This window comes from Lycorma delicatula, chromosome 4, assembly GCF_047948215.1.
Source record: "Lycorma delicatula isolate Av1 chromosome 4, ASM4794821v1, whole genome shotgun sequence".
NCBI classification, from domain to species: Eukaryota; Metazoa; Arthropoda; class Insecta; order Hemiptera; family Fulgoridae; genus Lycorma; species Lycorma delicatula.
The window spans coordinates 160,168,747-160,240,835 of record NC_134458.1 but is presented as its reverse complement, the minus strand read 5'-3'; the positions used below and the strand labels follow the sequence as shown (position 1 = coordinate 160,240,835).

General features: G+C 31.5%; 2 protein-coding genes across 3 annotated transcripts in view; both read left to right on the top strand.

The window, feature by feature from the left end:
- LOC142322962 (uncharacterized) overlaps positions 1-9,104 on the top strand; it is a 1,168,170-nt gene extending 1,159,066 nt beyond the window's left edge. For both annotated transcript variants that reach the window (XM_075362062.1, XM_075362063.1), the window contains exons 12-13: positions 97-237; positions 8,627-9,104. In XM_075362062.1, the coding sequence (XP_075218177.1) occupies positions 97-237; positions 8,627-9,104 (619 nt within the window). The remainder of the gene's footprint in view (positions 1-96; positions 238-8,626) is intronic.
- Positions 9,105-26,478: 17,374 nt separating this feature from the next.
- LOC142324035 (transmembrane protein 120 homolog) lies at positions 26,479-69,837 on the top strand. Its single transcript, XM_075364614.1, has 8 exons — positions 26,479-26,828; positions 40,173-40,291; positions 45,113-45,286; positions 51,335-51,427; positions 59,449-59,666; positions 60,510-60,733; positions 65,070-65,177; positions 69,634-69,837. The coding sequence occupies exons 1-8, from the start codon at positions 26,757-26,759 to the stop codon at positions 69,679-69,681; spliced, it is 1,056 nt and encodes a 351-aa protein (XP_075220729.1). The 5' UTR covers positions 26,479-26,756; the 3' UTR covers positions 69,682-69,837.
- The last annotated feature ends 2,252 nt before the right edge of the window (positions 69,838-72,089 follow it).

The following is a 72,089-nucleotide window of genomic DNA, read 5'->3' as shown; positions in this document are numbered from 1 at the left end:
TTAAGAATTGCTAACCAGGAACAGGATTAGACCAAATGTGAAAATGTAATTTTGTTTGCAGCCAACTTTTTTAATAGTATAATTTTTTTTTTTTAGGTCTACATTGGTTGCAGTGGGAAGTCGTTGTGGTAAACCTGTTTGCTCTTTAACTCCTGAAACTCATCAGCAGTTTTATAATAAGAACCCAGATTACAGTCAGAATGATTCTGAAGATGAAGAGCCTGATAATTCAAGAGGGTAAGGAAGTAGTTTATTTTTTAACATAATTGTTTTTGAAATTATTGTTTAGGTTCTGAAATTTTGTTTTAGAATAATACTGCTTGTGCATCAAAATTTGTATGTGTGACGACATAGAAGGTGAATATTTGACTGTTTGAGGCCTTGCCAGGCTAGTTGTATTTTAATGCAAGCGGAGACAACTCCAGCTACAACTCCACTAGCTACAACTCTAGCTCAAGAAATCTGAAAAAGATATCCTGAATTTCATAATATTGCATTAATCAATCAGTCAACTGGTTGATCAATTATCAATAAAATATAATAGATTTTATCTTAAATTTTATGATGCACATTAATAGACAGCCATCTGTATAAGAAATAGTTTCCCTGCAGACTTTTATTATACTAATTCTCTAAATTAAACAACTACACTCTAGAGTAATATAGCATATTAATATGGATTATATCAAATTATGTGAAAACTGTACTTATCAAGGAATGAAAAAATTGGGTATCCAAAATAACTGTACATTATTTTTATTCTTCCAAACAAAAAATTAGATATTTGGAAGAACAGTAAACAGATATGTCTCTTTACAACACACAGTGGCAGCTAATTGATAATTGATGGAAGATTCTTCAAACAAATATGCCCTATTATGTTCAACACATATTTCAATACAAACTACATTCCAATTTCTCATCAACATTAATTTCCATGATAACATAAAGGCTACATCCCGACAGCCTGCAAATAAACTGACAGAGACTCCCCCACACACTTAATTATAACACCTATTCTGAACCATTTCTCATTGGAGAAGTTGGATGGAGAGATGAAACACTAAAATGTTTTTCATCTGTGGAGGTCATCATAAACTCATGAAGCATCAAAAGGGTTGAATTTACAATAAATATTGAATTCATAATGTACAATTTTTTTGTTGACAATATGCTTATTTTATATATATGAGGGAAGTCAGTTGTGATAAAAATAGAACAAACTATTCAGGCATTGAGTCAGATATTCAAAGCATAACAAAAAAACCATACCTGGCTAATCACATTTGGATTCTACATATAAAAATGAAAAATATATGTTCTATAAATAAATAAATAGCAATTTTGCCTTTATTTTCCATTTGTCTTCTATTTTCTGGTTTTTAAAGAAAAATTTATGTCAATCTTGGATCAATAAAACATTATAGCATTTGACACATACGAGGTGCGACAATAAAGTAATGAGACAGATGTGAAAAAAATGTTGCTTACCGTTTTAGTCATGTTGAGTGTTGTCTCCTTCAAATTAGTTCCCCTCTTATTGCACACACTTATTCCAGCTCTTCTGCCATTGGTGGTAACATTTCTGGAACTCATCTTCTGTAATATCCTCTAAGATCCTCGTCACAGCTTTTTGGACATCTTGTGTTGTTTCAAAATGGTGTCCCTTGACCGCCATTTTGACTCTTGGAAATAGAAAAAAGTCACACGGAGCGATATCTGGTGAATAAGGTGGCTGTGGTAGTACTGAAATTTGTTTTGAGGTTAAAAATTGCTGTACTGACAGAGCAGTATGGGATGGCACATTATCGTGATGCAGAATCCAATTATCAGCAATGTTGGCACGGACACGAAGAACTCGTTTACGAAGTCTTTCTAAAATTTCTTTGTAGAAATATTGGTTAACTGTTTGTCCAGGAGGCGCCCACTCTTTATGAACAATTCCCTTGGAATCGAAGAAGCACACAAGCATGCATTTCACTTTTGACTTTGACATGCAAGCTTTTTTTGGTCTGGGTGATCCCTTTGGGCACCATTGCGAACTTTGGCGTTTTGTCTCTGGATCGTATTGAAAAAACCAACCTTCATCACCAGTGATAACATGGCTCAATAAATCTGGATTGATTTCCGTTTGCTCTAACAGATCGGCTGCCACATTTTTCCGTGTTTCTCGCTGTTGTTGTGTGAGATTTTTGGGAACCATTTTTGCACAAATCTTTCTCATACCAAGATCTTCAGTTAATATTAGACGAACTGTTTCTCGATTGATGTTGAGTTCTTCTGCAATCATTTTCACAGATAATCTTCGATCAGATCGTACGATTTCACGCTCCCTGGTCAAGTTGACATCTGTCCGTGAGGTTGATGGTCGTCCACTGCGGTCTTCATCTTCAACATTCGTTCTGTCTTCACTAAAAATTTTATGCCACCAAAAAACTTGAGCTCTTGACATAACCTCCTCTCCAAAAGCCTTCTGAAGCTTACCATAAGTTGTCTTCGTGTTTTCACCCAATTTAACGCAAAAAGAAATGGCATACCGTTGCACAATATTTTGTGGTTTCATTTCTGTGACGAGAGACACAAACACGTGTTCACTTATTACAGCACAACTCACGACTCAGCAGTTGCATCAATGTGCCGCTTGGACTAGAAGTAGCTTATAGACCAAGGTCAAAGATGGTGTGCCTACGCAAGCTGTAGGGTTGCCACATCTTGCAAAGAAAAATCAGTCTCATTACTTTATTGTCGCACCTCGTATATTTTCACTAACATTCAAAAATAAATAAAAAATTGTTCAGATTTCAAAATGGGAGACATGTAATTTTTTAATAATTTATATCTTAGTAATGATTAGTTTATCAAAATACATTCTTTTGCTAAAATGTATGTTAAGCCTTTCATAGTAAATAAAATGACACTTTTTTTTAATATCAGTCAACAAACAAGCGAGTTATTGCATTAAATTCATGACATAATTTTCAGCCGGATTTCATCTCTACTATTATTAAATTAATTAATTTTAATAAACTTAACATCATTCGTACATTTGATGTTAGGTAATAGTTAATAACTAACTTGTGAAACATTACTTACATTGCATAATGGCCTTTTATTTATTTCAAAAACAAATTAAAATACTAATTATTAACTATATACTAATTATACAAACACTAATTATTAAATATATTATCATTGTTTTACAAATTGCAGAGTTTTAACATGTTAAACATTTTTCATAATCTATTTTTTACAATGATTGAGAGAAGATTACTACATCATTATAGGAAAAAAATAATATTTAAACAAATTCTATGCAATTACAATAAATATAATTTTATATCTTATATTTAAATGCAAAAGCTTATCTGTTTGTCTGTTAGCAACAGCATCATCTGAGAACCAACCAAACAATTGCTTTCAAATTTTCAGGGTACATTTATGTTATCCCAGAGAAGAATTTAAGCCATAGATCGAAGTCCTAGCCCCTTGAGGGTTAAGATATTCATTAAAAAACAAAAATTAATACTTCTAATCGTTGTCATTTAATATGACTATTAAATGACAGCAATTTTTTCTTTAATGAATATCTGTAAAATATTTAATATTCTCAAAACCATGAGGTTTTGAGGATGTGGACCTCCACGACCAATCCATTTCTCAGGGAAGTGATGATTTAAGTGAGTGGAAACAGCACAAGAAAATTGGGGAGGCACGCCATCGTGCTGGAAGTATACTTTGAGTCTCAGCGTTAGAGGAACATCTTCAAACAGCTGCAGCAGTTCTTCTTGAAGAAGTGCAACTAGACCTCAACATTTAAGCGGCCATGTAATATCTACGGTCCAAAGAGAAGATTGTGAAGAAGGCCACACCATGCATTGACGCTAAATCAATGTTGAAAATTGCCTTCTAAAGTTTCATGAGGATTTATTTTTGCCCATGTATGCTCATTGCATAAGTTGTTGACACCACCTCAAGTGAAATTTACATTGTCTGTAAACAATGCATACTTGTACAATTGTCAATCTGTATTCCACCAGTTGCAGAACTCTTTTCTTTCTGTTAAAACCTGTAAAACCCCCATAAGGTATTACTTCAAAAGATGAATGAGGATGATATGTATGAATGCAAATGAAGTGTAGTCTTGTACAGTCTCAGGTCGACCATTCCTGAGATGTGTGGTTAATTGAAACCCAACCACTACAAAACACTGGTATCCACACGAACTTGTATTCAAATCCATATAAAAGTTTTTTTTTGTCTTGACAGTTTGCAGTCATTTGACTGATTTGATGCAGCTCTCCAAGATTCCCTATCTAATGCTAGTCTTTTCATTTCAGCATAACCCCTACATCCTACATCCCTAACAATTTGTTTTACATATAACAAACATTGCCTGCCTGCACAGTTTTTTCCCTCTACCTGTCCCTCCAATATTAAAGTTAATATTCCAGGATGCCTTAATATGTAGCCTGTAAGTCTGTCTCTTCTTTTAACTAAATTTTTCCAAATGCTTCTTTCTTAATCAATTTGCCGCAACACCTCTTCATTTATCACTTTATCCACCCATTTGATTTTTAACATTCTCCTGTAGCACCACATTTCAGAAACTTCTAATCTTTTCTTCTCAAGTACTCCGATCGTCCACGTTTTACTTCCATATAAAGCTACGCTCCAAACATATACTTTCAAAAATTTTTTCCTGACGTTTAAATTAATTTTTGATGTAAGCAAATTATATTTCTGACTGGAAACTCGTTTAGTCTGTGCTGTTTGGCATTTTATATCACTCCTGTTTTGTCCATCTTTATTAATTCTACTTCCTAAATAACAAAATTCTTCTACTACCATAATCTTTTCTCTTCTTATTTTTATATTCAGTGGTCCATATACATTATTTCTAGTACTACATTTCATTACTTTCATTTTTTTCTTGTTTATTTTCATGCGGTAGTTCTTGTGTAGGACTTCATCCATGGCATTCATTGTTTCTTCTAAATCTTTTTTACTCTCAGCTAGAAGTAGTATATCATCAGCAAATCTTAGCATCTTTATCTTTTCACCTTGCATTATTACTCTGGATCTAAATTGTTCTTTAACATCATTGACTGCTAGTTCTATGTAAAGTTTAAAAAGTAACAGGGATAGGGAACTTCCTTGACGGACTCCCTTTTTTATCACGGCTTCTTTCTTAAGTTTTTTTGATTATTACTGTTGTGGTTTGGTTCCTGTAATTGTTAGCAATTGTTCTTCTATTTCTATACTTGAACCCTAAATGTTTTAAAATACTGAACATTTTACTCCAGACTACATTATCAAATGCCTTTTCTAAGTCTGTAAATACCATGTATGTTGGTTTGTTTTCTTTTATCTTCCTTCTACTATTAATCTGAACATTAAAACTGCTTCCCTTGTCCCTGTACTTTTCCTGAAACAAAATTGGTCTACTTCTAACACTTCTTCCACTCTCCTCTCAATTCTTCTGTACAGATTTTTAGTTATGATTTTTTATGCCTGAGTAGTAAGCTAATTGTTCTGTATTCTTCACATTTATCTGCTCCTGCTTTCTTTGGTATCATGACAATCACTCTTTTTGAAGTTTGACTGAACTTCCTCTTTTTCATAAATATTACACACCAGTTTATATAATTTATCAATCGCTTCCTCACCTGCACTGCGCAATAATTCTTCAGGTATTCAATATATCCCAGAAGCCTTTCTGCCATTCAAATCTTTTAATGCTCTATTAAATTCAGATCTCAGTATTGTATCTCCCTTTTCATCCTCTTCAACATCTTCTTCCTCTATAACACCAGTATCTAATTTATTTCCTCCATATAACTCTTCAATGTATTCCACCCATCTGTCAACTTTTTCTTTTTTATTATAAATCAGTGTACCATCTTTATTTAACACATTATTAGATTTTAATTTATGTATCCTAAAATTCTCCTCAACTTAACTGTATCTTCTGTTTATTTTACCAATGATCATTTCTCTTTTCACTTCTGAACAATTTTCTTTAAACCACTCTTCTTTTGCTAATTTGCACCTCCTGTTTATATTTCTTAATTGTCGATAGTTACTTTTACCTTCTTCATCACTAGCATTCTTATATTCTCTACGTTCATCCATCAGCTACAATATGTCTTCTGATATCCAAGGTTTTCTACCAGTGTCTTTGTTCCACCTAAGTTTGCTTCTGCTGATTTAAGAATTTCCTTTTTATCATTCTCCCATTCTTCTTCTACATTTTCTACCTTATCTTTTTTACTCAGACCTCTTGCGATGTCCTCCTCAAAAATCTTCTTTACCTCCTCTTCCTCAAGTTTCTCTAAATTCCATCGATTCATCTGACACCCCTTCTTCAGGTTTTTAAACCCCAATCTACATTTCATTATCACCAAATTGTGGTCGCTATCAATGTCTGCTCCAGGGTAAGTTTTGCAGTCAACGAGTTGATTTCTAAATCTTTGCTTAACCATGATATAATCTATCTGATACCTTGCAGTATCGCCTGGCTTTTTCCAAGTGTACATTCTTCTATTATGATTTTTAAATTGGGTGTTGGCAATTACTAAATTATACTTCGTGCAAAACTCTATAAGTCGGTCCCCTCTTTCATTCCTTTTGCCCAGCCCGTATTCACCCACTATATTTCCTTCCTTGCCTTTTCCAATGCTTGCATTCCAATCTCCAACTATTATTAAATTTTCATCTCCTTTTACGTGTTTAATTGCTTCATCAATCTCTTCGTATACACACTCTACCTCATCATCATCATGAGCGCTTGTAGGCATATAGACGTTAACAATCGTTGTCGGTTTAGGTTTTGATTTTATCCTTATTACAATGATTCTATCGCTATGCGTTTTGAAATACTCTACTCTCTTCCCTATCTTCTTCATGAAAATGCAGAGAACTACATTTTCTTTGGAAAAAAAACAGCCGTAGTTTTCCATTGCTCTCCATTGCTTTTCCATTGCACTCAAAAGATTGAGTGATGTTGATTTGGCCATTTAAGTCCTCCTGACGTACACCCTTAACAACTACTGAAAGAGCTACTGCCCTCTTTCAGGAATCATTTCTTAGTCTGGCTTTCAATAGCTACCTCTTCAATATGGTTGCACCTTCGGTCCAGCTACTCTGTATAGTAACACATACAGAATACCACAAACTAATACAGAGTGGATACCAAGCAAAGCGGATTGTCTCCTGGGTTTAGATGTTGAACTGGCTGTTTTTGTGATAAGAATAAAACTTGTTTTGTTAATTGTCCTCCAAACCATAAAATGCAAAACCCTGATCCACTTAAAAAGACCTCTTGTAGCGACACCTGGACTGCACAGAACTGATAGTAATTTCATAACAGTGTCGTGTTGGACAGATCATTCATAGCTGGTAAGAATACTAGGTAGTGAACCTGTTTTCCAAAAAATTGCAAAAAATCACACTAATTGTTTTGGGATCTGGAATCCTGCGATTCGAAAAATGTATTTCATATTCTACTGCAGCAGCTATAGCATTACCATTACACAAACCCAAAATGAATACCAGATCAGTGTATTCCTTTGTAATTAAGTATGGCATTACTTCAATGGCAAACTGACCACATTGAAATTAAAATTCACAGAAAACCTTTGCTAACAACAACACAGTTCACAGTACCGGATAAACTTAGTGTACCTCACAGAATGATTTAAACACTAATGTAGTATTGTACATTGTTGATCAGATGTTATCTTATTGCCAACTTTTAAATAATAATTTTTCGAATAATTTATTGTATTTCTGTCATTATTAAAAAAATTATTATATTTTCTTTTTATTTTATAATTGTTGTGTAATTTCCAATTTTTTTAATAATTTTTTAACAATAAATTTTGTTTTTACAAATCTTTCACATCACTAAGAAAAGAATTTAGTTTTTGTTTACACTAAACAAGTACTTTTCTGACAAATCTAGTTATGTACCGTTTCTAAATAAAATTCAAATTTTTCTAACTTTTCCTGGTTTTATTCAACTTATCATAAACCATTTTGTTCAGAATTAAATTCGTACAAGTTTAGTTTAAAAGATTTTTGTGTTCATTACCCATTTAACAATGTTATTGTACATCAAACATAAAAAATAGAGTTTTTACCCCAATTTATTGATTTTCATCCCTAATTTCTCAAAAACTACTGAAGTTATGGTTCTGAGACCTATTTTATTTCATTTTTCAGCTCAAAAACCATAAGAAATCACTAATTTTGGCTCTTAATTAACATCCTAAAAATTTCATTATGACCTCATATCACCGTGATAGTTGAAATCCAAGCGAAATCTTTCACTAGTCATAACTCGCAAATGAAGCATTTTAGAACATATGATTGTATAACTTTTTTTCATTGTTTTCACCAGTAGGATAGGTTATGAAGGTCCCAGGAGAACTTTGCGATCTGTATAAGCACAACTTTTTCTCACTTCCATTATAAACAGTGAACAATTATTTTATACAATAGAATGTGAAAAAAGTTTATAAATATATTTGTTCAGCCAAGTATATTTCAGTATTACTCTAATAAAGCATATTTCCTTCAGTCATTTCAAGTATGAAACTCCCAATTAATACTTCTCTTTTTACAGGAGTATGGTTACTCATGATACACCATCTCGTATGCCACTGATTTGGCGTAATTCACCACGGCGTGCTCCAACACCTCCACCTCCCTTTCGGACGTCATCTTCATCTTCAGCTACAGTGCCAACATCTATTAGAGTGCCACCAATCCTAGTACTACTGGTGCTCATTGTTTATATTAGTATAGGTTCGATTGTGTTCGCCTCATGGGAAAATTGGAGTTATCTTGATAGTGCTTATTTTTGTTTTGTGACACTTTCAACAATCGGTTTCGGTGATCTTGTGCCTGGTAAATCATTACAAATATCTGGTTCAGATAGCAAAGAAGGACATTTACAACTTATCGCTTGTTGTATATATTTATTATTTGGACTTGCTGTTATTGCCATGTGTTTTTCTCTTATGCAAGATGAAATTGCATATAGAAGTAGACAGTTAGCAGTATACTTTGGACTGATGAAAAAATCACATTTAGATGTATGACATCAGTAATTATTAATATAATATTAGGAAATATTTTTAATAAAAAAAAGAAAAACTGACCATTAATATTTTAAAAATATATATATATATATATATATATATATATACATTAATATTAATGGTTATGCATCGATGTACTGATTTTTTTATAATTAAAAGTTATAAAAGTAACATTATAAATGTGTCATTAGTATTTTGATAATTAATGCTGTATCTAAAATGCTTTAAAAATTAGACTTTATTTAATATGATTTTGTTTTAAGCAGTTTATGATTTTTATCATGGAAAATCATTCTTAAACAAAATGCAGCAAAGGTAAAAAGATTATGGTGATGTTTATAATTAAATTAAAACGTATCCAGAATTATGGAAAAATATAACTTTATTTTTGTTTTTAATGTTTTTTTTATTTGTGACTTTTTTATACATACTTGAAAATAGTTGTTTACCTAAAAATGAGATATCATACACATAAGGTTTGGAACGTTAATGTTTTTTAACATTACTTCATATATGGTATAGATTTTTTCTCTGTAATGATGTGAACAGATAAATACACCATTGTTGGTGACATAAAAAAAATCTTACTTCGGCAGGCTACATTAGAGGTGCTTGGCTTTAATAATTACGTTTCTCAGATCAAGGCTTGGCTAGCTGAACCATTGTATAACAATTAAAATATAAAAACCACGTAATAAAAGATTTTTAATATTGTCAATGTGTTATCTCATAGCCACCAAATATTATCAGTAGTCTCAATATTTTACTTTAATGCCCAGGTACTAAAATGACTACCTGCAAATGAAAATAAGTTCATGATAAAACATATACCCAGGACTTTGGTATGAGTATATCAACCACTTCTGGCAACTAAATCACCATGGCAACTAATCACACTTAGTGATCAATTGTATGTATTTATGAGTGTATCTTATATAAATAACAACACTTCCAACTATAAAAAATCAGACATAGACAAGACTCATTTTATTGGGTACTGTGAAGATTTTCAGTAAAGTAATTAGATCACCTTTAGTTTTTCAAATGATAGTTTGGTAAGTTCAATGTGCTATTGTCATTATACAAAAAAAGGCTACACTCATACCTAAACATATGAATTAACTGATGAGTCTATATAATATAATTTTAATCTACTAATGATTAAATATGAAAAACTAAATTTACCAATTTTAAAAAAATTCATTCTATCATGTGAATTTCACTTTATCAACTCAAAATAAAAATCTTGATGAAAATTATTAAAATGAGTTTTTAATTTTTATTAAAAATAACTAATGTATGATTAAAAAATTTGTCTAGCCAAATCGTAATGATCTTGGATGTCTAGATTAATAAGATCTGGACAAAGGAGTTTATACTGTTGTTAGCATCCTCCTGGGAATGGAAAGTTACAATTCATCTTCAGTATACTTAAAACATTATCGTTAATTACTTACTACCAGGACACCATGTTTAATTTTGTTAATATTCATAATAATACTTCCTAATGATTACTATTCAATAGTTTTAACACTTTCAAAGTTTGGAATTACCTCTTTCTTCGTCTGAAGAAACATTGGTCCCTGGTTAGTTATGCTATGTAATTTTTCCTGCAGTACTGAGCAATGGCAACTGTAGAGCTCTGTTATTGCAGAAAGATTGTTAAAATGGGTTTCATATTCATTACAAATCATTTTAAACATAAATTTGGCTAAATGCTTGACAAAATGATGTTTAAGATTCCTAAATAGGGTGAATTTGAGCAGTATTATTTTGGTTGATATTACCCAAAATTTACTTGTTGGGCATGGTTTTAAAATCACATACTCCATAATTGTGAAAGTTCAATACTGCATTGCATCAATACATTCTTCAGCATATTGTTCACAATCGTTATACCTTAATTACAATGGAATACTCAGTTATTTAGGTTCATATCAGTCAGACTCCAGACATTTATATGTGATCTGTATTAACTTATGGTTTTTTTTTTTAATTTACCCAGTTTTTCTTGCATTTCAATTTTCTTGTTGCACAATGAAAATAAAAATGTTTTAAGTATCTTTGGACTTGCACAACCTTAATTAGAATACAAAGCAATGACAGACACCAGAGTTAGCCTCAATGCAATTGTGCTGTGTAAAATATCTATATTGATAAGATAATAGTACAATTGAACCTTCGAATAACATTACTTTGTCTTTCCAACCGTTAGACTACATATACATCTTGTCTCTGCTAGTTTTCTAATATTTTACAATATTAGAAAAGTTTAACATGATGCCATAATAGTAAACAATTACCATTTATCTCATCCACTAAAAAATAGTTGAACATTGGTTTTCATAATTAAAAAAAAAATATATATATATATATATATATATATACGAGGTGCTACCCAAAAGTTCGGGGAATTTGAATTTCGCGCGCGAACCATTGCTGGTACGACCTGCTGCCGCTAGATGTTGCTAACAGTACTCTTTGTGAATCAGTGTTCCAACAGCTGTGACGGTGAGAGACTGCATTGTTGACTTTCGTGCGGTTGTGTAACGTTGTGTTTTACTGCTTCGGCGAAGTTCTAAATGGCAGATTTTAAAGAGCAAAGAACCTGCATCAAATTTTGCTTCATGCTTAAAAAACTGGTGCAGAAACCCATCCTATGCTTGTGGAAGCATTTGGTGACAATGCTATGAGTAAAAGTAAATTTTTTTGTGGTACAAACGATTCAAAGATGGATGAACGACAGTCGATGACGATGAGTGTTCAGGAAGACCATCAACAAGCGCAACACCGGAAAACATCGCGAAAGTGCGAGAGGCTGTTGTTGCAGATCGTAGACAAACAATGCATGATGTTTGTGCAATCGTACAAATGTCATATGGATCCGTTTAACGCATCTTGTCTGACAATTTGAACATGAGACGGACGCATTGCTGCAAAATTCGTACCGAGACTGTTGAACAGCGACCAGAAACAAAATCGCGTAGCTGTCTGTAGTGAATTGAAAAGTTCAGCAAGAGATGAGGTGATGAGACATGGGTGTACGGGTATGACCCTGAAACTAAGCAGCAGTCGTCGCCAAGTTCACCGCGGCCAAAAAAGCACGCCAAGTTCGCAGCAATGTGAAGTACATGATGATTGTTTTTTCGACATCAAAGGCATTATCCATAAGGAATTTGTTCCTCTTGGTAAAACTGTCAATGGGATGTTCTATTGTGAAGCGGTTACGTGAAAGCATTAGACGCAAACGTTCAGATCTGTGGGGTAACAACAGCTGGGTTCTGCACCATGATAACGCGCCCGCGCACACATCGCTAGTCGTTCGGAATTTCTTGGCTTCCAAAAGACGGTAGTGATTCCCCACCCACCCTATTCGCCTGACCTTGCCCAAAAATTAAAAATTCTCCGAACTTTTGGGTAGCACCTCGTATATAATTTTCTAATAAGAAAAATTAGGCATAGCAGAATTTAATAATTTACATTTACATAGACAGTCTCATCATGGTTTTGCCTATATTGTGATATTATTATATACAGTGTCATAAACTTTTTATTAAACGATAAGGTGCTGATTCAATGACCAAAAATACCCATCTTCATATAAACCTCTATAATTATCTTCAGACATCATGTGTGTAATAGATATAAACAATAATCAATTTACTGTTTAAAAACATAATAATGTTTCAAGCAGTAAAAAAAAACGTAGAAATTGAATCATTTTCAGGTCCACTTAGTCATTAGATAAGTTGTGGTCATACAAATGAGTATTCATAGGGTTATGAATACTCATTTTACACTTTCTTTAACAAATAAGAAGATTGATTTTCAAATTACTCAGAATGGAACATTTTTAAATTATGATTCATGAATACACAAGTGTCTCAGATACATCTGGTTACTATAGTAGTTAACATAATAAAAAAATTTAATTAATATTGATACTCGAAAGGAGAGTAATGAACTGGTCATCACTCAGACTTTATTGACTGATCAACCGACAATTAAAGTGATTAATAAAAAACAATAGAGTTAAAATTTCAGCAACTTAGCAGGATTAAATCTGAAATTGGTAAAATGAAACCCACAAGCATAAGAATGTCCATAGGATAACTGACAGATGTCCTAGCAGAATATAGAGAATATCCTGGGGCATTACTTACAAGTCCTTCAATACTATGAGCACATCCCTACAGCTATCATGTAGGGATGTGCCTACATGATAGCTGTAGGGCATCCCATAAGATATTATAGAAATCTGGTATTATAACCCCTGGGACATCCTCAGGATATGACTTTAGATTTCACAGAAAAATCCACGGGATATCAAACGAACACTACTATAAATGTAAGTATGTTAAGTTTGTTAGGTTATATTTTTTAGTATCACATACATTAAATTCAGTTATTTATATAAAATCACTTATTAATGTAGTGCAAAACTTATGATCTTTAAATAGATGTTGATAGTTTTAAATTTAAAATAATTATCATGCCAATCATCATGGACCCAAATTCAAAAGAAAACTTATACGTTGAAAGTAACTGGAATCAAAAAGCAGAGTAAAATATATACAATAATTCAATCATGACAGCTGCCATCAGTTTTCTGAGTATGTAAAGAATAATACTGGCAACAGCTTATTTAATAATAATAATATATATATATTAGGCAAATCAAAACAAAAAAGTAAAAGTTATTGCCAGTTTGTTAAATCATAATGCATATATATTAAATATTTTTAAAAATCATTAAAACCTAGGGTTAAAAGATTTATCTGTGCACCTTTTAACTACATTTAAAAGGTCTAGATACATAAATTACTGACCAGCTAAGTTTATTATTCAAAATTCATCTTTTTTCTTTTTTCTCCAATTAAAGAATTTTTAAATGTGCTGAGGAGTTTATATTTTTTGTAAGATGTTACACAGCTATATGTGTCCCATGGAGAATCAGTATCCCACTGACATCCTGCTTCTGTCAGGATGTTCATGATATTTTAAATATTTCAGGATATTTCCTGGATGTCCTGCACATTCTAGAATACATATCAGATATACCGAATAAATTTCAGGAGAATGAAATTTAGGAATGTCATGTACTGTGGGAAGACGTGTAATTTGTAATGTTATAAATATTATCAGCTTATTCACAATTATTTTAATGTAGCCTTCAGTTAGAAAAAACTAGCTTAATAACTGAAAACCATCAAAATATAAATGAATGTATCATACAAATATTTACTCTAAATGGAATTTAAGATATTAAGTTATGTAAAACTATTACTTGGTTATCTCAAACTACTTATCTCACAGTTACATTACCCCACAGGAAGAATTTTTTTAACCTTTATCTGAAAATAAAGTCTGCTGCAGTCAACTTAAGAAATGTTTCCATCTATAAAATATAAGAGATGTTAAGTGCTAAAAATATAAAAAATTCCAAAAGATTTAAAAGCATCATACAAAAAACTTTTCATTGAATAAAAGTTATGTTAAGAGAGTAGCATAAAAAGAAGATTTATTAATGTGATAAATTAATAATTATAAAAAAAATTTACATAATGTCCCAAGCTATTAAGCTATGGTCTGAGATCCAGTTACAAAAAAAGGAATTGGTTCTAAAAAATTAAGGTCTCTAAAAAATAATTTTTGATCTAGAACTTGTAATACAGATGAAACATTTGGTATGGTTCTAAAATATTTTAGTAGATTCACTATTACATTATTTCATTATTATCTCACATAAGTCTTAATACCTTAACATTAGCCACCAAAGAGTAAAAGTGTTCTGTCAACCGTTTTTTGAGATGCAAGAGGTGAATTCTGTCAAAATTCATCAATGAATGAAAATTCAGTATGGTAATGTATGTCTGTCACTACAGTAAGTATACGAGTAAATTAAGAAATTCATAAATCACACTAGTTTCGTAACAGACTGTTCTGTACACCAAGTAATGATGCCAAAGGCCAGTGCAACAGTTGAAATCATGATAACGTTAAATCAGCATATAACAGTTGGCAATCATGGATCAACACAACAAATGTTGATTCATGATCAACACTGTATTTTATTATTTATTAAATAATAAAATAAAGATATTTTATATAGTATTTATGCGTTACTAATAAGAAGCTTATGTAGTGCTTCAAAGAGAATATGATGCCTCAAAGTGCCACTGTAACATAAAACCACTAGTCACTACAATAAACTACAAAAAAAAGAATTATCCAGCATAACTCCGTACCAAAATCAAAAAATGTTGTATATTTTATCAACAGTAACAGATATACTAATTGAAATGAACAAGGGATATTTTTGGAGAATACATATCTAGGGTGGAAATTGTCATGAATTGACATTGTCATTGTAAGTAGACCTCCTGTAATCCAGTTAGAACAAAATGAAGTTATAAGTAGAAAACTTATAATTGTTGTTGTTAAGATAATAGTTACTATTATATTTTCTGTTAAGATCACTATAGTTTCTATGTTTAGTCCTGCTTACCTTTCTTAGTTTCATTCTTTTATCTCTTGTTGACATGTTTCGAAACCACTCCATTATCAAAACTTATTGTACTCAAAAGTTTTGACAATGGAATGGTTATGAAACACATCAACAAGAGATAAAAGATTGAAGCTAAGAAACAAAGCAGTACTAAAAATAGAAAAGAAAACTTGTAAGTTCCAACTTGACATTGCTCAACCCCATATTACCTTCAACTTTTGTAACCAAACAACATCTGCCCTTTAAATGTCTTTCTATCTGCCATATTAACTAAACTTTTCATGTCTTTGGACCATTCAAAGAAACAATGGTGAGTTACTCTTTTAGGACTGACAAAGAGATGAAGCAGATAATGAATGAGGTAACACTTTCAACCAAAAATCTTTTTTCCAAAATTTACTCATGCAGTATAAAAATGTTGGAATACCTGTATTACATACCATGAAGATTACATAGAAAAGTGTTACATATCATGAAGTGTTGTTACATTTGTGGTGATGTAATGGTGGAAAGACAAAAAAGAAATATAACAATTTCATTACATTTGAGGGCAACTGTATCTCATCTATTTTGGAATGAAAATAGGAAATCAAGACAAAACTTGGGCACCCTACTACATATGCTACACTTGTGTTGAAGGACTTAGACTGTGGTCAAAGGGTGAACGAGTAGTGTTCAGATTTGAAGTTCCAATGGTGCGGCAAGAACCACGAAATCACACCAATGATTGTTACTTTTGTTCAACAGGTGTTCACAGTATCAATTTGAAGAATAAAAAAAAAGAATTGTCTATTCAAATATGCCATCTGCTTTACACCCATTTCCTCATGGCTCCGACGTACCAGTGCCAATTCCACCAGAAAATTTACCTGAAATAGATGGTTCCACAAGTGATTTAAATGAAGATAACATCAAGGAGTACAAACCCAGAGATAGCTGTGCACCAGTGCGTTATTTATAGTCTGAACTAAACGATTTGGTTTCTTACATCTGACCTAAGAAAATTCAGAATTGCTTGATTCAAGGTTTAGAGAGAAGAACCTGCTAGCAGCTGGCACCTCATTTTCCTGGTTCAGGTATAGAAAAAAAGGATTTTCTTCCATATTTTTCAGAAGAAGGATAATTAGTCTTCTGCACTGATGTACATGGACTTTTGACTTGATTTAACATTTCATATGAAAGTACCAATTGGAGACTGTTCATAGATTCATCCAAAAGAAGCCTCAAAGTTGTCCTTCACAGTGGGAATACATATTTGTCAATACCCAACGGACATTCTGTCCATTTAAAAGAGAGTTATAATAATTTGGAATTCGTTCTTGATAAAATTAAATATGATAATCATAAGTGGATTACGCACAACGATCTCAAAATAATATCAATGCTCCTGGAACAACAAGGAGGATACACAAAGTTTCCTTGTTTTTGTGTGAATAGGATAACAGAGACAGAGAAAATCAATGGATAAGGAAAAATTGGCCAAAAAGAGCTTGATTAGAACCTGGAACCCAAAATATGCTCCAAAAAGCTCTCATAGATCCGAATAAAGTTCTCCTTCCACCTCTGCATATCAAGTTAGGTTTGATGAAGCAATTTATCAAAGCCTTACCAAAAGAAGGTAAATGTTTTAAATACATCTATGACAAATTTCCAGTCTTATCAACTGCCAAACTAAAAGAAGATGTCTTTACTAGACCTTTTCTTTCTTTTTCTGTTTAGCCTCCGGGAATTACCATTCTGATATTACTTTAGAGGATGAATGAGAATGATATGTATGAGTTTAGATGAAGTGTAGTCTCGTATAGCCTCAGGTTCAACCATTCCTGAGATGTGTGGTTAGTTGAAACCCAACCACTAAAGGACACCAGTATCCATGATCTAGTATTCAAATCTGTATAAAATAAGTCTTCAGTAGGACTTGAATGCTGGAACTCTTGACTTCCAAATCAGTTGATTTCAGAAGATGCGTTCACCACTAGACCAACCCAGTGGGTTGTCTTTACTAGACCTGACATTTGAAAACTTCTCAAAGATGGTAATTTTGAGAAGTAAATGGAAGTTGCAGAAAAAGAAGCCTGGGGAGCCTTTAAAGACGTAGTAACCAAGTTTCTGGGCAATAAGAAGGATCTGAATTTCATATCAGTCATTGGGAACGTGCTGCAGAAGTACAAAAATTTTGGCTGTACAATAAGCTTGAAATTATTACTACATTTATTTACTTCTTTACTACATAGCGGCTTCAACTTCAACACATTTCTCATAGCTTTTCATTTCCTCTTCAAGAAATTTTGCTGCCAGTGGCTTAAATTATACAGTAAGGCCATTTTTTGATAATTGTCTGTCAAGCCTTTGTGATGCAAGGCACTTTAAGGTGAAGAAAAAGAAAATAATCACTGGAAGTTAACTAGCTATAAGGTGGATGATTGAAGATTTTCAATTAAATATTTCCAATCGCCTCACTGTCTGATCAACCTTAGTGATTTTCTGACATTTGAAAAGTTATGGACAACAGAATTTGAGAATAAAGAATTAGATACTTTTGAGGACAACAGGAAAGTAGATCAGTAAGAAATGTAAGAATTAATACAAGCTTTAAATGATAGGAAGAATGGAATGGCTGCTGGTTGTGATCGAATTGTAGTTGAATTGCTAAAATATGCTAAGTACTGGTATGAAAGAGAGACTTTTTCATTTTTTTTAATATTTGCTGGAAGCAGAAACTGATTCCAGAGGAATGAAGAATAGCTGTCATTGTGGCTCTATTTTTTGGACCTATGTGCAAGAATTACAGAGATATGTTTGTTGGTAACATGGTATAAAGTGTTCTCAAGGATTATAATACAAAAGTTAAAGTATAAAGTTAAAGTAACTCCAATATTAAGGGGAGAACAAGCAGATTTCAGGAGGTGAAGAAGTTTACTGATAATATATTTGCTTTAGAGCAGTTAATTGAAAAATATCAGGAGTTTGGTCGGTAGACATATATATTGTTTATGAACTTGGTAAAAGTTTTTGATAAAGTGCTTAGAATGAAGTTATAGCAAATATTAAATGCAAGAGGAGAACCTACATCACTGATTAGGATGATTCAAGAAATGTATAGGGACATGGAGATAACCATTTCTGCAGAAGAGAATGGCAGAATTAAGGTTAATTTACAAGTCAGACAAGGTTGCAGTATGTCACTGATTTTATTTAACACATTCATCATGAAAGATGGACACAGTCCATCATGTTTTTTCATGGCATAGTTACAGAAGATGGACCCTGTCCATCACTATATTTGAGCATGTATCACAAGATAGAATTACTGGTTTCATTTTATAAGGAAGTACAGATGTTTTATATAGATTGCTATCGTATCAGCCGACTCCTCAGAACTGGATATACTGAATCACTTTCTAGATGATAACTTTTGGTCTCGGGTAACAGATGAGACTAGTAAATATTCACATGAAATGTGTCTTGCATCTGGGAATGATAATAGGTGGACTGACCTGACCAAAGATGAACTAAAAGCATATTTCTCTCTTATTATTATTATGTGTTCAAAAAATAAAAAAATCTAGCATTTTTGAATATTGGTCCACAAGAAAAGTTTTACACAGTCCTATTTTCAGTGAAACAATGTCAAGGGACAGGTTTTTTCAAATCAGTAAATATTTACATTTTTCATCTTGTACTGATGAAAATGATGAACTAAAAAAAAAATAGACCAATAATAGACATTGTTTTGAACAGTTTAAAAAAAATTACTTACTCCTAATCGGCACATCTGCATTGAAAGTCTTATGGCTTTCCAGGGAACACTGTCTTATGTGCAGTTCAATCCTTCCAAACGAGTTCATTTTGGCATCAACATTTACAAAAAGTTTGTGATAGTGAAACAAGTTACTGTTATAATTTTAAAATTTATACTGGGAAGGACAATTCTGATACTAGTTATGGCAATGATTTTCTAACTAGTGAAAAAATTGTCATAGATATGTTCTGTAATCTTCTGAATGAAGGAAGAATAATATACACTGACAACAGCTCTCCTCATCTGTTTCAAAAACTTCTAAGAAAAATACCTACTGTATTGGAGCAGTTAGAAGTTGTAGGAAAAATATCCCTCCACAAATAAAAAAAATAAATTTAAAGAAGGAGGAACTTTCCTTTTTTTAGGGCAAACAATGTTTTTTATGCTTGAAGTGGAAGGATAAAAAAGAGTTTCTGATGCTTTCAAATTTCACAGACAACCTGACTTTATAGAAGTTGTGAGCCAGTGAGAAATTAGAAACCCCAACTCCCAAAAAATCCTGAAACCTAATGTAGTTGTTTATTACAACAAATATATTGGAGGAGGTGTAGATAAACAAGACCAAAGGTTGGTGTCATTCTCAGTAACAAGGAAGTAGCTAAGGGGTATAGAAAATTACTTTTTTATCTTTTGATGTCACCTTGCATAATGCAAGCATTATTCATAGAAATATAACAGAAAAACCATAAAATTCAATGATTTTTGGTTAAATTTAAGTGAACAGATTCTAAATTCAGTTCAGCTCCAAGATAGGGCCACCAGTGGTCAACCATCAACTTCAGGGATATCTCCTCTTTGGCTGTAGGGAAAGTTTTGGGCCCATTTTATAGAAAAGATTCCCTAACAGTAAGGCTGAATCTACCATCATCAAGGCTCCATCTACAGGTTCTATTATGTTCAGCCTCATTCTGGAATGTGAAGCTTTTGTACAGAAAATGAATGTAACATTTAGAAAACTGTTTTGAAATTTACCACACAAGTACAAATATATAAAATGTAGTGTTACTAATAAGTAAGACAAAGAAAATCAGCGTTCAGGATGATATAAAATCTAATTGTAAAGGTTTTTTTGTCTTCAGTCATTTGACTGGTTTGATGCAGCTCTCCAAGATTCCCTATCTAGTGCTAATTGTAAAGGTAAGTTCATCAAATTTCTTTTGCATGTTCAGGTAATTTGTTTCATGAAATAACAAATTAAGACAAAAAACTCAGTAATAAGAACCGGTGATTTCAGTTAAATATTCAGTAATGAATGAGTTAATGAATACATTGATGATTTTTTAACTGGGAATGGATTAGTAAAGTACCGAACTATACTTATAATTTAAATGTTAAAGAATTTGTTTTTTCCATGTTGTTTGCTGATGAATTTAATAATTGGCATCAATGTGAAAGAAAATTTATGAGCTCTATTAGATCTATTTAAATTTACAAAGGCTTTGAGGGAGTATAATATGAAAATATCACCCGCTAAGACCAAAGTAATGGCTTTCTTTGGTAAAGAATTAGTATGATCAAAAATAACATCCAATAATAGAATAATTGACCAAGTGTCATGCATTCAGTATTTAGGGTGTAAAATTTTGATATGGAGGTAATCAGATTTTATAGTAAAATTGAAAATTTAATTAATTTAATGGAACGATTAGACGAGCCCTAAAAAATAAGGTGCATAAAAGAACTTCATTAAAATTTTATAAGACCGCTTCAGTTCCTACTTTTATGTACAGAGCACAGACGGAGTGTAACAAAACAAAATGAAAGAATTCAGGCGGCAAAAATTAATTTTTTGAGGAGAGTTACAGAAACTGTTTATTGGATCAGAAAAGAAACTCAAAAATGAAAATTCACATCGAACTGAATATACTTCATTTTAATGAGCGTATTAAAGAATATTGGGAAGTAGGGGCAAACATATGGAGGGAATGAATAACATTTGAATACCTAAGTGTATATATAATTTTAAGCCAATTGGGTGAAGAAGGATGGGTCACCTCAGGAAATGATGAAACGATAAGTTCATGTTGTCGTAATGAACTATAACACAAGATATGAAGAAGAATAATACTATTATTATATTAATAATTTTTCCATTACACTCTTCTAACATATGTTCAACCATGGAAAACATTTTTCTTCTCCAACAAGAGTGCCAATTATCAGAAGAGTGAATATATTCCTTCTGGCCTAAACTTGACCTCAGAACCGGCCAAAAATTAATAACCACACTTTCATGAACGTGACAACTAGCGTAACCTAACCCATGACAACACATGTATGTCTTGTAAAATGACAATTAATCCATACCAATCAATTGAAACCAAGGAATAATATAATTTTTGACTTTTTTTAAGTATGAAATATTTGTTAAATACGTCCTTCAAAAATGTATGATTCTAATAGATGTTTTTCAGTTACTACTACCCACATCATTACATGTGTTGAGTGGTGTGAGATTTCCTCATGAAAGTAGGGATTTCCTTTAATTCAAAAACATTATGTCCCGATATTTATTACTCAGATAATAAACAGTGAATATGTTCCTTCTGGCCTAAACTTTACCTCTGACCACGCCAAAAATGAATAATAACGGTTTCATTTACCGAAGGTCATGTGACATCATAAATAGCCTAACCTAACATATGACGTCACCTGTATGTCGTCGGCTACGACGCCACACTAATACGTCATCGGCACTGCGAAAGATCGAAACGAACCGCTTTATGGCGGGTGGTAAATTGCAACGAATTTACGATACCTTTCATCAGCTGGAATTCCAGCCGATGCGACCGGAGGCCGATGCGATACATTTACCGGCGGCAACCGGAGGAACTTATGTTTGTCACGGTATTGCACCATGCGCCGCGATAAAAGCGAAAGATAAAAATGAAGCGCTTTATGGTTGATGGTAACTAAATTGCGGCGGGTATATGGTTGCCATTATGTTGTGCGCGTATTTAGAGAAAGACTGGATCGGTACATTTCACGGTGAGTGAGAACAATCAAAACATTTTTTTTTTTTTTTGTCTTCAGTCATTTGACTGGTTTGATGCAGCTCTCCAAGATTCCCTATCTAGTGCTAGTCGTTTCATTTCAGTATACCCTCTACATCCTACATCCCTAACAATTTGTTTTACATATTCCAAACGTGGCCTGCCTACACAATTTTTCCCTTCTACCTGTCCTTCCAAAATTAAAGCGACTATTCCAGGATGCCTTAGTATGTGGCCTATAAGTCTGTCTCTTCTTTTAACTATATTTTTCCAAATGCTTCTTTCTTCATCTATTTGCCGCAATACCTCCTCATTTGTCACTTTATCCACCCATCTGATTTTTAACATTCTCCTATAGCACCACATTTCAAAAGCTTCTAACCTTTTCTTCTCAGATACTCCGATTGTCCAAGTTTCACTTCCATATAAAGCGACACTCCAAACATACACTTTCAAAAATCTTTTCCTGACAATCAAAACATAAAGGATTTAATTTCCAGATAACCAAGATCCGGTCAATCGAGAGTGTATCCGATGCGTTAAACAGTTAGCGCTCGACCTGCTGATACATACACCGTTTGAATCGTCAAAATCGGACGAGCGGTTGCCGAGATAATACGGCGGCACCCCATCGCACCCCCTCCCCGATTTCCGAACGGCGCCCCGGGAGCACTTGAGAATATTACCATCCGACGGCTACCACTGGGAGTGGATGGATTACAGTCAATAGAGAGGGTCTAACATTTTTTCAGAGCGCTAGGACCGACCGTTTTCAAGATATTTGCGATTTTCGTTCGAAAATTCGGATCCGGTTAAAAAGTATTAAATTTTCCCAAAACTGCGGTCACTACTGTACAAAATTAGTAGTAGCAACGGTACACTCTATATATATATATATATATCTGTTAAAGTTTATAAAACTTATAATGTTTATATTTTAACCGCCGTTAAATATTATAGTAGGAGGCAATTTTGTTTGTTATTCCACTATCCTTTATAATAACTTACGAACATATACATATGTATATATGTAGTAATATGTGTGTATATATATGTAATCTTTCACTTGCTTGTGAAACTAATAGCGTGTGAACATTTAGCTCCAGTCGGTTGTTATAGTAGGAACTACTATAAATATTATATTATTAGTAAATAATTTCACATTGTTAAGGTTAATTGCGATGTACATGTACAATATTTATATTTTAAGTAGTATTATATGTAAGTATCTTATTAAGATTCACATTTTTAACAGAACTGAATTAATCTTTAATACATATTTTATTGAACTGATTTAACTTAACAATATCTTTTACTGAATTGAACTAATTAACAATAGTATTAAAGACAAATTATATATTATAAAACAGCTGTAGAATTCAACTTGGATTAACATATTTATATGGCCTACATAAGTAAGAAGAAAAGAGTTACATAGTTTGTTTATTATTAATAGAAAGCACATGAAACTGAACAATCGCATCGGTTTTGACACGTTTGTATCGGACATCAGTGACCGTTAACGCAATATATTTGTTAGCAATATCGATAACCGTTAACGCGAATATTTCACAGTTCGAGCGGCTTATCATAATACTTTTTTCATAAAAATTTCACCGTCCGTCAAATATAGAACACATTATCATGAATACTGAAAAAGAGAACCGTTTGATGTTAAAGTTGGCCAACATGGATTGATATACGACGCAAACACTCGGCGTATGTCAATAATTTAGCCGAAGAGGAATCGGAAAGGGAAAACTATTCAAACCCGTAACCAAATTGCTCGAGTTCATTAAAGATGTTGAAAACGAAAACAAAAAATGATAACCAGCAGCAACAACCACAACAGTCATCATCACCAGAAGATTTATCGAAAGACTTATAATTATCAACAACCTATGATGATGATTATGATTACCACAGTAATGGTAAAACGGATTACGAAACTGAACTCGCGGAAATGTTAAGCGTCGACCCTGACAACACTCTCGAAAGCGAAAAGACGATTGAAGAGGAGGCTAAAGGAAACGCCATACTTCATATAACGCGATGTTCCACTTGAACCAGGTAAGGGACCCTCATATGGTAAAAGCAATCGATCGGGTATTTAGTGTGAGGTATAAGGATGGCAAGTGGATTATGGGCGGGGCGACAAAGAAGTAAAAATTGATCAACATCGGTTGTACGTTGGCGATAAAGCTTCCGAATTATCCCCGGAATTGTTAGATTTAACAGTATTCAGACAAGTGACGGATCCGAAAGATCCGTCAAACAAAACTATTCTGAAAACTTATAAGAAAATTTTGATTGCTACCAGTGCCCATCTGGAACCGAACGGTCAGATAAAATGTAGCAAGTCGGAGAAATATAATAGAATAATCAAGGAATTGTTTAAACCGAGACGTTCGGAAAAACCGTTAAATATACCTTATTCGTTAACGACCACTCCGCATACGCTACAATATTCGTACAGACCACACAAGTTTCTTTGCCCAGCACCAGCACATCTTAGGATGACGGTTTATATTTTGGAAATCTTGAATCACCAACTCCTTCGGAAGCAGCCGCGGAAACGATATCGACAGGGAATATACCTTTTTCACCGAGCTATGCACCCTTTTCGCAAGCAGAAACGATAGAGCCCGAGTCTCTAGATGTCACGAGACCCGAGAGATCCCGCAGCGCAGATCGTGAACCTAAACACCGTAACCCCAGCCCTTCTGATCCACAAGATCGTTTTCGCGCTCTCACCTCGTAAAAGATCAGAGATCCTTCCAGATTCCCAACAGTGTCGCCTCGAGAAGAGTACGAGATACCCAACACTTCCACCTATGGTAAGAAAATCCGATAGATACGAAATCGAACACGCGAAAAACATCTGTTAGAATCATACATTTTTGAAGGAAGTATTTAACAAATATTTCATACTTTAAAAAGTCAAAAATTATATTATTCCTTGGCTTCAATTGATTGGTATGGATTAATTGCCATTTTACAACAAGATGGACTTTAGACTTTTTTTCTCATTGTGCTCAGCTGGTGAGGAATTTTTTACATTAAAATTCTGAAGAGCGGTGTATTGGAAAGGTCTATGATATTCAGCGGCTACCTAGAAATTCAGACTTAACAACCTCACAACTTCCTTTGGAGCATAGCCAAACAAAACAAATTGTAACTTAGGAATGTTGATGAGATGCAAAATGTTGTCAGAGTCTGTTTTTATGACTGATTCTTCCATATTGGAGAGAATGTCAAAAGGCCCAATTGGCACTTGATAAAACTACGCATGGACAATGGAGGAATACATACAGATGTAATTTAAAATAACTTTAATGTCTAAAAATATTAAATAAACTAACAAATAATTCAATTTTATTTCTTTAAAAATATTAAATAAAATAATAATAAATAATGCAATTTTATTTCTTTAAACGTAAAGGGACTTGGTGACCGTTCTGAAGACACAAAAATTATTCAAATTTTGGATATTTAAGTAAGGAACCATGCTTGAAAAAATAAATGATACTAACAGGTAAAAATAGGGTCTCAAAATCTTTAGGGCATCTCTGAAATCCGCCGTATAGTGTATGTGATGTAATTTATTCAGTGGATAAACACTAGTGAATACAGCTGTTATAAGATTACTTCGGAAATTGATGATCAGTAAGTCTAAGGTTAATCAAACTCTGTTATTGCTTAGGAAAAATGCATGTGTCATGTAACTGAACAATAGAAGAAATAATTTTTTGTGCAATCAAAATTAATAAATAAAATATTTGTTAATAATTGTTGGTGTGTCTACGCAATCTTCGAAAATTAACGTACCTTAGTTTATTAGTTTTATATTGCACCTAATGTATATTTAACTACCTAGATAGTAAAAATGTACTTAGGATATTTTCGCAGTTTATTTTCACAAAACACTTTTACTGAGATGAGATTGCTAAATTATAAGGTGTGATTTAATTATATTCCACTACAGAATATTTATACAGAGTTTAATATTTAGACTTTTTGTTATAGAAAAATATTATTACGTAAGTCATGGAGTAGTTCCGTCGAAACAACATTTGGTATAGATGGCAGTTGCAAGTCAAACTGTGGCAGATGATCGAATTTGTGCGAGTTATACTGTGTACTCTGAATTAAACATTATTGATGCATTTATTCTATTTAAATGAAGATGTATACTATTTTAAAATGATACGGAGTTATGTGATGTACTCAGTTATGTAGACTTTTGTGTTCGTAGGTGGCAATTTGTTTACACTCAGATTAACTTTAACCTGATAGTCTTCAAATTTTGATTAAATAAGAGGATACGTTTTAATAATAATCAGAATAAAATGGATTACGATGATATTACGACCTGTGAAGACGGTTGGCAGGAACTTCTAAAAGAATATAAAGTATTAGAGGTAATTCAGCAGTTTTATTTCTTGTTAGTTGTCTATTGTAACCTCTATTATTTCAAATAGTTTAATAAAATTTGTTTTTATTCTCTGACCTTGGTAAGTTTATTATCATACCAAAAACGTTTTGAATATTCATTTGAATTGATTGTTTAGCCCTTTAATGTTTAATTGAATAAGCCTTGAAAACGTCTGCAGTATGATTTGTCATGTCCCCCAGTATCTGTAAATTGATAACAAAATCTACTTAATTTTATTTGTCTTTATTGAATTAATTTTATTTTATATACTTTATATTTATTTATCTTTGTTACTTTCGAGAAGTTCACTGCTTATAATTTTAAAATTCATTGAATTTTTAGGCATATACAATACTTTTTTAAAAACTTTGTTATAAAAGTACATTTACTAATTAAAAAATTGTATTTCATATTATATTTTATAATTTTTGATTAAGCATAACCAAAATCTAATTAATTTGGTGTTTCTGATTAATGTTGATTATTAATTTTTGCTTGATATAATAATATTTAGACATATACGTAATGAGGGTACTTTTCTTGTTATACATATAGTATCGTGATACTTATATGAGTTTAATTAATTTAACTTGTTTAATTTTTTTTAGGCATTATGAAGTTAAAGAATTTTTCCTTTTTTGTGGTTTTGATCTTTAAATAATGTTATAAGATTTCCTTAATTAAATTCAAATAAGGTTTAGAGAAAGATATTACGTGTACTATTGTTTTATTTTAGAATGGAAACTGCACTCAGAATTATTTAACTTTGGTAATGGAAGAAAATAGTTTATTAGATAAGGCTGGCCAAGTTTAATTCTTTTTCATATTATAACAATTTATTTTACGCCCCTAATTTTCAGGAATTATACTTGGTTCCAAGAATTTTTATTGCAGAACCATACAGATATGAGGAAATGTTTGGTTAAAGAAATGCCTGTATTTAAAAAAGTGATCTGGAAATGTGACCAATTTAAGACTTTGCTCCATACTTTAAACAAATATAAAAGAGCAATCTATGATTAGTTTTTGAAATATTAACATTATATTTGTAAAGAACAATATGAATTTGAAAGTTAGTCAACTTAGGGGACAATATTTGAATTAGCTACAAAGTTCTTGCGTGAATGGATAAGTGACAGAGAGAAGACATGGAGCTTTATTATTCTTGAATTTGTCAAAGATAGTTGATTGTGATGCGTACAGTTGTGGATCATTTGGTTAAAGTTTGAACAAGATGTTCTGTAGGTTGTGTGTTGTTTTGTTTTACTCCACAAATCGTTTTTAGAAATTTATGTTTGAAAATCACTTTGTCATCATACATTTTCCTTTATGGGAACTGGTAGTCTTTGGGTTCCTTAAATTGCATTTTAGATCCTCATCTGCAGTTGATTTATTTATCTTCTATCAACTGCCTTGGGCCCAATTAGAGTTGCATAATGTTTAATAATTTTTTTAGTATTTGAAAAACAAATGCCAACTATGACTGGAATTTGATTTTTAGAATATTTGATTAAGACAGAAATGCCTTTATGATAACAATATCTCAGATGCTATGGAAAAAAAACATTGTATATAATGTAAACATCTATACCACACTGCCTGGTCTGTTAATTAAACATTTAATATTTTGTAACATTAGTATGATAAATTTAATACTTTGGCAAAATTAAATAAGAAATTTAGTTTATAATTATATGTTTTGTTTTCAAGAGAATTAATTTATTAATGATATAAAAGTGATTCTGGAGAATGGTTAGTTACTCTTGAAACCTTTGTAAAGCTAAAATTGAGAAAAGACAATCTTATAAACATGGGCTAGGTGCTTAAATGATTTATTTTCAAGTTATGTCCTTCATTAGATTTACTCCATATTGTGTGATGTAAGTTCACATTTTACTCGTGTTTTAGATAAAAAAAATTTTATTGTGAAAATAAAATTTTTTTATGTAATCATATGTGGAGATTTAAAATAATTTGGTTTTAGAATCTAAAACCAGTGTCCACTTTCATATTGGAGTGGTAGCATCGCTGTCTTTCATTCAAAAGTTTCTGTTTCGATACCTCTTTTCAGGCAGTATATTTTTCTTTAGACAAAGAATTTATATTACTTCTATGCCTGTTGTTAGATGTAAAAGGGTTCAGTTACTATATGATTTTTTTTTTATAATTTAAATTAAAATAATCATTAAATTAAAATAATCAAGATCAAAGATAATTCAAATATTTTTGTATATACATATTTTATTAATCCAACTTTTAGCTACAATCAATTTACAAAAATCAGATGAGAAATGAATCAAGAGAAAACCTAGGTATTCATCTTAATATTGTATTCAGTGACCAATACCTGCTTTTATAGTTAATGTTCAATTATTATTGTTGTGATTATAACCATTCAACTTTTTATGTAATAACTTAGCAACAATACAGACACTAGACAAAATTATTATAAAATTAAATGGTATACTTGGGTAGATAAGCTGTTGAAACAGAATTTACCTGAGGCAGTGTAAGAAAATAGTTAATTTCAAGATATCAATATATGTATTGGTTTTCATTTTTAAGTTATGTAGTAGTCAGCTTTGAAAATTCACTTTTTTGTGGTAACTGTTAAAAGTGCTTCCCTTCTGCAGCTTTGCAGCACACAAATTTCAAGTTATATCCACTTTGAGGTTGTATCGTATTGGGTGACATACAAGTAGTTTCATTAGTTATACATTTTCTCTGATCATTAACAATTCTGGGTATGGTTTGTAAGCATTATATTTCAGGTATTCCCGAAAGAGATAATCCAATGAAGATAGATTTAGAGGTCTGGCAGGCTTATTATTCCTTCACAACTTATGAGGTGTCTAATAATGAGACTGCTACAATAACTCATCTTTATATATATAAATATATATTTATTTATTTATTACAATTCTAATGCTTGTCCCCTTCAATATATTCCCATTTGCACTTTCATTGACACAGTTTTGTTTTCTGTTGGTCAAGGGTGTGGAGCAAATCAGTTTCTCTCACCTTTTTAAAATATCTGCTATTTTCTTCAGTATTGCATCAACTGACTCAGCCTTTAAGTACAAATCTCACTTTTGGGAAAAGAAAAATGTCACATGGTGTCAGATCTGGTGAATATAGAGAATGTTCCTATGTAATAATGTATTTATCAATCAAAAATTACTTTACATAAATTGCTGTAAAGTACAGGAGCAATGTCTGGATGAAGAATGAAATCATTTTTCCAAAGTTTGTTAATTTTTTCAGACTTTGCAGTGTGTTAAAATTTCCTTTCTTTGATGCTGGCTCACCGTTATGCCTTGTTGAACCCATTCTTGAAAAACTATACACTTGACATCAACAGTTTTAGTTTGAACTTGCTTTGATGATGTGTTCTTTTCAGTATTGTTAATGACAGTATTTTTCATTGGGTTGACTGTCGTTTTGTCACTGGTTTGTATTGGAAGATCCATATTTTGTCACAAGTAAAAATTCTTTTAGAAAGGATTGGGGATGACTTCAAACTACTGTAGCATGGTAACTACTTCAAAATGGTATCGCTTTTAACAGGTTTTTCATGATTTTTGAAAGGTCATAACGTTTTTATTAGTACAATACACAAGAAATCTTTTTGTTTGCCAAAACATCTACAAAAACACTGCAAGTTGTGCAAATTTGATTTACAAAAACACTTCAGGTAGGTCCTGATGGTAACAGAGATTCTGTGTTGTCGGCTGTTTGGTCATAGAAGGCAGGTCCAGCATTCCCCTAATTACCTTCAACTGATCCTCTGTGAAAATCCAGTGGAATCCATAATATTGCACGCCGATATGCTCGAAGGTTGTCTGGAAGAGGAAGTCTGGAATTTAATTTCTTCATCCTTTTTTACAATTCCAGGGATGATTAGTTCAATATTAATGTTGTCAATTAACCACAGAGGAGTGGAACTTACCATCGGAAAGACCTCTGGTGCACTTTGTGTAGATTGGTCTTCTATGTTTGATATGATATTATTGAAGGAGTTGCAAATTAAATTGTGTTTTTCTAGACGATGGATGGATGGTTTTGCAGGAGAACCTGGACTTTGATGTGTTTTGTCATGAACATCCTCTCTTGCAAGTTTTTATGTGCTGCATTAATCAAAGCTTTTATTCTGTATCTATTCTGTAGATTCTGTTTTGTACGTGTGTTATTTTTTTTCAAGGTCCAATCGGTCGCAAAGTAAAACCCGAACAAAAATCGGATGAACCTTTGTGCATATGTGTTGCGCAGCATTTCCAGTATGGCCTTCAATCACACCGCATCACTTCATTTAGTTTTGAACACGCTGCTAGCACGTAAACATGTCTACAACAATAGCATCTCCCGCCAAGTGTGAAGTGCGTGCGGTAATTCAATTTCTTCAGGCTGAGGGGTGTAATGCAGCTGAAATTCATCGACGAATAAGTAATGTGTACGGTGAAACTTCAATGAGTGACAGCAAAGTGCGACAATGGTGCAGGAACTTTAAAGCAGGACATACAGATGTTCATGATGCAGGCGGTCAGGGAAGAAAGCAAGTGTCAAACGATGATCTATGATCTCGTTGAGCGAGTGGATGAGGCAATTCGAGAAAATCGTCGGTTCACAATTTCTGTATTGAGTGATTAGTTTCCTGAAATTTCAAGGTCAGCTCTCTACACCATTGTGAGTGAGAGACTTCAGTATTGCAAACTGTGTGCGAGATGGGTTCCCAAGATGCTGTCCAACCATCACAAAACAATGAAAATGGATGCCCCCTAACGTTTCTCCAGCGCTACCACAATGAAGGAGAAGATTTTTTGAACAAAATTGTCACAGGAGACGAGACATGAGTCCATTTCAAAACTGAAGAAACAAAAGAACAATCCAAACAGTGGATGCATTCTCATTCTCCCAGTAAACCAAAAAAGTTCAAGCGAACCTTCTCCAACAGGAAGTGTATGTATGGTGGAATACATGGAACGTGGCACGACTATCAATGCAGCCTCATACTGCATGACTCTTCAACGTCTACGAAGGGCAGTTCAGAATAAGCGGAGAGGAATGTTGTCATTAGGCATTGTCTTTCTCCATGACAATGCTCAGCCGCACACTGTAGCTTTAACAAAGAAGCTCCAGCAGCGTTTTCATTGGGAAATGTTTGGTCACCCATGATACAGCCCGGACTTGGCTCCATCCGATTTTCACCTCTTTGCTTACACTGGCTAGGAGGACAACATTTTGGCACAGACATTGAGCTGCAGACCAGCGTAAAAACATGGCTGAAAACACAGGCGGCTCCGTTCTATGACGAGGGTATTGGAAAGTTGGTACCACGCTATGACAATTGTCTAAATCGGAGTGGCGACTATGTAGAGAGATAGTGTAACTGTAAATACTTGTTACAAATAAAAAATTTTTTATTTTCACTGTGGTTTTAATTTCGTGACCAATCAGACCTTGAAAAAAATAACCCTTGTATTAGGGTTGTTTATAGTAGAGAAACCAAGCTTGCAATACACAGGTAAATGATCACTTGACAAATTCTTTCCTACAGACTAACTTTCTAAGTAGTCTAGAAGAGCTGGTGAAATGCGTGAAAGATCCAATATGCTTGTAGTTCCAGAAGAAGGGGATTGGTAAGTAGTATCCCATGGTGAGTTCAAGAGCAGCAGGTCATTATTTTGTATACATTCAGAAACTATTTGTTCATTGTGGTTTTCCAAACCTTTATTCCATGAGCCCTGTCTGCTATTAAAATCTCCAACTGTCATAAATAGCTTTGTCTAAGGTAAACAATCAAGCTCTTCTCTTATTATTTTTTGATAAGGAATGTATGTATTTATTGGTAGGTATTCTAAGTTTTCCTTCATGCCAGTTATGATATCGTCAATGAGTAAGGTTTTTTTTGTATAAAGGTGGCAACTCCTCCTCCCCTTTTCTTTTCTCTCAATATAAGTGATAGTCATAGTCCCTGATTTTGGTTATTCTCTCTGGATCTATTGGTAGGGAAGCCTCCTGTTTGCAAATTATTTTACTGTTACACCTCACAACCTCACGCCTCAGTTCCACCATTTTATTCATCACACTTCTTGCATTCCAGTGCATAAGCAATAGCTACATGTCACCTCCATTATTCTGTTTGGGTGACTTCAGTTTTTTGTTTCTTCGGCCCTGATAATTTGTGCCTAATGAAATATGGTTTTTATCTGTCCTTTTCCCTTTGAGGTCATTAAGTAAATCTTAAGTTTAAATCGTGAATTACACCAAACTTCGATTCTTGTCAATTTTTCCTCTTTTGCTCATGATTATATTTTTATAAAATTTTCTAAAGGTTTGTATGCTATCATCTTTAGTATTCCAAATATTTAATTTAGTTTTTCTGGATGTGAGCATTTCTTTTTTGAAACTTATCTTAAGTTCTGTCAATAACTATTTGATATTGTTTCTAAAAGTTACAGATTTTTGGACATTTTAAAAGGACTTTCTTAAGAAAGCAACTACTGATGTCCAGTTAACTGCAATAATATGCAGCTATCCAGGAGCAGGACATGGACCAATCAGCTTCAAACCCCCCCCCCCCCCAAATGTTTTTCACATTGAAAAGTGCAAGATGATTTCTATGCAGTGTTTTTGTCAACATTTTCAGCTTCAGCTATCATTTGAACATTGAGCTAGTGCTTTTCTTATGCTATCTGGCCAATTTTTTCTACTTTTTCTTTGATTCTAAATGGATGATTGCCTAAGACATTCATTGTCTTCCACATTTTGACTTCCATTTCTTAATCTTTTATGCAACTGAAATACACATATACATACACAATACATGCTTACAGCTACTGAAATAGGCATTTGAAAATAATCTATTGGTGTTTTGTTCAGTTTTACTAAAAATTTCAAATTCACAAATTACTTAACTTTATTCCGGCAAATAGTTTCTTAACTGTAAATGATGACTTGCAGTCAACTGAACAACAGAGTGTTCAGATGTGCAGGTTCAGATATGTACTAAAAAGTTTGCAATCGGTTCTTCTTGCTTTCTATATAAGAAGTAAAAAAAAAACCATTCTTGTTTCTAACGCATCTTGTATACAACAATATTGAAATGCATATGTTAAAACTTTTCATGTCAGAACATAATGACATGTTATTTTATCTTTGTTAAATGATGAGTTACTTGATTGCTCTACTACATACTGGCTGGTATTTTCCTACTGACTCTTAGTAATGATAAGCAGTATCTGTAAATTTTCCTTCTGTAATAAAAGGCCATGTAATATGATAACCAACAATTCTTGTCTGCTTTTTCAGTTTTTAGATGCTGCAAATTAGCCATTTATAATTAATTCATTTAGGATTATTCACATGATTAAATTTAAAAGATCTTTGCATCATAATATCGCTTGTTCAAGAGAAACTGACCTCTGAAATTACTTGTATGAATTGTTTTATTTATTTATTTTATGTCATACAGAAACAAAAACAAACAAGATTTTTCAGAAATAAATTAACCTTAGTGACTAAGAAAAAATACAGATAGCAAAAAAAAATTAAAATAACAAAAGTACTGTTATAATAGAAAAAATAGTAACTTATTTTTATGCTGCGTGTAATTAGAGATATTTTTAAGATCAACCAACAAAAATAAAGATGCATATGCTGGCTGAGGTCAAGATCAGTCAGACTCGGTAAAACTATTAATAACTACATAAATACTTACAGCAATTAGGCGTGCACCTTGAATTGTTTTATAATCATATTATTTTTAATAAGTCAACTAGAAGAAATTTTTCTGTCATTTACTATATAAAAAAAAAAATTATAGGTACAATATTTTTAAATGTGCTATCATATCCAATTAAATCATACTATAAAATGATTGTACTATAGTAAAATGCACCTTTTTTTTTAACACCCTACTGCCAAAAATTTTTCTCATTTTGTAAAAGTTGTATTATATTAATTTTCATTTTTTACAAGTTATGTGTGATTTTTCAATAAATTTTTTCATTTGTAATTAAACTGGGCTTGTGTTTAATTTTCATATGATAGATATTCTCTCTATTAGTCTTTAAAATTCATATTACAAGTTGTATAGCGTTTTTAGTTTCTTAACTATGTTAAGTTGATCTCCCTTATTTATAGAATGGATCATATTCATATTTTTGTATGTTTAGGCTTAGAAAATTATAATTCACCATTTTTTAAGAAAAGAATTTCCATCGAAAGCAGTACCACAAATTTTGTCCCAAGCATTTTTATGAAAAAGATCAAGACCGAATCATCTGCAAAAGATATAAATATTTTGTTATGAGGTTTAAGGAGATCGTTAAAATAATAAAAAAAGGTGATGACAGGTGATAAAATTATTCCATGTGGTGATCCATACAATAATTTTTTTATTTATAGCATCAACAGGCCAATAATAATTACCATGATGGATGTTAATGAGTTTTGTAGCATGTGAAAAAATGCCACATCTGACTGGGACTCAAACCTGGAACCTCCAAATAAAAGGCAGATGCTACAAAGGTCAGCAGAGAATTAGTCACCTATTACTCAATTCTGAAATAATAGATTAATTATGTAGTTAAATTGTTGAATTTATAAAATATTGTAGTGTAGAAAATATAATACTATTTTAAGGATATTTTTTATCAACAAACTTATTTTTATCATGTTTAAGGGCAGCTTTTGGTTTCCCTTTGCAAATACAGAATATTATAAACTACCACCAATTTCTTCAAACTAATTTACTGTTTTACATATGGTTTATTTATTTGTTCTTATTTTGTTGGGAAATTTATTATTGGATAAATCACACCTACTATAAAATTTAATTAAATTAAAAAAATAAACTTAGAAGAAACGTTTTAACTGCATAGTATAAAAAAGACTTGATCTCTGCTGTGTAAATTCTTTAGTACATTACAAGGGTGCTAGATAAATCTGTGCAAAAATAAAGAAGACAATTTTTTCAGGAAAAGTAATCTTTTATTCCTCAGTGAAAAATAAAATATTTTCTTTCTTTGGTTTTAGAATAAAACTTATTTTTACATTCCTGAAAAATGAATTAATCTTTCAAGTCAATATACTCCAAGTCCAGTGATGCTCAAATTTTTTAATCCCATGCTTAAAGTAAGATTTATCCAAGTTTTCAAAATAGGCAGATGTTTTGGCAATAATTTCATCATTTCAGGTAAATTTCTTTCCTGCAAGCCACTTCATATATAAAGATAGATGTAGTGCTAAGGTGCTAAGTCAAGTGAGAAGGCAGGATATGGAAAGAATTTTGTTGCCTAATTCAAACAATTTTGGTGTCACAATCACAAAACAAGTTTGTTCTTTGCCTTGAAAAAGAACCACCTTTTACACCTACTCTTTTTTTCTTCTTCTTTTGATGGAACAGTTTTCATCTTCTGTGGAGCAAGTTTCCCTGGCTACAACTTACTATTTTGACTGTTCCTTGGTTTCAGATCAGTAGTAATGTACCTATGATTTTGTCACCTGTTATGAAGTAGCACAAAAATTCTTTATTATACTCAAATAGCTCCACACGTGTTTAGAAATATTGATTTGTTGACACTTTTGATCAGTTGTGAGTAAATGTGGCTGACAGTCTGCTGTTGTCTTAGTGATCTCAAGCTCTTTCAGTCTTCTGCCTTCCATTACCATATCATTAATTTTTTTCTTGAAACTGCCAGTCACAGCATGATAATGCTACATGACATACGGGGCCAAGTCAGCTGTTGACTTCTTTATGAATTTCTTTATGAACATGTTATTTCCTATGGGCTGCAGCCTTGACAGTCACTTAATATTCTCACTACCAAATTTTTATTTATGAAATCATTTGAAAGATACAATCTCAAGCACAACCCGCACATTTCGGATTAATAAAAAAAAAAAAAAAAAAATGGAAACAACATCAGCACGCAAGGTTCTAAGAAAAGGTTCACTGAACATGAAAAAATGAGTTGATAGCTGCATTGGTGCTCAAGGTAGTCATTTAGAATATTTATTGTGGATGTATTTGGAAAATTAAAATATAATATTTGGAAATTAAAAATATAGTTTGTTTTCCATGTAGACTGTGTGACTTAATGAACATCCTGTATTTTAATTAATCATATGTGTATAGGGCTGGTAGGAAGAACATTGATATAACCTTATTATTAGAAATGGCTACAATACCGTTTGTAGATAACAGCTGTTCATCATATAACAAATACATCGTTGAATTTGTATTTTTTGAGTACTATAGACACTCGTACAGATTATGATATAATGATTTTAATGTTATAAGGTTTTTCTCATCGCCATGGTATTTATCTATTCTACTACATTAAGGGTTAGTAAAGATTTAACAGGCTCGATTTCATAAGTTAATAAGATTTGTAAGGCTTAACCGATGTTTATTTGGGGCACCTTTATTTATTTACCCTAAATTATTTGTTTGATAATTTACCTATTTTTTTTAAACAAACATTTATTCAGTATTATGTAATGAAAGTTATTTAATTGACTATTATTATATGTTACATTACATTAATTTAACTGCAGCTATTAGGCTATTATTACTTAACATGTTTATTTTTTTTATAAAGTTGTTTGATGTATATTTAATAATATTGTTCTTTTATTAGTGTATTGATCTCAAATGTAGAAGGCACCATGTGGTGTCTTCATAGAAATAAAATACATATTATTCAATTCTTTACTTTTTTATTTTCAAGCATCTTAAATTAAAAAGCCATTGTACATAACATTGCCCTATTGTGATAAAATAAATTTAAATGTAATTTTTTTTCACATGGTAAAAATGAAGCACCAAGCTCAAGACTATGTGATATACAATAAATATGCGAATCACAACACATTTTAGAATTACCCTTAAATTACTGGACACTTGCTTATAATAATATTCCAGCAGTACAGTGAAGATTTTTTGCATAAGAGAAGATTTTATATTCGACTTTGTTATATTAATTTTTATCTCTTGTACTACGATTACGGTTAAGTAGCGGTTCTCTGAACTTAGATCTTTGAACTTTGAATTCTCAAGATTATTAACTTTACAGTATTTTTCCTAGGTTCAGATTTGAATTTACTCTGAACTTGGCCGATGGAACAATAGAATATAAAATATTGATTGGTTAGACGAAGTGGTTATTACTAAATGTTCACAAAATTGTGTGAAAAGAAATTGGTGGGACACATAGTAGCATCAAAAATATCTATCCAACCTTAGTATATGGCGTTTTTTGGATTAATATTTTTGCACTATTACGTTTTATGCACAACAAATAACCCAAATGAATATTTTCTATCTTTTTTAATGTGACACATATTTAATAGTCTCAGAGCTATTAAATGTGCACCATTTTCTAGTGTCTGTTGCTCTCTCTTTTTTTTTTAAACTCCTTACTGAAGTGGTGTTTCAACGATATAAAATTCCTCTAAAATTACTATATAAAAAATATATTCTCATCTAACATCCCAGTAAGAAACAAAACTTAATTAGCTTCTCTGAAATAAAAATAAGCTTTTAATATATTTAGAAATGTGTACTGTAATATACAATTATAAAATTTGATATTTACCATGTAATTTATTGCTAAAATTGTAAACTGATTTTACTTAGCTTTAAAAGCAAAAAATAAAAAAAAATTTTTTATTCATTACTTAATAATTGAAAATCTTATTGGTTTCTTTTTTTAATTTTATGCATTAGTTTTCAGTCATCAGATTCATTACTATTCTAATCTTCAGCAGAATCCAAATTGTTTGATGTGGCGTGTTTTCACCTAGAGACAAATTAAACTGAAATCCAATCAATTAATTGAATCCCTTCTACTTTTGGAGGTTAAATCACAGTCTAGGTATCATAAAATTACTAAGCATCTGTTAAAGTAAAATTTCATTGAAAATTTCCATATTATTTGAGTAAATGATGAACATATATTTAATGGATAAATTTTAAATATATTATTTTGTACCTATACTTATTGTGCAAACAAGGTAACTTCTACACTCAGAATGCCTAGTATTTATGGGCCCTTTACTTATTTTGATATGTTTAGTTTAATTTCTGTGTCGCACAGAGACGTAGAAAGTATTTTGTTGCACTAAATTGTTTTAATAAAACAGCAGTGTAACTAGTCTATATAATAAACAATATTAAAAAAGCTCTTTTACTATCTTTCATTCTGATACCTCTTGTATGTAAAGTACATCTAGAGGCTATATGTCTTTTGTGTTGATCTTGCCTCAGTGTGTTAATTTTCTTGTCTTGTTTGGATAATTATTGAGCATTCCATCTCTTCTTATGATCTGGAATGTTCAGTAACATATGGACATCTGTAGTATGCTATGAAACTAATGAAATAAAAATTAAAATTGTTTTAATGGGTAATGTCTATGGAATTTGTACATTCTAGAAAACTATTTTGAATTTCATTGTACAAGTAAACATGTTGTTTATAAAGTTATTTTAATATTTTGTAACTGTGACTAAGATGGTAAACATATCACTCAATGATTTTGATACTTTAAATATCTGTGAAAGTATTGAATCTGAAAAAAACAAAAGAAGTAAATGCAAAATAAAATATTTCTTTAAATAATAGTATTCTACTGCTTGGGTGTAATTTGCTAAAGTTTTTATTAATAGTAAACATGTGAATGCAACCCACTGGGTTGGTTTAGTGGTGAACTCGTTATCACAAATCAGCTGATTTCAAAGTCGAGAGTTCTAAGATTCAAATCCTAGTAAAGGCAATTACTTTTATAAGATTTGAATACTAGATTGTGGATACTGGTGTTCTTTGGTGGTTAGGAATGGTCGACCCAAGACTGTACAAGACTACACTTCATTTACATTCATACATGTCATCCTCATTCTTCCTCTGAAGTAATACCTTACAGTGGTTCCGGAGGTTAAACAGGAAAAAAAGAACATGTGAATGCATAAATTATTTTAGAATTTTTTTTAGACTCTCCAATGTTATATGTGCGGCTTTAGTAGCACTACTAAGGTGTATTGTTTAGAAGTCATTTATAACGACTGATTCTGTTCCTTTTCTGAAGCTTATACTACCAGATAATAAATGATGCAAAAGTGTAAGTATGCCTTAATTCTGTGTTACGCTGTTTGAATGTATAAAGTTTTAGTAAGCTTTCTGTTAAATGTGTAATGAAATAATTTTTTTTTAATATATGTTGTAAGTACTTGAAAAGATCTTTCTTTACAAAAAATAAAGGTAAAAATTTAATCATCTTTTTTTTCTATGTTATCTATGCAAAATTAATGTATTTATTTTGTTTGTTTCAGAATTTAAATAAGGATTATTTAGCAAAATTAGAGGAAGTTGGTGAATTGCAAGGTAAATGTGTCAAAGAAATAGAACATCAGAGATATCGTGTTGGTATCATCTCACAATCTCTTAAGAAGTAAGCAGATTTGTTGTAATCAGAATTAAGCAATGTCGTGATTTCAAAAGTTTTCTTATGCTCACTCAAGAATAGGAAGATTTATGTACTTACTTAATTAGCAATTATGTATTTCTCTTAAATTCCATCCTGGTGTTCATGAGGATTTACTGTTTCCAGTCAGTGTTGTATGTTACACTTTCTTTGAATTACTTAGAGTGCACAGTATTAAACCATTTGTTCAGTGTTGTGTAAAATTGTATTTCTTGTATTCAATAATTCCATTAATTTTTGTAAATGAAAGATATATCTGTGTTGTCTTAATGAGTTATTTACAGATGTCAAACTCAGTTCTGTTCCAATTTACTTTTATGTGAGTAATTTTTTATAGAACATTATTCACAGATTAAAAAAACCCATCTCAGCTGGTTTATTTGAGATTAGTCTTTTCTTACTGTAACTTTTATTTCTACTTCATGTGTGAAATTACATAATTGTACTGTAAAACTTCCATGTTTATTATTTACTTCATTTATGCTCCAATTAGAACTATATAAAAGAAGCAGTTATATATTAGAATTTGTTGTTTACAGTACTGCAAGCAGTACTGGTGATTTTAGTTATCGCTTGTAAGTAATAAGTAATGTAAATATCATACATCCTAATCTGAAGGTAAGCAAATTAAAATGTTAATGTGTTTAAAATATTAATGGTTTTTGACCTGAAAAATCGAATAAGATTGGTCCCAGAACTGCAACTGCAGTATTTTTTTTAAAAATCTGGGGAAACCCAATAAATTGGGAGGAAAATCCCTGTTTTTAAGTTTGACATACAATAACTTTGTTAAATGGGTAGTAAACACATAAAACCTTTAAACAAAGCTTGTAGAGAATATAATTTTGAACAAAATGATGTAAGCTAATATGAAGAAAAAGAGAAAAGTTAGGAAAAACTTGAATTTTATTTATAAATAGTATGCTAGACCAAAATGCATTTTACATACCAGTTTATAATAAGTGTTCAAAGGCGAGGCCACCATTTTTAATATATCTTGGAAACCTTCTCTACTGTTTCTTTTTTTAATTTGATGCATTAGTTTTTCAGTCATCTGATTCATTACTATTCTAACCATTAAATTTTAACTTTAATGTCTATGTAACTTCATCTCATGTATGCAATAATCTTCAGCAGAATCCAAATTGTTTGATATGGCATGTTTTTACCTGGAGACAAATTAAACTGAAATACAGTCAATTAAAAAAAACAAACATCATTGCTTTGAAAAAAGCCATCATTGCTTTGAATGCAGCAATTCAGAAAATGTATTTCTCATTCTAATGCAGCAGCTGTAGCATTTCCATTACATATACCGAAAATTAATACCATATCAGCCTATTCCTCTGTTGTAAATAAGTATGACTTACTTCAGTGGCAGACCAATTACATTCAGACTAAAATTCACAGAAAACCTTCACCACAACAACACAGTTCACAGTATTCTATATACTTAGTGCACTTCACCAAATGATTTAAATAGTAATGCAGCATTGCTCATTGTTAATCAGGTGTTATCTTATTGCCAACTTGGAATAATAATTTTTCAAATAATTTATTGTATTTCTGATATTAAAAAAAATAATAATATCTGAGTAATTTTTTACAATTATTGTGTAATTTGCAGTTTTTTGTTTTTTTTTTAATTTTTAACTGTAAAATTTGTTTTACAAATTTTTCACAGCACCAAAAAAGAATTTGGTTTTTGTTCACATTAAATAATTACTTTTCTGGAAAATGTAGTAATGTACTGTTTCTAAATAAAATTTTAATTTTTCTAACTTCTTTGTTTTACACAACTTATCTTAAACCATTTAATTCAGTATTAAATGCTCTGCAAGTTTTGTTTAAAAGTTTTATGTGTTTATTACCCATTTAATAAATGTGTGCATCAAACATAAAAAACAGGTTTTTTTAACCTACTTTATTGTTGTTTTTCACTCTAAATTTCTCAAAAACTACTGCAGATATGGTTTTGGGATCTATTTTATTCAATTTCTCAGATCAAAAATTCCTGAGAAATCACTAATTCTGCTCCTTAATTAATGTCCTAAAAATTTCAGTACAACCTCTTTTCACTGGGGTAGCTGAAATCCGAGCAAAATCTTTCACTAGTTGTAACTCCCAAACGAAGCATTTTAATACATATGTTTTTATGAACTTTTTCCATTATTTTCATGAGTAGATTAGGTTATGAAAGTCCCAGGAGAACTTCATGATATACCTCTGTATATACTAGCCGGTCAGGGCTTGCTTTGCTCACCCAACCATCTCAGCAGGACCTGGACCCCTGGAGCATAGGGCAGCCCAGATAAACCTCAGAGCCAACCTAGGGTCTCCCGGGGACATGGTGCCTATCCCAGGACCACAGAGAGCTTGCTTCAGTCAGCATTCCCATCTAGCCAGATGGCTTCACCCCCTGGTACCCCGTATGTTTGTTACCTTTGTTTGTGAGAATAATACTGAACAAAACAATTAAAGTAAACAAAACGAAACAATTAAAGTATTCAAGTTTTGTAGAGACCTGAAAAAAGAAACTAAATTACAAAAGATCAAAGTAAATATGCTAACTGAATTACACACACCTTTAACAACAAAAACTTCATTTTTATTTCTGTTACCCTGTTGACATAAATATAATAATGAACTAAAAGGATAATTCTTTTTTTCTTTAAAAAATATCTTTAATTCAAAACTTCACCACCAAGGGGTGTAGGGCCTTAGTCTATGGCTTAAAACCTTTCCTGGAATAACATGATCCTGGAAATTTGAAAGCAATCGGTCATTTGGTTCTCACATGATGCCAGAACAAATAAACTTTTGTCTTTATGTATTTGATATCTAATACAGCAAAAATTTATAGTGGTTTCTGTCTATCTGCAAGTTTGCAACAGCTTCATGTGGGAACCAACTGACTGATTGCTTTCAAAGTTTTATGATATATTCAGTGTTATCCCAGAGAAGGGTTTAAGCTATAGATTAAGTCCCTAATGCCTTGAGAACAAAGTTGTGAAGTTGTCCCCATCAAAAGTGTGCACTTTAGTTATCATAATTACTGTTCTGTCTTTTGTAATTTAGTTTCTTTTTCAAGTATTTGTAATGTCTGTTTACTGTAATTGTTATTTATCAGTATTATTCTCATAATACTGATCTGAGAATAACAAACACAGGGCAGTCCAGGGGGTGGAGTCCCTAGTTAGACAAGAAGAGCAAGCGAAGTAAGCCCTGCAGAGAGCCCCAAACATATTTAAAAAATATATGTAGTCATTCTTTTACATGATAATATCACCCCCTAATTTGTACAGTCCCAAGCAGCTACTGACCCCAACAAAACTAGCGTTTCAAGGGCAAGCGAAGCGAGTCTGTAGAAACCCTAATATGTACACGGTTTTTTAAAAAAATAGTGGAATTTAAAAATTTTTCAATTTAAAGGCAATAAAAGAATTTGTGAATTAAAGGCCATATTAATTATTTAAATAATAAGCATTATAATAAAAATACATTCATATTTAAATAAATTGGTGAGAAAGTTTCTCAAATGGTTTGGTAATTTATTAAAAATGGCAATGGTAGCCAATAATAAGGCTATTTTAGTAAAAATAATCTGTTGACTGGTTTGGTAAAGGTGGTTGTCTGATTGGTAAATGTGTATTTAATCTCAGTAAACATTTATTCCAATCATTATCATTAGGTATATGTTGATATAAGGATATCTCCTGGAAAGAAATTGGTATTGTCTGTTGACAGGCATGAATCTTTTTTTATTGACAGGATTGCCTTTTGTGTAAAAGGAATGAAGGATACTACACCTTTCTACAACCCTGTCAGCATTCCAAAATTTTTTTCACTCTGCTCTTTTAAAATCAATTTAAACAATATCTATAAAAGATAGTGAAGATATTAAATTTTTTTCACAATTTATTTTACACACAACTTTATGTGCTGGATTAGTGATTAGTTAGTTGTTAACTTCTACTTCATCCTATATAAAGCTCCTACAGTGGGGCAGTCTGAGTGAACATTTTATTGTCTACACAGATCTCCCACTTCTGCACACAACAATTATAGGAATGGACAAGAGTTTTCCTGAAAGTATACATATTACCCAGTCTTTAATACCTAGAAAAAAATTAATTCCTTAGAGTGTATGTTTCGTTGATCGATACAAAATCATCATTTGATCAGAAATATGCCTCCCATATTCAATTCTGAGTAAGGAGATTGTTATCTGAGGAATTATGGGCAGGATGAAGACCACTGTTTGGAGGGGACCTTGAAGCATCCTTTGAGTGAAATTATTCATTATGGCACCCTGTGTGAGTTGTTTTTCTCCTTGCTAGGCACTACTCCATTTTGTTTTTTTAATCCCTTCCGATGTGGTAGTGTTTTGTAGATTCTGATTAAACTAGCATTACATTATGCTGAAGTCATAAAGTCTTGGAGTTAATGTATCCTTTTTATTTGTGTGATTTGGTGTTGGGAACTCTACCTATCTAAACAAGGGACCCTTTTTTGTTCTCTGGCCTTATGAAAAACTGACCTCGAGCTGAGGTGCTTATCAGAAAAAGGGAATTTTTTTAATAGTTCCTTATATCCATTTATTCTTCTCATACCATCATCATTACTCATGTAATAATTTTTTATCTACAATTTTCCTTTAATAACGTATCCAAATAGTTTTACTTATTCCATCTCTGTCGTATTTATCAAATTTTATGATTATTTTGTAAAAAACTTAACTGGGAAGTAATAGATAAATGTATATTTCCTATTTCTGTTTTGTTTCAGATTAAAAAATTCAAGTGAAGAAGATAAACAAAAAGCCAAAAAACTGACAAATGAAATCAATAGACGTTTACATAATCTAACTGAAATGGAACATTCTTTACCAAAGCCTAATGGAACATATTTGAAAATAATTTTAGGAAATGTTAATGTATCTATATTAAACAAAAATGATAAGTATGTTTTACTGCATTGACATCTTACTTGTATTTATTTATTTCCGTATAAAATGTAACTCATATTTTAAAAATATTCTTTAAAATAAAAATTGAAAAAAGGAAAACAATAGAGTAATTATCATGTAATTGTCACAGAAAATATTATTTTAATGTCGCTGATGTATATAATCAGTCCAGATCCTATCTTTATATGATTTCTTGTATATTAGTGGCTGAGAATTTATGAGGGTAGTTCTGAGCAATTACTTGATTAACTTCAATCTTTTTCATAGTTAGTATACATAGTAGATGTGCTTACAATAAAAAAACACAAGATCTAAATGTCAGAAAGCAGGTTTAGACAATGGGTGACCCTTGCAAAGTCAAAATTCGCATCACATTACCAGTATTCTATTTAATTAACAGTCAGTTTTTTGAGATATGGCAATCTGTTCAGATGCTAATCCATTCTGCGGAGAAGTTAGGATTAAGAGTTTAAAGTTCAGGTTAAATTTAGAATTACATTTAAGGTTAGAGTTTTATGGAAAGTAGGAATTAACCATAAATTGACTTTAATAGTCGCCAGAGTTGGATTCAGGGTCAGATACTAGTGAAGCTGGCTGATGGCACTCTTCATAAGTGATTATCTGTTGTACATATGACTAATAGCACATGTGGTGAAGCCTCTCTCTGTAGCGACTATATTTCCATGTAATAATAAATTCGTCCAAATATTCTATAAGGGGTGTTACGTATTGTCCTGTCTAGGTAATTTATTACTAACCTTTAAAAAATCATATGAAATCTTATTTTGGCTGTAAAATAGAAAATCAGGACGAGTTATGGACCCCTTAAAACTACAGTAATCCTTGGGTAATTTTATTGAGCAGCTGGCTAAATAGGAAGCCGTAACATATGCCTTTTGCTGTTCCTATGGTATGGAGAGAGCATAAGGATTAGTCGGCAGACTGTTATTTCTGTATTACAAAACTCAAGACATCACAAGTAAATTCAAGAAATCTGTTGCATATTCTAACTTTCATTCATCCATAAGACATATTCCAAAGTGTTGTGTGGTTGTATTCTATTTTTTTATCTTTGTTCTCTTTGTAATCAAATTGAACCAAGTATCGAGTTTAGAAGAAAATGTTGACAATGAACAAGACTATGGTGATCTAGTAAGCAATGAAGAAGAAGATGATCCAGATTTCCAAGGCAAGAGCACTGAATCTCACAAAAATACTCAAGTAATACTTAATGAACTGATTCGTGATCTTAATTTGTCTAAAATACAGTCCAGAGTTATTGGGTTAAAGAGCTGACACCACTTCAAATGTAGCACTAAAATATTTTTCCAAGTTAGAGAGCAAAGAATTTCAGCACCTATTCTCCTTACAATATAATGTAGTGTACTGCAATGATGCGAGATCTTTATTTGATGTACTAAGATAATGTAGTGTACTGCAACGATGCGAGATTCTTATTTGATGTACTAAAACAGCATCACAATCCAGAAGAATGTATAACTTCCACCATTACACGTACAACTTGCTTTGATGAAAATTTTTTCGTCAAAGCTATGGATCATAATGGCAAAAATTTCTTATACCTTAAGTTTCTAAGTTCATATGGATAAAGTAGAAACACATAAATAAGTATAGATTAATAGTACATGATAAAACACGTTTTGCACAAAACAAAGTTAATGTTTCACTTCATTTCATTTATTTACATTACATTTTTCATCGGTAAATTATCCTTCACGATGGAAATCCTGTCTTGCTGCACTGATCCAGTATGGAGGTTGGTAGTGCTACCATAATGGTGGTGGTGGTTAGCTCCCTGAACCATCATGTGACTCAGCTTCTTTCGAGACATGGCGGATTTCAGGACAGACTGGATCGATTTGGCTTGACTGACTCAGGTCAGTGTCCTCAATGATTAGTGTTGTATGATGCACATCATGTGCTGTATGTCTGCATTTATCTCCATTTCTGTATCTCTGTATATCTCCATTTCAGTGTCAAAATAAATAGCTTAATAATTTTTTTTATTTTTTAAATAGATTCAAAAAACATTAACCCATTGAATGACAAGATATGACGATCTATCATTACCCCCAGGTACCACTAAATGTGTCAACGTAACAATCTGTCTGTACTCTACTTAATCATCTGTAATTTATAAAATTCACCACTTGATGTTGCCATATAATTTTCTCAAAGTGTATACGTTGATGTTCATATAGACATTGATTTTTTTTTCAATAGTCGAAAATTAATAGAACATTTTGATTACTGAAATACCTAATAGTTGATAACCCCATAACCTCGTTAATATTTTAGTCCATCTATTTCTTAGTTAGTTCTTATTTCGAATTATATTATTTGTATTGCATATTTTTGGTATTGCTTCTACATATGTTTCTTTGTTATACTTTTCACTTTGAGTTTTGGTTTTTTATTGTGTAAAATGACTGCAACACCTGGGACTAGTATAGAAGCCTAACCAATCATAATATTTGTGAATATTTTGCCAATAAGAGTGATAGTGAGTATAATTTGAGTTAAACGAAGAGTGAATCGAACAATGATGCACTTAATAATATAGTCGATGATGAAAGTGATGAACTGGAAGACACCGATTACTTGAAGTCATAACTCCTGAACAGCTGCAACTGCTACCTCATGTATACCAAGAACTGCCAGGATCAAAACACATGCCACCCTTGGTATCTCCAGCAATTGAGTATTTCAATTTATTTTTCATGATAACTGTTAGACCTCATTGCTAAAGAAATGAATTGCTCTGCAAAGCAGTTTCTAAATAAGCATACAGGAAGGTTTAGCAACTCAGTGATTCAATTTTCATAATTTTTGCTTTATTTTATCAAGAAATTCTTGTAGATATTTACATTCATTAGTACATTTTTGTGATTGTTAGTGACTTTTTAGAATATTGAAAAAGCTAAACATTGTAGTTTGACTGTCCAAAGCAAAAGTTTATGATAAATAAAAAATAATATTAGTATAAAATGTTAAAATTTCTGGTTATAATCATATTCTGCAGGATGTTTTTGTTAAGTGTGAATTTTTTCATATTGTTAGACTGAATACTGCATGATTTATTAATATTTTGAAATACCACTACGTAACACAATTTAAACGCTTGACATTTTTATCACATCTTAATCCAAAATGCTAGATGGCAACAAATTAATTTATTAACAAAAACAGTAAATAAAATAAACAAAGAGATCTTGCTTCATGCACCTTAAAAAACTTCTTTTTCATCTACCATTTGTTTATTACCTACAGTTTTTGTCATCTATATGTATCACTAAGTTCTCCGGTGAACTGACTGCACAGCGTATTCAGGAAGTAGAGGAGGAAGGTTTTGGTATTTGGTAGAACAGGTGGGATGAGGCAGCAGATGGGCGATATATGCATGGTCTCTTTTCAGATGTAAGGGTGTAGAAAGTCACCTTGTATAGCTCCCTGAACCATCATGTGACTCAGCTTCTTTCGAGACATGGCGGATTTCAGGACAGACTGGATCGATTTGGATTGACTGACTCAGGTCAGTGTCCTCAATGATTAGTGTTGTATGATGCACATCATGTGCTGTATGTCTGCCCAAAATAAGAGTTCAGGCATGCAGAGGTGGTCAGGGAGGTTGAGGGTGTTGGTTCAAGTGTGGATCTGCAGGCCAACTGGAAAGTTAGAGATGAGTGGCACATTGTAGAAAGATTTTTAAGGTTTTTAGTGCTTGAAGGGCCATAGAGGGTGTTTAGTGTAGAATAGTAGCCTGGGCGGCTAGGGACCCACTTGGGTGCTTTTCTGCCAGAATAGGTGCATTCAGCAATTGTGCCCAGTTGTTTGGTAAATTTTGGTAATTTTAGTTGCTTTAATATGGAAGACTTAAATTGCAATGTTGTGAACAATTTTTGAAGGTATGAGATTAATATTTTATAATTGCTCAATTTGTAAATTTTTATTGCTTATCAGTTGTTTTTGATTCGGTTAGGTGAGTTTGAAAAATATATTTTGTTAGTTGATGGGTTTTAACACAATGAAAATGTCTTTCGAGGCATTTGCATCAGGCCATCCTGATAGAGGCGTAACTGATGACTGAAATATGTAATCAGGTATAGAGGGTCTAGAAGATGACCTCTGGTGAATCCAATCAAGACTAGGCATGGAGGGGGTGGTATGGCAACCAGGATCATCACAAGGTTAGTGTCTTCCCATATGGGGGTCAAGATGGTTTTTGGCTTGAAAAATATAATAAAATAGGTTCCAGAAATGTATGCAGTAGTTTTTGAGAAATCTGGAATGAAAACCAATAAATTGGGCCTGTTTTTTTATGTTTGACATACAGTAACTTTGTTAAATATGTAATAAACACAAAACTATGTATATTGGTTTTTACCCCAGATTTCTTAAAAACTACTGCAGATACAGTTCTGGGACCTATTTTATTTAATTTTTCAGGTCAAAAACCCTAAGAAATCACTAATTTACCCCTTAATTAAATCCTAAAAATTTCTGTATAACCTCATTTCATTCGGGTAGCTGAAATCCAAGCAAAATCTTTCACTAGCTGTAACTCGCAAACAAAGCATTTTAGGATAAATGCTTTTATATGTACTTTTTGTGTTATTTTTACAAGTAAAGTAGGTTATGAAAGTCCCAGGAGAACTTCGTGATACACCTATATAATCAGATTAAAACAGTCATGTTAAACATTAATAACCAGTCTGTAGATGACTGTCTATTTATCACCTGACTACAAAAACTACTCAATGCGGTTACCATTTGTAACATGACAGATGTTCCTTCTGTAATCAACTTCCTGCCAAATCTTATGAAACATGTCTTTATGTATGGTGGCAACCATTCCACAGCTCGTTAACATTTCCTGGAAGGAGAGGGAATCAGTCTGTCTTTAACGTATTCCCATTCAAAGAAGTCCATTGGAGTTAAATCAGGTGATCATGGTGGCAGGAAATTGTTCCACCACATCTAATCCAAGTCAGCACTTTTTTATTGAGATATGCAACAACTGCACAATGATAATCTGCTGGTGTGCGCCTTATACTGGAAAGTGAATTTTGTGCCTATATCCTGTTGTAATTGTGGCATTAGATAATGTTTAAGCATGTCCAGGTACATTGTGCCAGTTACAGTTGACTCTGCATAAAAGAAAGGACTATAAATTTTGTGACGACTTACAGCACAAAAAATATTTACCTTAGGCGAGTCCCATACAAATTCAATTGTGTGATGTGAATTCTCCTCACCCATATCCTAACATTATGTTGATTCACTTTACTGCTGGTGTAGAAGGTTGTTTCATCACTGAACACAATTTTGTTAAGATAATCATCTTCAGTCTCAATTTTATTTAACACGTATACACAAAACTGTTCATTTTTCTTTATAATCTTCACTCAAAGCTTGTATCAGTTGTAATCTGTAGGGTTTAAATGACAGTCAATTACGCAATTCCGTACTGTAACCCTAAGAATATTCAATTCTAAGCTGGCATGTCCCATTAATTTACCTGTACTACAAATGAATGTCTTGTTCCGATTGCCATTTCAGAAACTGAAGGTCTACCCTGCTGACTTGGCATCCTATGTTATACACAGCCTGTTTCAATAAAACAATTGTACCATTCAATAACAGACTGTCTTTGAGATGGTTGCTTGCAATATTTAGTCATGAATTGTCTCCAATGATTGTAGCCAATATGGATTCATGAAAAAATAAACAACACTGAGCACGCTCTGCACCAGTATACAATTCCATGATGACTAATGGAATTACTCATTCATACATGCCACCTAGTGAGAATGTCAGGAACTAATGGTGTTAGGCAGGATTGAAATTTGAAGATATACTGTATCTTATAATGTATCAAACAATTCTATTAGTTATTTACTTTTTCATTATTAAAGGTTACTTTGTATAACTAATTTAGAAATATCCTTTGTAACTATTGAAAAATAAATTATTTCAGTTGAATTTGTAATTTTATTTTATTTTTATTTGCTTTTCTACAGGTTTCGTTATAAGGATGAATATGAAAAATTTAAACTTGTCCTTTCGGTGATTGGGTTTATTCTTTCAGTAATCAATCTATTTACGAATATAAGGTTAGTGTTATAAGTCCTAAATTAAAATGATTAATTCTGTAATAAAATATTTTGCTTATAATTAATTATATGTTTAATTATTAATTAATTTTAATTTTAAGATTATTTTTATTACTTAAAAACTGAACTACCAAGTTTCTTCTTTTTATTGATGCCTTTATCACTTTGTCACTTATAAGTATTGTGTTGTAAACCATTGACTTTCAAAAACTGGAATCAAAATAATACTCTTAAGAAAAAAAACAGTTCCTGGTATTACTGAAATCCCTTGAAACACAAAATGACAATGGCAAAATCATAGCATTTCTTTTCAGTACTCCTTTATAAAAACTGAATTTCACAAAAATAATAATACTGCAGATACTCCAAACATTCACCATCGCCATCATCTGGTTGGTGTTCTGCCTGGTGACAACAGTGAGACCATTGCCGTCCCCATTCATTTCCTTCCCGGCCTTCTTCTTTCTTTCCTTCTAGTTCCCATTCTTCACCTGATTTATTAACTTTATCATCCTTCTGACTCTTACCCTTTTTCTACTGACCTTCCAATGTATTTGTCAAGATTCTACTTCCTCAAACCACACACCTTAACAAGTCTCCTTTTCTCTTTTATACTTCTCGTGTTAGTGCTCTTTCTTCTTTAAACCTGTTCATTACTTCTCATTCCTCATTTTCTTTCATGTAAATATTAAACAATATCGCTGAAAGACATCCTTACCTAACTGTTCGATCTCAACCCACCCAGTCAGTCTATTTTCATTGCTGCTGTTTATCTTGTGTATAATCCTTTAATTACTCTTCTGTCAATTCTACTTTTTCCCCTTTAAGAATCTCCACCATTTTTTCACGTTTGACTTTATCAAACGCCTTCTCTAAATCTATGAAAATTTATAAATTTATCCCCTTCTCTCTAAATATCTCTCCAACCCCCTCCATAGTAGTCCAATAGCATATTTGGTATCTTTCCCTTTCTTGAATCCAAACTGTTCCTGTTCTGCATTCTATTCCATTAATCTTACAAACCTCCGGTTTAGGACTCTTTAACAATATTTTAGTGGAATAAGCTACTAAACTTATTGTTCTGTGTTCTGAGCATTTTCTGGTACCAGTTTTCTCCATAATTGGTATCATTACTGTTATCATAAAGTTTTCAGGTCATTCTCCAGTACTACACAGTATTATCTTACATTCAACTATTTCATCCACTCCTTCCACCATTATATTTATAATAGTTTATAGGAAGTTCATCACTCCAATCAATTTTTTATTCTTCATTTCTTTAATTGCTTTTTGTACTTCACATTTTAATATCGATGGTCCTTTGTCGTCTTCAGCTTACCTCCCACTCCTTTTCAATATTTAGTTCATTAGGTTTCTCTCTTGTCATGTACAGATCCTCCATGTATTCCTTCCATTTTCTCTTACTTCTTTCTCCTTGTGTAATATTTTACCATCTTTATCCACAACTTCTCCCAATTTATCTTTCCCTTCCCATATACCTCATGTAATGCTCTTCATCTTCCTATACATCATATTGTTCTGCCCTTTCTTTTCTAGATCCCCAATATCATTGCATTCTTCCTTCAGCCACCTTTCCCTAGCCTTTTGTGTTTCCCTTCTTAACTGATTGTTCAATTTGTCATAAATTGATCATTCCTTTTCTCCTATCTTATGTCCTTTTTTCTTTCATTTTCTTTAGCATTTGTGTTATACGTGGGTTTCTTGGCTCTGCTGCCTCATAATAGCCTTCTTTCTCTGATGTTTATATTACAGCATTTTTTTATTCTCATCCAAGTCTCCTCACTGTTCTCATTTTCCTTTTAGCTTTCTTAATTGCCTTAGCTAGTTTTTCTCCCACTCTTTCCTTATCCAGTTTCTTCAACTGATCTAAGTTCCACTTCTAAATACCTTCGCTTTCTGTACATTCTTTAAAGCTTATTTCCATCATAAGTAGCACACGATTACTTATGATATCTGCACCTGTTAATCCATTATCTTTGTTAACAGCATTCCTATACTTTTCATCTATGTATCAAATAATAATCTATCTGATAGTATGTTTTGTCTCCAGGGAACACTCACCTATATATCCTCCTTTTATGGTTTTTTAAACCATGTGTAGGTTATAAATAACTTGTTTCTCTTGGAAACTGCTAAAGATTTTAATTGCAGTATGTAAAAAAAAATCCCTGTTTATTGCTATTGTGCTATTTCTGCAACCAGCAACAATAGTTTAAACTACCATTCTATTATTGTGTCAGTGTCATTGACTTCATACCATCATACATTCCATATGACTTGTGTTTTAAGCATTCAACTGATTGAATGTGTCAACATTCAATACTTTGAATTTATTTTCTACCATTTGCAAAAGTGGAACATGAATAGGGATCCCTTTTACTCACACAGTTGTAAAATAAACCTCACATGGCACAATTAGCTAACTTTTTTAATATCAAAAATTGTTTATTTACTTTGTCCCATTTTTCCATTCACAAATATAAACCTTTATTTCTTGTTTTACCTCTGCTGCCATGTGTATAAGATTTTTTCATCCATTCTACCAGACTTAAATCTTAACTGATTTTACAAAACTTGGTGGAGTGATGTAAACATGTTAGGAGCAGAACCCTATTAACTTTCAATTGAATCTGTTCACAGGAACCCTTAAAGCCAAAAAACTGGGTTTTGGGTACATTTTCAACTTATTTTCATTCTACTGGTTGCAGTTTTTAACCAGTTTTGAAGAAACTTGGTAGGGTGATGTAAACCTAGTGTAAATAGAATCTTATTGATTTTCAAATGAATCGGTTCACAGGAACCAAAGTTAGAGGAAAAAACTGGGTTTTAGGCACGTTTTCGTGTTGTAACCTGAAGTGACATGTTAGAAAGTCAAAATTAGATTTTTGCAAGAACCAACTGGTGCTAGCTGGTTTTCCAATGGTCCCAAAGAGTTTGATATTTTGGGAAAACTGATTTTTTTGTGTTAGTTTGCAAAAATCTGATTTTGGTTTCAAATGTGATATTTTATATTAATTATCTATTATAAATATTATTATTATTATTATACAATTATAATGTATTTATTGGAACAATACACAGTACTCGCAGAATTATAAAAGAACACATGATACTAACATAACATGAAATACAAAACCTCCAAAAGAAAATTATTTTAAAAAAACATTACATCAGTGCAACATCCTTTCTTTCTTAACTAAAAACAGTAATCCGCCCTTCTGACGCACTTAACTGCCACAGTTTTAACAACTTGCTTATTCTATTATCAAAACCCCACCACTTGTGTCTTAAACAAATTAATAATCCTGTTCTTCAGGTTACTGTAATTTTTTAACATCAGCTGTCTGAATAATCTCTTTAACTTCATAAATAAGTAGAAATCACTCGGTGTGATGGGGCCACAGGGTGGCCAGCCAAAAATTCCCCAACAGTTGATTGGTTTGGGCTGCTGTGTGAGATTAAGTATTATTGTGCAAAAGCATATCTCTACTACATACCAACCCACATATTTTGTTTTGAATGGCATAACTTAGTTTTAAGGGTTTTACAATGTGCTTCTTGAAGATTAATAGTCATTCTACATTATAGAATTCTGCATAAGTAGATGTCTTTCTTATCCCTGAAAATAATGACCATGATTTTTAGAATGGAAGGAGCCTGCTTAAACTTCTTTGCTTTTGAAAATGATGAGTGCCATCATTGTATTGAATGTTTTAAATCAAAATTTGTAGATTTTATCTCCCGTGATGTTTCAAATAGCTCATCCCCCTTCATTTTCAAATCATTCAAAAACTTTTGAGCAGAAATCAGTTGTTTCTTCTTCCTGGTATCTGTTAATTTTTAACACTGATCTCACACACATTTTTGTGTAATAGATTTCTCAATCATAATTTTGTACATAACTGAATGTAAAACATTATGAAATTGGAATAGACAATTCTGAAATCATAAATTACCAATCATCAGGAACTTTTCCATTCACTTCCATACCTCATCTGTGACCATGTCTGGCAACTGCTGTGCTCTTCATCATTTATATTCATTTGGCTTTCAATAACAAACAAAGATCATTACCTAACTTTACTATTACTCATAATGTTTGGTCATTAAACCTCACAAAGTAGTTGTATGTGAATTTCTACACCACACTTATTTTTTATTAATAAAAAACATTATAGCACAAACCTCACAGTTGATGTAGTTATTTATTGTAGCACCCATTGTAGATTACTAACATATCACATTGATCATGTAGCTAATACCTACTAAATGGTCATTCATCGCCACAGTCTACAGTAATCTTAAAATCTAACCATACTTAAAACGCTTTGAATAATAGTTACAACTAAACAAAATTATAGTACATAACAGTCTTCTGATAATATTGTTTTAAGTTAATTTTTAATACTTATTTCAAGGCATTTTACTGAAAATTAAAACTCAAAAAATTATTATTTGGCTAGGATTGCTCCTAACCCTTAGTCCTTGAATCTTGGGTGACTCTTGCACGCATAGTTGAACTATAATTGCAAAGGTAGCCCTGACTCATTAAAATACCAATTTGTGCTGCTCTCTTTTGAACTAATTCAAAACCTTGTTGCATGTTAATATGGTAACAAAATTATTATTTTCTAGGCTATTGTGTCTACCCACCGGGTTGGTCTAGTGGTGAACGTGTCTTCCCAAATCAGCTGATTTGGAAGCCGAGAGTTCCAGCGTTCAAGTCCTAGTAAAGCCAGTTATTTTTACATGGATTTGAATGCTAGATCGTGGATACCGGTGTTCTTTGGTGGTTGGGTTTCAATTAACCACACATCTCAGGATTGGTCGAACTGAGAATGTACAAGACTACACTTCATTTACACTCATACATATCATCCTCAGAAGTATTATCTAAACGGTAGTTATCGGAGGCTAAACAGGAAAAAGAAAGAAAAAAAGAAAGCCTATGTGTGTCTACTTCTTAACCTAAACATGTGTTCTGTTGTTCTAGTTATAATCTTAGTTTAGAACTATTAAATCTCTGACTTCACACAACAGAAACCATAATGTTAAATAGAAAAGGACTTCCAAAAGATTTTCAAAAAATAAAATTGAAAAACGGGGAATTAAAGCATATGTAAATGAAAACATCAACAATATGATATTAGTGTGGAAAGTCAGTAATAATGTTGCCATGAGTAGTACTTATTTTGACAATAGTAATTACTTTTGAAAGGAAAATGAAATGTGTTGTTACAAAACAAATTACAAAATCATCAGTTATAAGTAAGTATAATGAATTTATAGGAGGACTTTGATCTGGCAGATCAGTGCAATGCTGCTTATATTTTTTGTAGGCGTTCTGGAAAGTGGCGGAGAAAATTGTTCTTTTGATTATTAGATGTTGCAATTGTAAATAGTTATCTTTTATATAATAATAAACGAAAACAAATTGGAAAGTAGCCTGTTAAACAAAAATAGTGTCACCAAACAATTGTTAAGGAACTAGTGGGAGATGTCTGGAATAATCAGGGTCAGAAATGAGGGTGGCCATCGTCTATAGATAAAGAAGAAAGACTAAATGGGAGGCCTCACTTTATATACTCAAAACTCAAAAGTAATTCTACCTGTTTATAGTAACAGAAAAGTTAAAGGGGAAAGAAAAGAAACAGTTTTCTTCTGTATCACATGCACCCGTAAGCATGGCCTTGAAAACTGTCATACCCTAAAAAAATACAAATAAGGTAAGTACGACTTCAAATCCCAATTATAAATAAAAGTTAAAAAGAAAAAAAAATTGATAATAAAGTTAGAAATTATATACAAGTAGATATGTGGACGAGGTATGACAAATTTGAGGGCTAGGGGTTAACAGACCATTCTGTAACTGCATCATACCATCTGTTATAGCTGACCTCTATGGCAAAGTGGTAGCATCTCTGCCTTTCATCCAGAAGATTCTAGGTTCAAATACTAGTCAGATTTAGTGTTTTGATTATGCTAAAAAATTTATCTACATCAGATGACTGTAATAAGGTATAAACATGTTTTTGCTGTCAGGATAAATTATTGGAAGTCATTGATTTTTACTTAGTCTGATTTTTATACTCAGTTCTTGAAAGATTAGAATAATATTTTAAATATTGTACCTGTTTAATAAAAAAAATTTATACATATGAGGGCTATTTTTTAAGTAAGGTCTGATTGGCTATGTAAATTTTGCACAGTTGTCGAAATACACTCCAGCTCCCAACATGCCTTGCACAAATGCAGACATCATTAGCAATCGTAGCATCACTGTGTGCAGTTTATATTGTGAAGTTGAAATGTTTCAATTAATTGAGCAGCCTGCCTATTGTGAAATACAGTCTGTGATTTGATTTTTGACCACATGGTACATGTCAGCAGCTGACATTCATCACCGGATATGTAAGGTGTACAGGCCTTTATTGTATGCAATAAAATCATGATAGATTTTTTTACTTCCAAAAAACATTTTACACTATTTAATTTCAAGACAGCATTCAAATATTAGATTAAATGAAGAAAAAAAAACATATTTTATGCTGGTATGATTCATTCTAGAATTCAGTCATTAGGAAAAAACATAATGAATTAACAAATTTTGTCCCATAAGATTGGCTGGAGGGAAAAAAATTAAAATGAGTGCATCAGTGCATGGACACAATGGAAACGAAGCTTCTTACGCAATATTATATGAATTATTAATGGTGTAAAATAACATTTACATAATATACACAAGTGATCAAATTTTTTTATTAATAAAAAATATGAACTAACATATGGTCAGCTTTATTGCTCACACTGTAGCATAGACTGCAGGTGAGATACAGAGAGAACACGCATATACACATAATCTGTATATAAGAGTGAGAGAGAATGAGAAAATGCCGTGCATGCATAAGCTGTGTATAAGAATGGGAGAAAAAGAGAGAGAGTGCTTATCAAACACGTGTGTTAGTATCTATATATAGTGTGCAGCAGCCATAGCGGGGAAATCAGCTAGCACATGATGCTTTTTTGTGACACATCACCTCACCACTCTAGCCTAACATCTAGTCCCCAAGGGAAGTCCATTAGTATTAAACAGAAATTTTTTTAATTTATTTAATATTATTTTATTCTATTTAACGTAGATAATGTATTTTTTAATTCTATTATTTTTGTAATATTATTCATTCGATATTGATTTGAACCATTCAGTTCAAACCTAGTGGTTACAGTGGTTCACAGTTCACTAATTAAATTCGTTAAAGTTTGTGCTTCAACCTGCAAATCTCCACTATTACATATGATTTTGGTCTAGTGCATGATGCTTTTTTTTTCTCGACTAGACTCCCCATCGCAAAGCCTGCAATAAGAAGCTTCACTTCAAAACATTTTCTTTAGATACAGTATACATTTTTTTCATTCAAACCATAAAAAGAGGTCGACCTTTTAAGGAAGGTCCACTTTATAAACACTATATGGATTTACATTTAAACACCTTAATGATTAACTAACTAATTTTTTTTATTACTTTATAGTTATATAAATTTTTTTAAGTATAAACATTAAATTGTACTTCTTTTATTTTGTAAATTGGCAACATTATCGAACTGAAATAAATAATTTTCTTCATTATTATCAGAGCATAGATAATACATTTTTTTTTTAATTAATCTTTGTAAAAATATCAAATAAAATATTTTTAATTATATTTTTATGTATAGAGTACCTAGCACAAAATTGAATTTGTACAAATTTGTAAATTTTTGCAGTTTAGTGTACAATTTAGAAAAATTTTTTATTGTTTTCTTTAGGTAGAAAAATTAAATAGCGATCACATAGATATAAGTAATTCAGTATTATCTGTATAAGAGAAGTAAAATTTTAATGATAAGTCGTCTATATTTGCGATCAATATGAGTAATTAATGTTTTAAGACAGTTTCATTGAAATTATTATTATATGATATTACTATGTACTAAGTTGTAATATTTTTTTCTGTTACTCAGGGTTTTGGAGCTTAGTTTTATGTTTCTTTTGGTGTGGTATTACTGTACACTAACAATACGAGAAAGTATCCTTAAAGTGAATGGATCAAGAATCAAAGGGTGGTGGCGAGCACATCATTTTATTTCAACTGTTGTTTCTGGTGTACTCCTAATTTGGCCTAATTCAACCACTTGGTATATCTTCAGACCGCAGTTTATGACGTTTAATGTTTATATCAGTTAGTATATTTTGTTTAATTTTATATTAGATATATTATATATATATATTTACCTTTTTTAAACACTTTTTTTAGGGTTTACATACTTAGTCATTTGCTTATGTACATAAAACTTTATGAAATATAACTCTTCTGATAACTTTTTATTTAATTTAATAACTGTGTTTGCAGATAAGTATTTCAATAAATATAACAGAAAAGGATTTTAAACAACATTCTTTTTTTTTTGATAATTTTTTACAGTTTAAACCATAATATCAAAAACTACTAACACTTGTAGCAGAAACAAAAATGAATAAAACAAATTATTTTGTTTATCTTTAGACTGCAGTTTATGTCGGTTAGTATATTTTGTTTAAATTTTATTAAATTTTTGTATACCAAGGGTATACAAAAATAAGGTGAGAATAAAAAGTAGAATATTCAGGTGCACTTTTCTTTTATTTCCCTCAACCAGTTATTGATCCTTTAGTTAATTTTTATCATTGTGTTTTAGCATTTTTTTAATCATCTTTATGCTACTTTTCTAACCATCTACACTTAATTCTTAAATTTTGTTTTGACATTATGTTTAGGATTCCTGCTCGTTTAACTAATTACCAGTTGAACATCATTTTGAAAAGATATTTTGATAAAATATTATATTTACTTATTCAGATTAATGCATAAAAAAGTAAATAAGAAATCAATTTTAAGAAAAAATTCATCTCCCGATTAATTTATATATTCATACATTTTCCTGGATGTCAAGCTGTTTAATGCTTTACACAAGTTAAAATGATTATAAAGTGGTTTGGCCGTTTAAAAAAATAGCATAAAGCATCAAACTGATTTTTTTTACAGGTATTGTACAATATTTACAATTTAGATATCAGCAAGGTGTGTTATACCGTTTAAAAGCACTAGGTGAACGTCACAATATGGATATCACAATAGAAGGTTTCCACTCATGGATGTGGCGTGGACTTAGTTTTCTTCTACCATTCCTGTTTGCTGGTTATGTCTTCCAGTTATATAATGCGTACACGTTATATACATTAATATCACATCATGAAGCCACTTGGCAGGTACGTGTAATTTTGTTGTGTGTCCGTTTTGAAATTAGATTTAGTTAATAAAATTTGTTGTAGCTTTTTGGTAGTTTTATTTTATTTATCACTTTTAATGTAAAAAGAAGTAAAAGAAAGATCTCTTGTGGCCAAAAATTACAGGTAATTTTTATCAGTTGCTTTCGATTAATTTGATCTATTTCTACGTTCTGTTTAATTTTATTTTGCTTTCAATTACAGAATAATACTGAATCCCATGTATTCATTTCCATTATCTGCTCTAATTATTTTTCTGTACTCTACTCATTTTCATATAGCTTTTATGCCTCGTTACTTTACTGAATTATGAAACCTGCCTGCTTACATCATCAATCTATCATTTTTATATGATTAATTTATTTTAAATAGTTTTGATTCATTTAATCGTTCTCTACTAATAAATGTTAATAAAATGCAGGAAAAATGTAGAAAGTGCAGTTAAACTTTGGTGATCAGTAATTTACAAATTCGCTTCTTAAAATGATTTTGGAAATCTTCCTTGGAATTCCTTCAGAAGCTGCTTTATCCAAAAAGCCCTTCAGGCATAAGTTGGGCAGTCAGATAGGAAACAAAGTCCCTGATTATTAAGGATGTGTTTACTCACGGAGTTAAATACAACCTACAAATTCAATGAGCATCTAGCAAAACCCATGTAGAAAGAGAAGATAAGAGGTAGAGGATAATGGCTGTAAATGGTAATTGGCTGATTGCAAAAAAAATTAGGCACCAGATGAGTCCCAAGATGTAGACCATCTGTTATTTCTAAACGGCATGAGGTATGGGCATTTCAGTGTAATGCATGGAAAAATCTGAGGAAGTGATATTTTATAGTTATATAATCTATGAACTGGAAATTAATAGGAAGATCAATGTTGATAGTTCATCGAGTTCACCTGGTTCCATATCAAGTTGATACTGTTGGGGACCAACTGTCTTAAAGGGGGAAAAGTATGGTAAATTACTCTTGGAAATTCCAGAACATCTAAATCACATTGTTTTATAAACATTAACTTTTTTTTATTGTATTCATTTATTCATTTTATTTTATCACTTTTGTTGCACGTATTTAAAATTTAAAGATACCTTTAAACAGTTTATTTTATATCATGTATAATAGCATTTAAGAATATAATTTAATGTATTGAAAACTATTTTAATAAGTATGATTGATTAATGAATAAAATGTAACCTTTTCTATAATAAACCAATTTGTAACATAGTTTGTTTTAGTAATTCCAGTATGTGCATCATTTTCTCCATCTGTATGTAAGCCCAACTTTCACTTCACACATACACAAAAATAATAATTTTAAATATAAGAAAAATAACTATTGCTCATATAATTTCTTAACAAACAAAAAGTATTGCATTTTCCTGCCTTTTTATTTGATTATTTTATCCCTGGTTGGGTCGCATACAGTGGCTCACCCTGATGTGACAGCAACTGTTATTTCTCTGTTTATTGTGATGCTTAGTGTGATAACTACAGTAGTGTGCAAATAATTCTTAAAACATGTTATTCAATAAAAAGTAACTTTATTTAGGGTGTACAATTTGTGAATATGTAGTAATTAATATGTTCTCCTTTACTGTTAATCACTTCACATATACAATTTGGCATAGATTCAACAAACATACTACACATCTTTTTGATTTCTTCATCATGAGTCATTCTGATATTTTGCTTTAATGAGGTCACTTTTTGTACTGCAATTCATTTTTGAAAGTCATTTTTTTTAACTATTGCTCAACGATTTTCAATTGGGATTAAGTCTAGGGAATTGCCTGGCCTATGGGTACACTTTCACGTTTCATTCTACAAAACATTTTTTGGCAGTATGACATGGTGCAAAATCTTGTCAGAATTGCCTTGTGGGAATTTCATTAGAAGCTTGTGTCACAACACTTCCTGGCAAAATTTTTATACATCCAGCACTTTTCAACATACCATCTACTGGAAGTAATGAACAAGGGCCTTCAAATGTGAAACAACCCCAGGAATGTTTAACTGATTGTTGGATGTAAGCTGGTAATGTATTTTCATTTGATGCTTTTCTATTGTATTTGCCCCTGAACATAAAAAGTGTGACTCATCAGAAAATGTAACATTTCAACAGTCTTCTTCGGTCCAGTTGGCTTGTGCCTTGGGGCAAAAGAGCCTTATTTTGCCCATTGCTGGTATTAAAAACAGCTCTTTAGCTGGCCGATGAGCTTTTCATCCAGCTGCAAGAAGCCAACAACTAACAGTTGTCTCATGTAAATCTGTTCTACTGGTTGCTAATTCTAAAATTTAAGTCCACAGCAGATTTTTTTTATCAAGTTTACTTTTTCTCGCCAATAACCAATCCTCTGTTGGAATAGATTTTCTTTTACAATCACATTTGCCTTTCCTTTGAGGTGAAAAGGAACCAGTTTCTTTAAATTGTTTTAAAATAGCATTCACTGTCCCTAGTCCAACACCATACTCAGAAGCTATTTTTTGTTGTCATACTGGTATGCTCAGAACGAGAAACAGTTTTTGAACACTTACATGGAGTTTTTGTCCATTACTATATATTCAAGACAGATCAAAAAATATGAAGATATTATTTTATAACAAAAAATTAAATAAACTCGCTAAACAAATTTATAACATGAAAATTGCTAAATGACCAAAGACCTTTAAAGAGTGGGTGCATTACCCTTGCATATAACACAGACCTTTAAAGAATGTACTGTTTGCGGTCCAGCATGTAGCCGCAACATAGAAACAAACAAAAAATTACTTGTGTTGAGATTAATTTGCATGCATTACTGTATTTTTGATATATTGACTAATGAAAAGATTTATTACTAAAAAACTTCCTTCAAATAATCTTAATTCAAAGTATCTAAACAGAATTTGAAGTTTTACTCACATATAGCAGTTGTCCATAAATCAAATGCAGGAAAAGAACATTCTTTTATTAAAAACAAGTATGAAACTTCAGAAAATAATAAATGATAATCCAAAGACAGTTGGTAAAGATATGATTTGGTAATTCATCCTTGTAGATATTAAGAGATTCTGATATGAAGCACAGTTCAGAAGTAACGGTTGATCGGTAACAAAATGAGAACAGTTGAAAAATGAAAAATTTGTTAATGGTTTCAAATAGTGACATATTCACTTTATTGTTCTACATAAATCATAATTTCATTACAAACACTTTTGATATTGTGAAACAAGTTTCTTCAAACCCATGGCATAATATTCCACCGCCTGTTATTGTAGCCACTTTTGCACAGAGATTTTCAACTGTTCACTTTTCTCAAATTATTAAGATGCAAACCAATTTTTGAGGTTTAGGAAGAGATGGTAGTCACTGGATGTGAGATCAGAACTGTAAGCAGGATGTGATCAAAGATCTCGCATCTGAATTTTTTTTCTATTTGCATGCAGTCATGTGTGGACATGCATTATTGTGAAGAACAATTCCCGATCTCAACATTCCTTGTTGTAGGTTTTGAATGGCATGACGCAGTTTAGAAAATGTTTGATAATAGAGTTGTGATATGATGGATGTTCCAGGTTCCATGAAATCAATTAAAAGCACACCCTTTTAGTCCCAGAAATACAGTTACCATGATTTTACTTCAAGACGGCTTGTTTGAATTTTTTTTTTTATTAGGTTAAGAATTAACCTAAGAAAGGTAAAGAATAAGTTTGATTTTTTCTTTAATTAAAAAAGTAATAAATATTTTTTAATTCTAAATAAGTTTATCCGTACATAAAAAAAAGAAAGAGTTTTCTGTTACCTAGAAAATGTTATCACCATTTTAGAAACCTGAATATTTTTTAATTTGGTTATTTTCTTACAATCTTGTTAAAAAAAATTTCCTTTGTCTAATTTTCTTTCCCAATGTTAAATTTAAATGACTATTGAGTTTAAATTTCAGTTTCTTGAACATCAGAACTGGAAAAATTATTGAATATTTTCAATCTTTACATCAGCCTGTGAAAAATGTGACACATCCTCAGTATTCAGTAATTCGTTTATGTTTTTTCGTTTAATAAATATTCAAATGTAAATGAAAAAAATCTTCAATAATAAAATTGCTTGTATCATAGAGATGTGATAAAATTTACAAAACACTGAAAGCCCTTGCAATTAGCCACAGTGTAAACAAACTAGCATAATCTGAAGAGATCAAGAAAGAAAAATTATGGATTAAAACTATCGTGTATTTATCAAACTATCACATATATACAAAGTTAGTTTATGTACTGTATTATCTTTCTCAACATTATTATTATCTGTGAATTAATTACTTTTTCCAATGTTTTTTTTTATAGATTTCAGTTTTGTCATTATTATTTTTTGTATTATTCCTTGGAAATACTGTCACAACATGTATGGTCATTCCACAAAAGTTACGAGAAAAATATGATCATTATCATAAGGTAAGAAAATTGTTAACTATCAATTATATTTTTTATGTTGGGTTTGTTATATCATGTTTACATTATAATTTATATAACCTATTATATACTGGATGCTAATGCTCATGTATATATCTCTCAATTTGCAGTTCTACACAATTCTGTATTAAATTTTCTTGTTCTATTGAAATATTTTTTATGCTCTGTTTTATAAATGGCACTCTTAATTTTTTTTTTATTAAAATATTCTGTATTTTTGCATTCTGTATTTTTTGTCTTCAGTCATTTGAATGGTTTGATACAGCTCTCCAAGATTCCCTCTCTAGTGCTAGTTGTTTCATTTCGGTATACCCCCTACATCCTACATCCCTAACAATTTGTTTTGCATATTCTAAATGTTGCCTGCATGCACAATTTTTTCCTTCTACCTGTCCCTCCAATATTAAAGCGACGACTATTCCAGGATGCCTTAATATTTGGCCTGTATCTGTCTCTTCTGTTAACTATATTTTTCCAAATGCTTCTTTCTTCATCTATTTGCCACAACACCCAACACATTTGTCACTTTATCCACCCATCTGATTTTTAACATTCTCCTGTAGCACTACATTTCAAAAGCTTCTAATCTTTTCTTCTCAGGTACTCCGATTGCTCGAGTTCACTTCCATATAAAGCTATGCTACAAACATATACTTTCAAAAATCTTTTCCTGACGTATAAATTAATTTTTGATGTAAACAAATTATATTTCTGACTGAAGGCTCGTTTCGCCCGTGCTATTCGGCATCCTTTTTACTCTCAACTAGAATTACTATATCATCAGCAAATCGTAGCATCTTTATCCTTTCACCTTGTACTGTTACTCCAGATCTAAATTGTTCTTTAACATCAAACTGCTTATCTAAAGTTCAAACTGCTTATCTTAAGTTCAAACAGCTTGTCCAAGTTCTATTTAAAGATAAAAAAGTAACGGGGATAGGGAACATCCTTGTCGAACTCCCTTTCTTACGTTCTTCAATCATTACTGTTGCTATTTGGTTCCTGTAAATGTTAACAATCGTTCTTCTATCTCTGTATTTGAACCCTAATTTTTTTTTAAATGCTGAACATTTTATTCCGGTCTTTGTTATCAAATACCTTTTCTAGGTTATAAATGCCAAGTATGTTGGTTAGTTTTTCTTTAATCTTCCTTCTACTATTAATCTGAGCCCTAAAATTGCTTCACTTGTCCCTATACTTTCCCTGAAACTAAATTGGTCTTCTAACACTTCTTCCACTCTCCTCTCAATTCCTCTGTACTGAATTCTAGTTAAGATATTTGATGCATGGCTAGTTAAGCTAATTGTTCTGTATTCTTTACATTTATCTACTTCGTGCAGAACTCTAAGTCGGTACCCTCTTTCATTCCTTTTGCCCAGCCCATGTTCACCCACTTATTTCCTTCCTTGCCTTTTCCAATGCTTGCATTCCAAACTCCAACTATTATTAAATTTTCATCTCCTTTTATGTGTTTAATTGCTTTGTCAATTTCTTCATATACACTCTACCTCATCATCATCATGGGCGCTTGTAGGCATATAGACGTTAACAGTCATCTGTTTAGGTTTGATTTTATCCGTATTACATTGAATCTATCACTATATATTTTGAAATACTCTACTCTCTGCCCTATCTTCTTGTTCATTACGAAACCTACTCCTGCCTGCCCATTATTTGAAGCTGAGTTAATTATTCTAAAATCACCTGACCAAAAGTCGTTTTTCTCTTCCACCAAACCTCGCTAATTCCTACTACATCTACATTTATCTTATCAATTTTCCTCTTTAAATTTTCTAACCTACCAACCTTTTTTTAGACTTCTAACATTCCACGCTCCGACTTGTAGAATGTTATTTTTTAATTTCCTGGTGACCCCTTCGTTAGTAGTCCCCACCTGGAGATCTGAACAGGGGACTAGTTTACCTCTGGAGTATTTTACCAAGGAAGGCGCCTCCATCATTGTTATATAAAAATGCAAAGAGCGCTACATTTTCTTAGAAAAAAGCAGCTGCAGTTTTCCATTGCTTTCAGCTGCGCAGTTCTCAAAGAATTCAGTGATGTTGATGTGGCTGTTTAAGTCGTCCTGACCTATGCCCTTAACAATTACTCAAAGAGCTGCTGCCCTCTTTCAGGAATCATTCATTAGTTTGGCTCTCAACAGATTCTGTATATACGTAAATAAATTTTGTATTCTATTTTTGATAATTTTCAGGAGAATAAATATAATGTATATTACAGCTAATAAGCTTGTTTAAATTGGACATAATTTCTTATAAATGAAATTATACTAGCCTGCTTCCCCCCTCACAATTTATTAATTGTAAAACCTACTCCAGTTTTTTTTTTTTTTTTTAAATATGTGTAATTAGGATATATTGCAAGATTTTTTTATTGTTTAGTTAAAATTTGGATAGTTTACAATGTTTTAAAATATAAGTAATAATATTCATATACTTACTTGGTTGTCTTGAGGGCTGTTTGATTTCAATCAAAGCTGTTTAAAGTTGTTGAATATATATTAATTCAAGTAAATCTGATTAAAATAATTTTACAGTGGTGTTTGTGATTTTTTGGTTTATGGAAGAAAGTACCAATTGTGCTGCTGGAAGAGAAAACTGTATATGAAGGACATGATTGTTGTTACTGGTGAAAACAGATTATTACTTAGCACTAGTAGATATGAATCATTAGATTTATCATAGTGTTTTGATATTAATTTTATATAGTACGTGCATAATAGTAGTAGTAGATAAAGATTCCTTTGTAATTTACACATCTGGTTTTTTCTTTGTTTTTTTTTAACAAAAGTGTGTAAATTTCTCAAGTATCATATTTAAATTAGTGGAATTCTCTATATTAATGTTTTTATTTATGCACCTCATCACTGTTTATATAATCTGTTTGGAAGGAATATATAGCTGATATTCAATGTCTCTTCTGGGCATTTTTTTTGTATTTATTGGACAGCTCTTTATAATTATATTTTTGTGGCCATTGACTGTGGTGATTCTGTTTTAATCCCTGTTGAAAATTATTGCCATTCAGCACTACTGATTGTTGTTAATTAAGAATCTATTTTCAGTTATTTTTTTAAGAATAGGGTAATTAGTAATACAAATATTTTTACTTTCTTGAATACATGATTCTCATTTCCTTGCAACTAAGAACTCATCAGCATCTTTTTGTTGATACCAAAATTGTATAGGTTTGGAGATCTTCAGTTTATCATAATTTTCCATAAATTATTTTTGACAGAAAAAACATTTTTGTAGCAGTTAATTAAGATAAATATTGGCTAATAAACCAAAGAGAGGTGAACCCTTTACTAAACCAACTTCTTGAATATGAAACAAATTATTATTGAAGATGAAATAATTTTATTTTAAAATAATTCTTGGTATATGAATGGTAAACTGTGGATTTAATTTATTACTTTCAAGATTTTTTTCTAGAATTTTTTAGTTTCCTTGTTTGGAATATTTATATATAGATTCAATTGACATGTGCAAATGTAAATTGTTATTCATGTATTTATACATTGTTATATACAAAATTGTACAAAATATATTCTTAGTGGTTTATTTTTAAAAATACCAAACACTTTCCCTATTGACATCTGCATGCACATGGAAGAAGGCTCATTGTACAAGGGCGGTCCAGAAAGTAACTTACATTTGTGCGTAGCGTGGAGATTGGTAGGAATAGAGCTGCCATCTTGGCATCAGAACGTTTCTACACTCAGAGTATACATAAAGCTGTCATAGCGTGTGGACTGTGATTTTTCTACTTTAATCATCGTTAATTATGTGAAATTTGCACTTCAATAGAAAATCCTGCAAGTTGTGAAGTGCATTCAGTGATTAGGTTTTTACTGGCAGAAAACCTCAAGCCAATTTAAATTCGCCAGCCACTTTTGTGAGGTGTACAGAGATGGAATAATGAGTGGAGGTGAAGCGAGGCAGTGGTGCAATCAGTATAAAAATGGCAGCTCCAGTGTTTATGATGAGGACAGTGGTTGAAAATCAACGATAAATTCATGAAAATCACCATATTACAATTACAGAACTTTCTTCATTTTTCCCAAATTTCATGAATTCACTGCAGAAGTTTACTGCATGGAATTGTATCAGGGATTTTATTATATATAAATTGTATCACAAGTTTTTTAAGGCGGCAGATTTCTACAGAGAAGGAATTGTGTAAAGCTTGTTTTGTAAAGAATTATATTTGTAATTCATGCATAACTGCCTAAATGTATATAATTTATCTATTTTATTTTAAGGAAATTTGGTTTTTATATGATAACTGAAAATATTAAATTATATTTTAGCAATTCTATTTTCTGTGAGTAATGTCTTTCATAACAGAATTAAGGCACAGCTATTTTTTAAATGTTATAAAATGAAAAGTGATATAGATCAGTATTCCTTGTTTACAGGTTGAAGATTCAAACAAATCGAGGAATAAAGGGGAACATTCTGATTAAAAAAGTTGGGTTAAGCTACTGTGAAACAGGCTGATAAAAACAATTGTTTTATGTATTTGTATCGGGCTTACGTGTACATAATATATCTATGGGAACAAATATATATGAGACAAAATTGTATAATTTATATTAATATTATATATAATATTTTCTCTAGAGGGAACAGTAATTTTTTTTTAAATAATTAACCTTCCTTCCTGTTCCTCAAATTTGCGAGATTTCTGCACTGAAAACAAGAGCATTTTATAGCCATTTTCTACCTTTGCAAAACTATATAAATATAGAAAAAGTACTAAAGAATGTCTATTTGTAATAATATTAGTCCTTCCTTCAAAAAATTTGTTCATATTTAAAAGTGTGTGATATAAAAATTTATAATTCTCATCTCACAGAATCTTTACATTAAATTACTAATTCTCCATTCATATACTAATAAATACAGAATTACAATCATATTTGTAAATTGTTACACTGTCTATAAGCTCCCTCTTATAACATATTAAGATAAGAGTTAACATATTGTGATATCCACTGAGGAGCGACAGAGAAACCAATATAGGGCCCACCCAGTGAGCTAGGGATGAGGAAAACCCTCCCCTATTCTTAAAGGCAGGCAATACCTGCTATCCCATGATAGGACACTGATAGCCACTCCCCTTAATACTCAAATTGACAATAAGATTTCCCAAGTGGATTGGGTAGCTAAACAGATAGGTCCATGTGGTGTAACAATATTTTCTTATCTAACTCAGTTCAAACAAATTGCTTCAAATGTTAATACTAGAGTAATCACTATAACCAATTATTCTTTCTAACTCGTTTAATTTAGTGCCACCCAATAAGGGCAAATATCTATTTTTATAATCTTTATAATTAAGATATTAATTGATAGACCTATTCATTATATGAAAAAAATACTTAAAAGTAAATTTTTCAACTGTTTAAATGTCCCATAATCTGTTAAAATATTTAACCTTTCTAAATTTTGCCGCAAGCCAGTTATGTTATTTTAGTGTGAAAAAAGTTATGAAAAAAAACTGCTGGCAGGCAATCTTGGCCAAATTGTTACGACGTACAGTCACTGTGAAGCACTGAGGTAAAAAAACTACAGAAAAAAGAGACTACATGCACTTCAAAATTAAGTTAAGTGTATATGTTGCATCCTTGAGTAAAGGCATCAAATTCTTTTTACCTCAAGTTACAACACCATAAGGAATACAAATGTCTGTAAATCAGTCAGGAAGCGGCTCTCTGTAGTTTATATCAGCTTCTTAAGTTAATTAAATTTTTACTTTTCTATTCTCAGTTAAGGAATGATTTATATTAGTAACTTGCAGTCATCATTCATCACCAAAAATTGTTGAATTTTTTTAATTACTAATTTACTGACGAAATAACATCCTACAATGAAAATATAATATGTTTACTTTTCCATGCTCAACACAGATTATACACATTCTGTGACAATAACAGTGTAAAATATATATTTCAAATTAGAGAGCTTATTATTAATAAGAATAACCTTAAAAAAACCCATTTACAAGAAATATCTACTAACATTATACAATAATAAAGTTATTTTAAGTTTAGCACAACATGAAAGATTCTGTTCTCAGTTGTTTATCATTGTAGCAATATAACTAAAATAATTAAAAAAATTTTTTTTTCCAAAAATGAAATATAATTAAACAAATAAACAGCACAAACTTTCATTTGCCCTGTTCATATCCAATTCACAAAGACATGCTACACACATATGTATGCAATTACAAAAAGACTACGGACTATGAATATTGAATTTATGCATTATAAAAGATATTCAATATCATTGAATTAATTTATGCAAGCAAATATGATTTTTGAAATATACAATTGCAAAGATTTAGAAAATTATTTTTGCCGTTATTGAAATACTACATAATCTTTATACCTCTTGCATGTATACCTTTTTATTTACTGAAATAAAAAGTGCTATAATATATTTCATTTACTTTAGTTAATGAAATATTTTATAGCACATTACTGAAACAAAAATCACTTAAATTATATTTTTAAAATAGTAATAAAAAAATAAATAATTGAAAAGAATTTTGAGTTGAGAAAATTAGCATTTTTTCATACATGACGATGCATAAAGAAATTGTAATATAGAAATCCTAGATTAAAGTCCCACAAAAAAATAAACTAGAATCAAAACTTACTAAGTTTAGATTTCTTAATCGTACATTAAAAAAAAATTAAATAATCATTCAAATTTATCACTAGTACTTAAAATTTCACTTATTTAATTTTGACTTTGTCACCAGTCAAATTTCTTAGCAAAGACGCGAGTCCCAACAAAATAGCTCTATAATATTTCTGAAGAAAACCATGGTAAATTAGTCCTGGCAACAATAGAAGTGCAGTCA

Bases quoted from the DNA above. Each gene is read 5' to 3' on its own strand.
- LOC142324035 (XM_075364614.1), top strand. From the start codon at position 26,757: ATGGATTACGATGATATTACGACCTGTGAAGACGGTTGGCAGGAACTT. The intron at 51,428-59,448 runs GTTAGTGTTATA...TCTGTTACTCAG, and splicing joins AATCTATTTACGAATATAAG to GGTTTTGGAGCTTAGTTTTA. The intron at 59,667-60,509 runs GTTAGTATATTT...TTTTTTTTACAG, and splicing joins GACGTTTAATGTTTATATCA to GTATTGTACAATATTTACAA.